Raw genomic sequence first — 72,089 nt, forward strand, 5'->3', positions numbered from 1 at the left:
CCCGTAAACAATACGAGAAGATTAATCATAAGATCCCATGATTGTACGCAACACGTCATTTGACAACACCGGTACTTTATGTACGCAACACGTCATTTGACAACACCGGTACCGTGGGTCAAGATTAATCCCGACCAATACAAATAAGATGGGGTTTTATTTATTTCGATGGGGGTTTTATTTATTTATTAAACACCTAAATATGAACTATTAAAATTGAATTACTAATATCGGACTGCTAACTACGGACTAAGAAATTATTAAAAGTATTAAAAGTATAACAAGTATATATATGTGACGATTGTTTAAAATGAAAATATATTGATATATTATATATGGATAGGTTCGTGATATCAACCGGAGACCAAGTCAAAATATATATATCTTCAAGGCAAAAGTGAGTATATAGTCCCACTTTTAAACTCTAAGTATTTCGGGATGAGAATACATGTATTTTATGTTTTACGTTATGGACACAAGTAACTGAAAAATATATTCTACGTTGAGTTGTACCACTGGCATACTTCCCTGTAGCTTGGTAACTATTATTTACAGCGGTATTGTAAATGCGAATCCTGTTGATAGATCTATCGGGCCTGACAACCCCAACCGGACTGGACGACCAGTATTCAACGGTTGCACAGTACTTCGTTTCGTGACTACACTTGGTACGGTGTAGTAAGATTTCATAATAAAGGGAATATGCGACGTGATTAAATGTTAAGTATGGTTACCAAGTGCTCAACCACTTAGAATATTTTTATTAAAATGTTTACATATGAAATCTTGTGGTCTATATTTATATCGCTGCCGGCATTAAACATATATCTCACCAACTTTATGTTGACGTTTTAAACATGTCTATTCTCAGGTGATAACTAAAAGCTTCCGCTGCAACATGTTGAATTTAAGCAAGATCTTGCGTACTCATATTTGTGTCAAAAACAAAACTGCATATCCGAGGATTTGTATTGTAAAATATGCTAGAAATCGTATTGTTATCATTATATGTAAAGTTTGTAAGTCTAAGATTATCGCTAAACGATAATCATCTTTTTATTGTCTAAAGCTTGTATTGAAATAAGAGTTATGGTTTGTTATGTAAAATATATGCAGTTGTTCTTTTAAAAATGTCGCATATAGAGGTCAATACCTCACAATGAAATCATACGTTATCTAACTCGTTCTTATGGTTAAGGACGGGTTATGACATGTGGTATCAGAGCGGTGGTCTTAGCGAACCAGGTTTGCATTAGTGTGTCTAACTGATAAGTCGTTAGGATACATTAGTAAGTCTGGACTTTGACCGGGTCTGATTTAAAAACCATTGCTTATCATTGTTGGTTAAAATTTATATGTAAATATTATGTAGTACTAATGGGTTAGTTGTTGTGTGATAGATGTTGGGCTCAAAACCTATTATCACATTCAGCGACTCCGAATCAGAATCTTCAGATGGTGTTTCAGTCATTAACCTATCCGATGACGAAAATAATATCTTTTGGGAAGACTCACAAATTCCGGAGGAACCAACTATAAAGAACCCGGAAAGTGAACTCGAGGAGGAAAGTGAACCCGAGGAGGAAAGTGAACCCGAGGAAGAAATACAGGAAATTACGAAAGACAAGTTCGAACTAGGAAAGAAACGAAAGGCTAATGAATTAGAAAATTCAAATCCCGAGTTTAGTAAGGATGATGTGGCACCAACTCCACTAGACACTACCACCCCTATTCCCGCTATTCCTATTCGTTCTATCCCAGCATCCAGTTCTTCAGCCCCACAGCCAAAATATAGGCAGACAGCTAGGATAAGCGTTAGGCCATTCCTTGAACCTAAACGTCCTAGAAAATAGACCAAACGATGCGCTGCCGTATTAAACCATGGGATCATATAATGTTTTGTATAATATTATTAGTGTGATTTGCTTAATGTTCGATGTAAGATAAGCATATGTAAAATAGTGAAGTATGAAATGAAAAAATTTTCCATGGTTAAGTATTATTTAGATTGTAGTAATTGGTTCTGTACTAAGCTATTAAGTATGAACATTAACGGGTAGGTACTACCCTAGATATAATTATAAAATGCTAATAAGAAGAAAAGGCTTTTATAATAATACCTGGTTCATATTGTTAACAAGCTATAATGTACTATAAATACACACTACATCTATAATATTCCATGTGAATAATTATTTTCTTTCATTAGGAAATGGCGCGATTGAATCGAATGACGGAACAAGAAGTCAAGGAATTCATCAACCAGCGAGTGAACGACAGAATGTTATGGGTCGAAGCTGCAAGAGCTGCTGCAGTTAACCCAAATCCTCGTGTAGGATGTACCTACAAGACTTTTCAAGCTTGCAAGCCCTCATCATTCAGTGGAACGGAAGGACCGATCGGTTTAACCCGGTGGATAGAAAAGATGGAGACTGTGTTTAAAATCAGTGGTTGTGTTGAAAAGGACATGACCAAGTATGCATCGTGCACTTTACAAGATAGTGCACTCACGTGGTGGAAAAATTATGTGAAGGCTGTAGGAGGAGATGTAGCTTATGATACTCCATGGGAAGAATTCAAAACAATGTTAATCAATGAATATTGTCCAAGGAACGAGGTTAGGAAGTTGGAAGATGAATTACGAAGCCTGAAGGTTGTTGGTACTGAAATCACCAACTACAATCAGCGATTCATGGAATTAGTTTTGCTATGTCCTGAATTGGTCCCAACCGAAGAACGGAAGATTGAAATGTACAAAGATGGTTTGCCCACAAAGGTCAAGGAAAACGTTACAGCATCAAAACCTAAGACAATTCATGAAGCTATAACCATGGCAAACGAGCTAATGGATCAGGTCATCTTGGATAAGAAAGCATCCAATACTGATGTGAAGGTATCAGGTAACAAAAGAAAGTGGAATGGAAGTTATGATCGAGGTAATCAACAACAATCTTTTAAGAAACAAGAAACCACGCAAGGTGCGGGTAGTGGTTTAGGCTTTGGTTACAAAGGACAAAATCCTTTATGCAACCGATGCCACAAACATCACTTTGGTTACTGTAATGTGGTATGCAACAAATGTAATCGAAAGGGCCATCTTGCTGAAGATTGTAGGGCTCTCGTTACAAATACAAATGGTACCAAGACTCCTGCCACCAATGCAAATAGAACTGCCTTGGCTACCGTTACTTGTTTTGGGTGTGGAAAACAAGGTCATTATAAGAGCCAGTGCCCGAATCCAGAGAAGAATATCGGACCTGCACGTGGGAGAGCATTTATTATTAATGCTAGAGAGGCACGTGAAGACCCGGAGCTTGTTACGGGTACGTTTACCATTAATAACTTATCAGCATCTATTATATTTGATACTGGTGCAGATAGAAGTTACGTGTGTAGAAATTTTTACACTAAATTGAATTGTTCATCATTACCTCTAGATGCTAAGTACATGATTGAGTTAGCTAATGGTAAACTAATTAAAGCCGATAAAATTTGTCGTGATTGTGAAATAAATTTAGCCGGAGAAACGTTTAAAATTGACTTGATACCCGTAGAATTAGGAAGTTTTGATGTAATAGTTGGCATGGACTTGATGTCCAAAGTAGGAGCTGAAGTTGTGTGTGCCAAGAAGGCAATTCGCATTCCTGGTAAGGATAAAATGCCGGTGATGATTTATGGAGAGAAGGGTAATTCAAAGCTAAAACTTATTAGCTGTTTGAATGCCAAGAAGTGTTTAGAAAAGGGATGTTATGCTATTCTAGCACATGTTAATAAAGTAGAAAAGAAAGAAAAAGAGAAGTGCATCAACGATGTGCCTGTGGCAAGAGATTTTCCTGAAGTTTTTCCGGAAGAGTTGCCAGGATTACCTCCATTTAGATCTGTAGAATTTCAAATAGATTTAGTACCAGGAGCTGCACCAGTTGCTCGTGCTCCATATAGACTTGCACCGTCCGAGTTAAAAGAACTTCAAAGTCAGTTAAAAGAATTACTGGATCGTGGATTCATACGACCAAGTACTTCACCGTGGGGAGCTCCAATTTTATTTGTTAAGAAGAAAGATGGATCTTTTAGGATGTGTATAGATTATTGTGAATTAAATAAGTTAACTATCAAGAATCGGTATCCACTACCGAGAATTGATGACTTATTTGATCAACTGCAAGGATCATGTGTTTATTCGAAAATCGACCTAAGATCGGGTTATCATCAATTACGTGTCAAAGAAGAGGACATTCCGAAAACTGCTTTTCGGATACGTTATGGTCATTACGAATTTTTAGTCATGCCGTTTGGGTTGACAAATACGCCAGCTGTATTCATGGACCTCATGAATCGAGTTTGTAGTCCGTATTTAGATAAGTTTGTTATCGTTTTCATTGATGATATTCTTATCTATTCCAAGAGTGAACAAGAGCATGAGCAGCATTTAAGGTTGATATTAGAGTTGTTAAGAAAAGAACAGCTATATGCTAAATTTTCTAAATGTGCTTTCTGGTTGAAAGAAGTGCAATTTCTTGGCCACGTTGTTAGTAGCAAAGGAATTCAGGTTGATCCAGCAAAAATTGAAGCCATTGAAAAATGGGAGACTCCTAAGACACCAACGCAGATACGCCAATTTTTGGGTTTAACCGGTTATTATAGAAGGTTTATTCAAGATTTTTCCCGAATAGCTAAGCCGTTGACAGCATTAACGCAAAAAGGGAAGAAATATGAATGGACCTCTGAGCAGGAGAGTGCATTTCAATTACTAAAGAAAAAGTTAACTACGGCGCCTATTTTATCGTTACCAGAAGGGAACGATGATTTTGAAATATATTGTGACGCTTCGCGACAAGGTTTTGGTTGCGTTCTTATGCAACGGAAGAAAGTTATTGCATACGCATCCCGACAATTGAAGATTCACGAGCGGAATTATACGACGCATGATCTAGAACTGGGAGCAGTCGTGTTTGCATTAAAGATATGGAGACACTACTTGTATGGGGTTAAATGCACTGTGTTTACTGATCATAAAATCCTTCAACATATTTTTGATCAGAAACAGCTGAACATGAGGCAACGTAGGTGGGTCGAGTTAATAAACGACTATGATTGTGAAATTCGTTATCATCCCGGGAAAGCGAATGTGGTGGCTGACGCACTAAGCAGAAAGGAACGAGAACCAATTCGAGTACGAGCGATGAACATAAAAATTCGCATGAATCTCAACTCACAAATCAAAGAAGTTCAACGAGAAGCACTTACTAAAGAAAACATAGGAAATGAAATAATGAAGAAGTATGAGAAGCAACTCGTTATACGGGAAGACGGAATTCGATATTTTGCAAACCGTATTTGGGTACCAAAGTTGGGTGGATTAAGGAAGTTGATATTGAACGAGGCACATAAGACAAGATACTCGATACATCCTGGAGTTGGAAAGATGTATCAAGATCTTAAGACACATTATTGGTGGCCTAACTTAAAGACAGACGTTGCAACATATGTTGGGGAGTGTTTAACTTGTTCCAAAGTCAAAGCAGAACACCAGAAGCCGTCAGGGTTACTTCAACAACCAGAAATCCCAGAATGGAAATGAGATGGTATTACCATGAATTTCATCACGAAGTTACCAAAGACTGCCTGGGGATACGACACCATTTGGGTGATTGTTGATCGTCTCACCAAGTCTGCACATTTCTTGCCTATAAAGGAAACGGATAGAATGGAGATACTATTACGATTGTATATAAAGGAAATTGTTTCAAGGCATGGAATACCTATTTTCATTATATCCGATCATGATAGTAGATTTACCTCAAAGTTCTGGCAATCACTACAGGAGGCACTAGGAACTCGTTTGGATATGAGTACCGCATATCATCCGCAAACGGACGGGCAGAGTGAAAGAACAATTCAGACTCTTGAAGACATGCTCAGAGCATGTGTGATCGATTTTGGAAACGGATGGGATAAATATCTACCATTAGCAGAATTCTCGTATAATAATAGTTATCATGCGAGCATTAAAGCTGCACCATTCGAAGCATTGTATGGAAGGAAGTGTAGATCTCCTATCTGTTGGAATGAAGTAGGAGATCGACAATTAACTGGTCCCGAGATCATACACGAAACGACTGAGAAGATAGTACAAATCAAGGAGAGATTGAAAACAGCCCGTAGTCGCCAAAAGAGCTACGCCGATGTCCGAAGGAAACCATTAGAGTTTCAGATCGGTGACATGGTTATGCTAAAGGTGTCACCTTGGAAAGATGTAATATGTTTCGGTAAAAGAGGTAAACTGAACCCAAGATATGTAGGCCCGTTCAAGATCATCGAACGCATTGGACCGGTAGCTTATCGACTCGAGTTACCGCAACAACTCGCTGGAGTACATAATACATTTCACGTCTCAAACCTTAAGAAGTGTCTTGCAAAGGAAGATCTCACCATTCCTCTTGAAGAAATCCATGTCGACGAGAAACTACAATTCATCGAAGAACCAATCGAAATCATGGACCGTGAAGTTAAACGGCTCAAGCAGAGCAACATACCGATCATTAAGGTTCGTTAGAATGCTCGAAGAGGTCCCGAGTTTACTTGGGAACGAGAGGATCAGATGAAACAAAAGTATCCACACTTGTTTTTCGATGACGCAAAATAGGTACAATTTTAAAATTTCGGGACGAAATTTATTTAACGGGTAGGTACTGTAATGACCCGCACTTTTTCGATCGTTCTATACTTATAAGATTAATAATTACATAAATTAAACCTTACCAACATGATAAGCAATCCAAATTGTTGAGATTTATGTTTTCGAAAAGAGTTTTACACAACGTTTGACCGTCTAGTTTGACCGATGATATCACGAACTATATAACATATGATAATTATACGTTTGTGTATATATATATGTAAATATACATATTTAACATGATCTAAGGATGTTTTAATACCTCATTTTGTATTAATAACAATAAGTTATAAGTATATTTTGAAACTACTAACTTAAGTTTTCAAAACGATAACCATACGTAACGTTATTTGACATAAATACTTATAACCTATAATGTTTATACATATATCGTATAAGTAATGTATTTAATCACTTTTTAAGGATTTAAATACATAAAACAATATAAGTATATTCATAAAAGATAGCTATATTTGAATTCTCATTCCATTTTTCACAAGATTTCTATACGTATATCTACGGTATATGTACTCGTATCATACCTAGCTTCTATACGTATTTACTATTGGTATATACACATCAAATCACCACCAACCAGTCCTTGTTCATGCCTTATGTATAAGGTAATTAGAAATTGGATGCTAGCATTGAATGTCATACAAAATAACAAAAGAAAAACTTGTCTTTGTCTCCCCTTGATCACGTTTTTAATAGCCATGGGGGGATCATCATTTTGATTCATTTTACTTCAACTTTCTAGCCAAAACACACACTTACTTAGAAGCCTTAAAACCCTTAATCAATTCAGCAAAGTTACCATGAAAATCTAGCTTCAAAAACATCACTTAATCACCATAAGAAAACCCTTACAAAAACACTTCAAGAATCCTTCCAAGAACACAAGTTTACTTCCAATCTTTCATCCAATTCCATCACTCTTTTGGTTCTAGGTTTTTACTCCTCTTTTACAGCAATCTTGTCCAAGTAACTTGAGGTAGTAACTTTGTTCATAACCTTATTCGATTCATATATATATATATAGCTATCTTATTTTATGGTATACAATTTTAACAACAAGAACATAGTTTGAATGATTTCAAACTTGTTTGCAAACTAAATAGATCCTTCTAACTTAACTTTTAAAATACTTCAAGACCTGTAATATATCATAAATATATGCTAATTTAACAAGGTATAACTTGGTTTTTCAAAGAACACCTTAAAAACTGTTTTTACGACGTCGGAGTGCAATCGGGGGCTGTTTTGGGTTGGATAATTAAAAACTATTTTGAACCTTGAATTGGAGGTTTATTTTCTGGAAAACTGATATTTACTATGAATATGATAACACATAAAAATTTCATGATTTAACTCAAAGTATAAGTATTTTTAGAAAAAATAATCATTTAATGTTGTTTACATAAGGGAAAATGATTAACTTCATAAGTTTCACCAAAGTTTGACCTATGACCTGTGATTTCGAATACAAACTAAGGTATTTACAGTTCATATTCTTAAAGAGGGACTCGATCCAAGGAAGTGGCAAGTTGAACCAACGAAAACGGAGTTGTAACGAAGAAACTATGACCAAAACGAGATCGGATATCCAAAACTAGTTTAGCCACGAAAATAATTGGAGAAAAATTAAATAAATCACATCTTTCTAAAATAACATGATATTTTATATATATGTACTCATAATTTAATTTTATATATTTCAGGATCACCCGTAAACAATACGAGAAGATTAATCATAAGATCCCATGATTGTATGCAACACGTCATTTGACAACACCGGTACTTTATGTACGCAACACGTCATTTGACAACACCGGTACCGTGGGTCAAGATTAATCCCGACCAATACAAATACGATGGGGTTTTATTTATTTCGATGGGGGTTTTATTTATTTATTAAACACCTAAATATGAACTATTAAAATTGAATTACTAATATCGGACTGCTAACTACGGACTAAGAAATTATTAAAAGTATTAAAAGTATAACAAGTATATATATGTGACGATTGTTTAAAATGAAAATATATTGATATATTATATATGGATAGGTTCGTGATATCAACCGGAGACCAAGTCAAAATATATATATCTTCAAGGCAAAAGTGAGTATATAGTCCCACTTTTAAACTCTAAGTATTTCGGGATGAGAATACATGTATTTTACGTTTTACGTTATGGACACAAGTAACTGAAAAATATATTCTACGTTGAGTTGTACCACTGGCATACTTCCCTGTAGCTTGGTAACTATTATTTAAAGCGGTATTGTAAACGCGAATCCTGTTGATAGATCTATCGGGCCTGACAACCCCAACCGGACTGGACGACCAGTATTCAAAGGTTGCACAGTACTTCATTTCGTGACTACACTTGGTACGGTGTAGTAAGATTTCATAATAAAGGGAATATGCGACGTGATTAAATGTTAAGTATGGTTACCAAGTGCTCAACCACTTAGAATATTTTTATTAAAATGTTTACATATGAAATCTTGTGGTCTATATTTATATCGCTGCCGGCATTAAACCTATATCTCACCAACTTTATGTTGACATTTTAAACATGTCTATTCTCAGGTGATAACTAAAAGCTTCCGCTGCAACATGTTGAATTTAAGCAAGATCTTGCGTACTCATATTTGTGTCAAAAACAAAACTGCATATCCGAGGATTTGTATTGTAAAATATGCTAGAAATCGTATTGTTATCATTATATGTAAAGTTTGTAAGTCTAAGATTATCGCTAAACGATAATCATCTTTTTATTGTCTAAAGCTTGTATTGAAATAAGAGTTATGGTTTGTTATGTAAAATATATGCAGTTGTTCTTTTAAAAATGTCGCATATAGAGGTCAATACCTCGCAATGAAATCATACGTTATCTAACTCGTTCTTATGGTTAAGGACGGGTTATGACAGGTGCCACCAAAGGCATCATGACAATAGATTTCGCGTTGAGTTCTTCGATTAGAACTTTCTTACCCATATGATCAAAAGCCAAGGCAGCTAGTTTGCTTAGCGCATCTGCTTTCTTATTTTGCCCCCGCATTACGTGGGAGATTTGAAAAGCTTCAAACTAGTCAGCGAGATTATGAACAAGTGATAGATATTGCTGCATAGCAATGTCATGTGCTTCAAAGTCTCCGCTGACTTGATTGCATACTAGCTTCGAATCCACATAGGCGTGCAAAATTTTAACATTTAACTTATGCGTAATGCGCATACCTGCTAGCAGAGCCTCATATTCTGCTTCGTTGTTTGTAACAGCAAAATTAATCCACAGCGCGTATGTATGCTCTTCGCCATCTGGGCCTGTTAAAATTATACCTGCACCTGCGCCAGATGCGCTGCATGCACCATCGGTGTACAATTCCCATGGTGACAGAGTTGGTGTGGGAGGATCCTGATGCTCTGCTGATGCCTCCACATCCGCAGGTATTTCTGCTAGGTAATCAGCAAGTATTTGACCCTTAACCGCATTGCGCGAAGAAAAGTTTATTTCATGTTCTCCTAATTCAACTGCCCACTTGGCCATTCGGCCAGAAATCTCGGGCTTGTATAACACCTGAAAGAAAAAATGATTGCGTTAGTCAATGTGGTAACCCCGGTCATTGCCGCAAAGTAGGCGTGTACCAACCTGTTTGGTTGGTTGATCAGTTAGGACCACGATTGGGTGTGCTTGAAAATATCAGCGCAAACGCCGCGCTGTATGAACCAGTGCATATACTAGCTTTTCTATCGGTGAGTAGTTTACTTCGCTTGATGTCAGCATCTTGCTTACTAAGTAGACCGGCATTTGCGTCTGAGAAAACCTCAGCGTTAAATTTCTGCGAAATTAATAAAGCATGTAAATTAATGGATTACCTTTTCGCGGTCCGCGATGAGAACTGAACTGATAGCTTCCTTTGATGCCATGAGGTACAGCGTTAGCGTTTCTCCTGATACTGGCGCAGTAAGTGTTGGTAACTCTGCAAGCACCTTTTTCATCTCCTGAAAGGCTGATTCTACTTCCTGAGTCCATACGAAATCCTTTTTCTTTAAGCAATTTTTCAAAGTATTAAAGAATGGCAGCTGCCGCTCTACGGCTTTTGACAAAAACCGCGTGATTGCCGCAAGCTTCCCCGTTAGACTCTGCACATCTTTCTTTGTTTTCGGAGATGGCAAATTATCAATGGCTTCAATCTTTTTGGGATTGGTCGTGATACCCCGCGCTGTCACCACAAGACCTAGAAACTTTCCTTCCTCTTCTCCGAAACTACACTTAAGCGGGTTAAGCTTCATGTTGATCCTTCGCAGAGACGCAAATGTTTCCAGGATGTCCGTGAGCATGTCTTCTTCGGTGTTACTTTTAATTACCAAGTCGTCAACGTACGCTTCAAGATTTCTGCCGATTTGATGCTTGAATGTTGTGTCAATTACGCGCTGATAGGTCGTGCCAGCATTCTTTAAACCGAAAGGCATCTTCGTGTAACAATAGATACCCTGCGGTGTATGAAAAGCAGTCTTGTCCTCATCTTCTGCAGCCATTAAGATTTGGTGATAACCTTTGTATGCGTCCAGAAAACACTTATACCTAAATCCGGACAATGATTCCACCTTCCAGTCTATCTCCGGAAGAGGGTAGTTGTCCTTAGGACATGCCTTATTGATGTCTTTGAAATCAACGCACATTCGCCAATTTCCGTCAGCCTTTTTTACCAACACAGGATTTGCAACCCATGTCTGATAACACACCTCCCGTAGAATGTTTGCTTTGACAAGGTTATCAACTTCTGCACATAGCCAATCACTACGCTCGAGAGCCATATGGTGCTTCTTTTGTCTGACGGGTGTGAGTGATGGATTAACATTCAACTTGTGTTCCGCAATATCACGCGGAACCCCTGTCATGTCTGATTCATGCCATGCAAAAACATCTGTGTTTGTGGATAATATACCATGTAACTTAGCCTTGGTTTCGGCTGATAAACCTGCGCCGATTTTAATACGCTTATCTGGATGCAAGCAGTTAGTGATCACCGAACTGCTTGCGATCTATTCTCCTACGCTGGGAATGTTTGCAGGCACAACTGCCGCACATATCTCGGTTGTTTGGTGTGACGCCATTGTGGCAACTCCTCCCTTAGTGGGAAATTTAATCAAGCCGTGCACTACCGATGGTATGATGTTAAAACGTCGTATGAAATTTCTCCCTAGCAGTGCATTGTATCGCGAAGTCGAACGAACGACGTAAAAATCAACTAACGCATGTCTTACTAACTGCGGATTCTTATCATCTTCTAGCTCTATCGACAACTCTATTCGGCCCAACGGCCATGAGCTTTCTCCAGAGAAACCAGACAGCGTAATATCAGAGTGACGTAGCTGCACCTTCATGTTTGCGGGGAGAAATCGATAGCAATGCTCGTACATAATGTCAACTCCACTCCCGGTGTCAACATGCATACGCTTAATCTGTACCTCGCAGGTAGGGATGCGACACTTGATGATAATAGGCTCGTTAACTGTGTGAATTGACATTACAGGAGGGAAAGTGATTGGGAGAAGCTCCCAATCCTGATGATCATTGTACTTTCTTCGCTGACTAACTTTCTCTGCATCAACCATATTGATGGTTAAGTCGGCGCTTTTGGCTTTGTCGACTTTCTACCATGCGAATGTTTTAGCTTTTGACCCCTCCTCTGCGGTTTTTCCTTTATCCTTCTTTGGCGGTTTAAGGTGATCCAATTTACCCGCACGCAATGCCTCAAGGACCCGCTCCATCAAGTTTTTACATCGATTAGTGTCATGGCCATAATCGTCATGGAATTCGCAGTACTTTGTTTTATCCCGCTTACCAAATTCTGTAAGCGGAGTTGGAACCGCGAAGGTCGCGCATACTGGCTCTGTTGCCAAAATTTCTTTTGGCGTTTTAGACAAACTTTTGAGCAGCGCATAGTTCTGATTGTTGATGCCACGCTGATTATTGTTTCGATAATTACCGCTTGATTTCCCCTTTTCATTTCTGATAGGGCCACCATTATGGTACCTTCCGCGAGAGTTGTTTTAGCGGCTTTGATCACAGGAGCGTTCATCGTCATCTTTTCTATCGTTGCGCGAGCTGGTTGTGGGAACATCGTTATCTTCGCCACTCCGCATATAATCGTGACATTCTTTAAGTGCTTCAGCGTAAGTTGTTGGCACCGTATGGCGCAAACGCGTGACTAGTGTTGGGTGTCGTTCTGAATTAATACAATGTATGAGCCCCGATATCTGTTATTCTGGCTTGAGGTCTGGAATGCGCAGACATTCATTAGTATATCTCGTGAGGAACTCTCCCAAAGATTCCTTGGATTTCTGCACAATATCATGGCATTCAATGTGAGTGCGCTTGCGTGGTCTCTGATTCTGATACTGCAGCAAAAACTTTGTTCGCAGATCCATGAACCCGGCAATACTACCTGCCAGCAATTTATAAAACCATTCGCGAGCAATGCCCTGCAGTGTCATGGGAAATATTTGACACGCAACCGGATCCACCCAAACTTGAGTGCGCATTGCGCCCTCAAAATGCTGTAAAAAGTCATCTGGATCGGTCAGGCCATTGTAGGTACCCAACGTACTAGGTATCTTTGGCACTGATGGAAACGAATATGCAGTTATATGCGGAGGAAACTTATCGAAGGTAGTTGGTAGCTCGAAGGGTGGTTTAACAGGGTCCCCTTTCAAGCCCGCGAAGAAACGCTTCATCATGTCCTGAACAAAGTCAGGTTGTGAAAATAAGTGAACCATATCAGGGGGTGCGGCCTGCATAAATTGGCTTGCAAGATTAACCTGCCCCTGAATATTTTGCCAAGGTTGACTCTGCGTCTGCGAATATATCCAAGGCTGCGGCGTTGGAAAAGAGGGATGACTTGAAGATGCAGAGTACACAGGTTGCAAAGGAAGCGAAACCTGTGGCGCAGATGTCTGAGAAACCTGAGGGTATACATTCAAGAGCCCAACCGTATGCGTGGTGCTTTGTTGCTGCGCTGTTATCGGCGCCCAATGCGAGTTTGCATCTGGTATGACACCAAACCCCCAACTATTAAGTAACGCCTGCGCATCCGCAAGAGTTAAAAATTGTGAAACTGGGCGCGGTGGTTGCCAAGGTTGCAATGGTGTGAATGACGAATTCTGCTGAATGCTCTGCGTATGCAGAGGTATTGAAACAGTGGTACTGTAAATAGGTACCTGGCCGCAGCAAACCACATGCAGCCCCGTTGTTTCACCGCTAGTGCCTACCAAGATGACCCTTGGATCCACTGACGAAAAGTTCATCCGCGTGGTTGTGACTGGTGAGTTTGCTCTTGGCGGTGTAATTCTGTCTGAATATATCGGCTTGTACCTCTGAAAGGGTTCGCCGGATACAGGTGGAGGGTACATCGTGTACCCCGCTTGAATAGCCGCCTCCGTAGTCATAACCGGTGTCTGTTGACTACCCGACGGTGCGTTCTGAATATCTGTTTGAGTATGTTCCGATGATTCCTCGGAAGTCATGATACTGTTAAAAGAAAAATTTCAAAAATTTTGTAAACAACGAGTCACAATTCAAAACCTTAAAAGAAAAAACAATTAAACAATTTTGAATTAATTCGACTCTCAATGAAAGCACCACTTGATCATGCATATTTTAACCAAAGGGTTTAACATGCTTGCTCAACATATAAGGAGGGGTTTAAGGATCTTAGAACGTGGCTCTCCGGTCCGGATACCGTGAATAACCCTGGCCGACATGATGATGTCGGCGGGGTGGCCAAGTGATTAAGTCCACCTCAGATGACGGTCGTCGATCATGAGGCCCTGAATAATGTTGCAGGTACTAGTTTACGAAGGACTAACCTGTTAACCTTGTAGAGATGTTGAATGATGCTGCTTTACGTAAAGTATAATGTTTACGTAATGTGTTGTGTTTTGTAAATGACGATTAGGGTTTGTATTTATAGGCAAACCCTAATTCTAGAACCGTCCATGATAATAATAATCTCGTCCATAACTAACTCCCCCGAATCACGGATATAATTATGAAAAAGATATTTACTTGTCAGCTAAGCAACCGCCGTACCGGGAACAAAGGCATTCGCATACCGCATACCGCACACAAGCACACGCATACGCACAATAGAGATTGGCCGCATACACGTGGGGTGCGCATGCGGGTTGCGGTATCATTAGAAATAGATTATAGGATGTATATTAGTACCTTGCAATACATAATTTACATATGCATATAATACTTAAATCCCATAAGTTATAGAGGAATCTATGGAAGCTGTCAGGCTAAGTCTATAGTAACAGATACGCTAAGATATGAATTTTGTCTATACATTATCGATGCACTAAATGCAGTAAGACGTGTCTAGACTTTAAGGATGATAAGCAGGTAATTTCCTAAGGATGGTAAATAGATGATTTCCGACTAAAAATGATAAGCAAAACTTTTGACATGCAGACACTGTTGAAGTCCAGACTCATTAATGCATCCTAACAACTATCATTAAGACACACTAATGCAAGACCTGGTTCGCTAAGACCACCGCTCTAATATCACCTATAATGACCGCTCCTAATCCATCCGGACGAAGTCCATATCGATTATAAATGATTCACAATAGTTGATTACATCGTGAGGTACTTGACCTTTAAATGATACATTTTACAAATGTTGCATTTGTTTTTAAAAGACAACCTTTCATTACACTAAAGGTTGACAAGTATGCATACCATTTTATAATATCCAACTATAAATGATCTAATCTGTCATTTACTTAATAATAATCTCTAATGAACTTCAACGACTCGAATGCAACGTCTTTTGAAATATGTCATGAATGACTCCAAGTAATATCCTTAAAATGAGCTAATGCATAGCGGAAGATTTCTTTCAATCCTGAGAATAAACATGCTTTAAAATGTCAACCAAAAGGTTGGTGAGATATAGGTTTAAATGCTAGCAGCGTTATAAATATAGACCACAAGATTTCAGTTTCCATAATTATTTGTACACTCGTAAGTGTATATAAAAATATTCTAAGTGGTTGAGCACTTGGTAACCATACCTAACATAATCAACGTTACATATTCCCCTTATTATGAAATCTCACTACACTGTACCAAGAGTAGTCACGAAATGAAGTACTGTGCAACCGTTGAATACTGGTCGTCCAGCCCGGTTGGGGTTGTCAAGCCCGATAGATCTATCAACAGGATTCGCATTTACAATACCCATGTAAATAGTAGTTACCAAGCTACAGGGAAATATGCCAGTGGTACAACTCAACGTAGAATATATTTTTAATCACTTGTGTCCATAACGTAAATCATAAAATGCATGTATTCTCATCCCGAAATATTTATAGTTTAAAAGTGGGACTATATACTCACCATACTGTATTTTGTAGTAAAAATACATATAACATCATTGAACAAGTGTACGGTTGGCCTCGGATTCACGAGTCTATATCATGTATATATATATTAACACACATAATTGTAATCAAACAAATTCATATATATATAATAATTTATAAGTTATATCATTTTTATATTAATAACCTATATTTTTCATATATTTATTTTATATATTTAAAATAAATAAAAATATTAACTTTGTCATGTTATATGTATTTAATACATTTTTGTATATATATATATATATATATATATATATATATATATATATATATATATCTTTTATTTGTTAAATTTTGTATTAATACTAAAGTAATATTAGAAATGATAAAAATAATAATAATGATAATAGAGTTAAAAATGATATTTTTAATATTAATGATAAAATGATAACTTTAATAAAAAAAAATATTAATTTTAATAATAATGTATACTAATAATAATAATTCTAAAAGTAATGATTTTACTAATAATAATGATAATAAAATTAAAAATGATACTTTTGATAATTTTACTAATAATAATAATTCTAATAATACTTATAATAATTCTATTAATAATAATTATAATAATAATAGTGAATATAATAATAATGATATTACTACCTTAAGTGTGTTGTAGCTTAAAAAAAATGTGTTACTTTCAAGATTCGAACCCATGACCTCTCGCTCCACAAACATACATTCAACCAATGATCCATTCATTTGTATTAGTTTAAATTCTCTTAGTTATCTATTTATTAGATCCGAAATTGTTTGCTTTTCTTCATAAAATAAAACCCATTTCATGATCATCATCTATCATTTCATGTAACTTTATTATCATCATCCTCGTCTCACAGTACGCACTATCATGTCATCCTCATTACACCTTCATCATCGTTATACGTTTTCTTCAGTTCAATAGTAACATCTAAATCGAATCTTGGCCCAACACACAAAGCAGGTTCATGGCCCAACAAATAAAAACAAATTTTCGGCCCAACTAGTTTCTGAAGCCCAACTTATCATTATGTCCATTAATATAAAAAAAGGAAGCCCAACAAATTTCCACGATCGATAGCTGGAGTTTTGGTTGGATGACTTCGATTAATAGAATAGAAAAACAGAAGCACTGTACCATTATCTTCTTCATATCGTTGTTCAACATTTGCAGGTTCTCAAATGCAAATAGTCGCAACATAACATAAATGGGTTTGGTTCGGTGAGGCTTTGATGATAATATAGGTCGAGTGTGGTGGTGGTTTCTACTCCATAACAGCAGTGACATTGGAATTAACGTGTAGCAGCAGTAGTAGGTTTTCAATGGGATTTTATGTGGTGATTGAGGTGGTTTTTCGATTTAACAGAATATAAACAAAAAGATAACAGTGGCGTGGCAGTGATGGGTTATGTTGGTGATCGAAGGTGGGTAGTTATCGTGGTTTAAGTGTTTGTTTGGTGATGATGGTTGTTGATTTTTCTGATCGAGACAAAATCAAAAGAGAGGATGAGAGAGAGATAGAGATAGAAATGGTGACGGTAGTCAGGGGTGAAGGAGTGGGTGACGGGTATGGGTGGCCGGTGAACAAAACAAAAGGGTGGTGAGGTGATTATGGAGATTGAAGGGTGATGGTGGCGGTGGTGGATGGCTTTGAGGATGGTTGCAGGTTGGTTCACGAAAAGAAAAACAAAAATCAATCTTGGATTTTGGTTTGTAACCAGGGTTGAGACAGAAAACGATAAAGTGGTCATCTTCGAGGTGGTTGTTTCTCGGACTAGAACCGTGGAATGAGAGAGATAAGTGGCAATAACTGATGGTGGTGATGGCGAATGGTGATTGAAGATGATGATTGATCAATTTAGTAGTATGTGTGTGTATATATATATATATATATATATATATATATATATATATATATATATATATATATATATATATATATATATATATATATATATATATATATATAATCTATCCCCATGTTTATGTATATATTTATATGTACAGAAAAGTTAACTAAAGTAAAACACATGTTGGGAAGTGTTGGTGACAAGAAACAGAAAAGAAGCCAAGTAAGAAAGTGTGGTGTTAATGAGTTGCCTTGTAAGTATATTGTATATATATATATATATATATATATATATATATATATATATATATATATATATATATATATATATATATATATTTACTGTCATGAATATGTATGTATGATTAATAGCTGTAAAGTTGAACAATCAAACAACCATAGTACATGTTCAATGTTCAATCACCTTTATTCAATTTACGAATCCAATGAAATCGGAAAATATATAATATTGTCAATAATTTAATTTACAAATAAAAACGTGTAAAATTATAATCTGTCGCCTTTCACGGACTAAATTTCGCTCTCCGTTGTTAATCAGTGGCGAATAAAAGTCTTCAGAAAAATCCCATATTTTTAAATTAACCTCCTTTATTTATTTCAGTCATTATGGTATAAAATTCGGTCATTAACTATTAAATAAAAATTATATTAATTATTCACTCCCAACCCCAAGTAAAATATAAAAAGTTTTTTTTTTAAATTCAACCAATAGTTTCTAAATGCATTTTTAATAAACCTATAATTTGTAAAACTCATTTTCGGCTAACCGTTTATTTTAAAATCTCATGAGTTTCTTTTTAACTCGTTTACTGTCAAACAAATGACAATTGAGCATTACTTTCGTTTACTAAATAACTTCGAAACCCTATTTATATATTCTATATATTTTATTTATATATATAGATAATAATTATTTTATGTTGTTATTATTTTATATAAATAATTCCAACAATTACCATATACAATATTTCATATTATTATATACAAATATATATATTTAAATATATGCATAGCATTTACAAGCAATCATATCGTGAGTCGTCAGCCATAATCAAAGATTAAATGAATTCATGAAAACAGTTTAACAGACTTTGCTTATCTTGTTGAAATCATATAAAGATTGACAATATTATATATTTAATCACCAACCTTTTCCAAACCCTTCTCTATTCCTTTACCCTTTAAACTCCTAGGGTTTAAATCTTCTTGAGAACATAGTGAGTCCCAACATTCTTTTGCACTTTCACATGAGATTATCTTTAATATTTCTTCACTAGGAAGAATTCCATGAAGTAGTGAAATTGCATCAAATTGTTTCAAAACATCATTGTTTTGAAATGTTGACTTCACTAGTCTTGAACTAACTTGTGGTATAAAGTCTCCCACTTTGATTATTCTCCACAAGTAGTAATCCTTGGATTTGAGATAAGACACAAATCTTGATTTCCACACATTAATATTCATCTTATCAAAGATTGGTGCTTCTTTCACCAATTCTTCCAAATATCCCATAGTTTGAGTTGATCCGAGAATCGTTGACTCAAGTTTTTGCACAAAATGAATTTTGACACTTTCACGATCGTTTGTAGCGCAATGATTTGAGCAACCGCTGTGATACCAATTATAAGTAACTAGAGGGGGTGAATAGTTACTTGTACATTTTTAACACTTTTTCGATTGATCACCAAATTCGATTTAACTTTGATCAACCAACTCAACTCAAACTTGATGTGTGTAGTGTATATGTTCAAAATGATAAGTAAAGTAATGTAAAGAACATAGACACAAGAATTTATAGTGGTTCGGGTGGATGTTAACTAATCCACCTTAATCCACTCTCCGATTACACTAATCGGGATTTGTTGCTTCACTAAGCACTTTTTCCAAACCCAGTGGAGATTCGATTTGCAAGTCTTCAATCTTCTTTAGTAGACAACAAACCTAAACTTTCTATCCCTTTGAAAGATCCACTCTAACCTAAATCAACTTATCTTCACCTTGGACAAGTATTAATCTCCAAATAAGATTAATCAACTTCCTAAGTCCCTTTAAGGAAGTAGATCACTAAGCTAGCATATGCTTCCACTAATTGAAGTTACAAGACTTATACACTCTGTAATGATGATCCTAATACAATACTAGGACACACATTACATCAAGTAAACTCACAAGATAAATAATTTTGATTAGTAAGTTTACAACAACCCAATTCTATACCTATAAGATCATAGAATCTTCTCTTGCTTGATCACATTTGAGTAGTAGTTGATGCACTTGTGATCACTAGAGATAAGCCTTTTAAATGTGCAAGAGGGTCAGCTTCAAATGCACTTAAATGTTTGCTTTTTATAGTGAGATTCAAAAAATAGCCGTTGACACACAGTTGCCTTCACGGTCGACCGTGGTGCAACCGTGCGTGCTCCAGTCCAAAATTGGTATCCGTTGTATAGCCGTTTGACTCAAATTTGAACACCACATTTTGGCACCTTTACTCATTCTAGCACCTGCAAAAGAAACCAAATATCCTATACAAGTACTATATGCATTAAGTGTGTGAGATTTGGTCTTATTGCATGAAAGTGACTAATCATTCCAAAAGTAGCAAACCCAACATTCATGGAGAAGTGTCTTGATTGATATTTAGGGAAATTTCAGATTGGTCAAGACTTAGTTAGTCACTTTAATGTTCTTGGTTCAATTCTAAAGACTAGTCACTATGTCATTAACTTCCTAGTTTCAATTAATCACAAGTCATGTTCCATTTGAGTTTAGTTAGGGATTAATTGAGTAATGTCTCTATAAGATAATCATGAATTATGTAGAGACATTAAAGTTAATTCATTCTTGAATAAGCAATCACACTTAGTTACTTAGACTAGACCAAATAGATAATTGACTAAATTTTATTGTGAACCATTTTACACTTAATCTATTGGAGTAGGTTAGTTACTTGAATTCTAACTAATGAGCACATGGCAAACATATTAATCAAGTTGACAAGTTTATGAGTATTAAGAATATTGGCAAGTAGCAAGTAATACTCACATAGCAAGAGATAGTTATTCTAGGATCAAACATATAGATACTTGCACAACTTATAATTCAAGCACTTAATAAGTTTAATGTGCAATGTAACACATTACATGATTAATGTGTAAGCACACATTAATGTCCAACACATGCACAAGGGAAGAGCAATTTCTAGTTGGGACTTGGTGACCATCCTAAATGTATCTAAGTGTGTTATAGGATTACAAGTCATTACAAGTTAACCTTGAGAGCATTGTTATTCATTTAGCCTTAATTAATCACTAAGTCATTTCTAATAGCAATTATTGTTCTAGTGATATTGGCTTAAGTGTGTTGGTACTTAATGATCATACTAAGGATATCTACGTAAGAATTAAGATCACAAGTTGTTGATTAACACTTATGTGTTATGCCTAATCTTGGTTAATTTGTCATTAGGCGTAATTAATCACAATTAGTGTTTTTATGACCAAAACTCAATTGAGTATGGAGAAAGCATCTATTCTAAGCATGTTGAGAAAGGTTTCATGAATTATAGATGTCGGGAACTAGTCAAACTTTATTTGTTCAAAAACGGTGGCAGAAGAAACTGCGGTCGCACTGTGGTTGACAGTGGTGGCGACCGTGCAACTTGTTTTCACAAAACTGTGTTGCAATTCAGTTTGGGTTTCACGGTTGACTATGCGGTCGACCGTACCTCGACCGTGTGTGAAATGTCCCATTCTTATTGATTAAAAACGTTCCATAATAATTGATTTCATTGCGAGGTTTTGACCTCTATATGAGATGTTTTTCAAAGACTGCATTCATTTTTAAAACAAACCATAACCTTTATTTCATCAATAAAGGCTTAAAAGCTTTACGTAGATTATCAAACATTGATAATCTAAAATATCCCGTTTACACACGACCATTACATAATGGTTTACAATACAAATATGTTACATCAATATAAGTTTCTTGAATGCAGTTTTTACACAATATCATACAATCATGGACTCCAAATCTTGTCCTTATTTTAGTATGCGACAGCGGAAGCTCTTAATAATCACCTGAGAATAAACATGCTTTAAACGTCAAGAAAAATGTTGGTGAGTTATAGGTTTAATTTCTACATTTATCAAATCATAATAATAATAGACCACAAGATTTCATTTTTTATAACAACCATCTCATAGCAGGCATTTTGCATCATACTTAGAGATAAAAATCATTCATATGGTGAACACCTGGTAACCGACATTAACAAGATTCATATAGAATATCCCCATCATTCCGGGACTCTACATCGGACATGATATAAATTTCGAAGTACTAAAGCATCCGGCAAGTTCGGATGGGGTTTGTTAGGCCCATAGATCTATCTTCAGGATTCGCGTCAATTAGTATAAGGGTTTACTAATTCTTAGGCTACCAAGCTAAAAAGTGGCATATCCAAAGTCGATCATTCAACCATAGAACGTAGTTTCAATTACTTGTGTTTATTTCAAAAAGCATTTATAAAACTGCATGTATTCTCATCCCAAAAAAAAAAATTAGATTTTTAAAAGTGGGACTATAACTCACTTTCACAGATTATCACTTCGTCGAGAATTTAGACTTGGCCACGGGTTGATTCACGAACCTATAACAATATATACATATATATCAAAATATGATCGAAATATATTCACAACATTTTCTTTATTACGTGTTGATGATTTAAGTTGTCCAGTTAGCAGTCCATCGTATGTAGTTCACAGTTTGTTGTACATGAATAATTTAATATATATCTTGAATCAATCCACGACCCAGTGTATACGTATCTCAGTATTGATCACAACTCAAACTATATATGTATTTTGGAATCAACCTCAACCCTGTATAGCTAACTCCAACATACACATATAGAGTGTCTATGGTTGTTCCGCATTATATATATAGATGGGTCGACATGATAGGTCGAAACATTGTATACGTGTCTATGTATATCAAGATTACATAATATACAATATAAGTTGATTAGGTTATGGTTGGAATAGATTTATTACTAATTTTCACGTAGGTAAAATGAGTAGTTATTATCAATCTTGTTTTACTCGCCATTTCTTCGTTTCTAATCCGTTTTGAGTGATTTCAGTGGCCACGGTTTCGTATTGAACTTAACTTTATGAATCTAAACAGAAAAAGTATAAGTTTATAGTCGGAAATACAAGTTACAAGTCATTTTAGAAAGAGGTAGTCATTTTCGACGAAAGAACGACATCTTGATGACCATTTTGAAAAACATACTTTCACTTTGAGTTTAACCATGATTTTTGGATATAGTTTCTTGTTCATAAGAAAAATTATTTTTTTTTGAAGTATAGCTTTTAAATCAAAGTTCTTCATAGCTTTTAATTATCCCAACCAAAACAGCCTCCGGTTTTACTACGACGGCGTATATTGGGTTTTATGGTGTTTATCGTGTTTCCGGGTTTTAAATCATTAAGTTAGCATATCATATAGATATAGAACATGTTTTTAGTTGATTTTAAAATTCTAGTTAGAAGGATTAACTTTATTTGCGAACAAGTTTAGAATTAACTAAACTATGTTCTAGTGATTACAAGTTTATAACGTCGAATAAGACAACTTTTTATGTATGAATCGAATGATGTTATGAACATCATTACTATCTCAAGTTCCTTGGATAAAGCTACTGGAAATGAGAAAAATGGATCTAGCTTCAAAGGATTCTTGGATGGCTTGAAAGTTCTTGAAGCAGAATCATGATATGAAAACAAGTTCAAGTAAGATCATTACTTGAAATATGATTGTTATAGTTATAGAAATTGAACCAAAGTTTGAATATGAGTATTACCTTGAATTAGAAAGATAACCTACTGTAAGAAACAAAGGTTTCTTGATCTTGGATGATTACTTGGAATGGATTTGCAAGATTGGAAGTAAACTAGCAAACTTGAAAGGTTTCTTGAAGTGTTCTTGATGTGTTCTTGAATGATTCTTTTTATGATGTTTAAGGATTGGTTCTTTATGTAGTTTTTGATGAGGTTGAAGGTTATTTCTCTGGAAATGAAAGTGTTCTTGGAGTAGGTAGTTAGAGAGGATTTGTATGTGAAATTATAGAATGGAAATGATGTAGTAAATGATGGTGGTGGTGGCGTGACTTTATCAAGGAAACAAAGGCTCCTCATTTTGTTATTTTGTGTAATAATTCATACTTGAAGAAAAGTAATGGTTCCCACATGTTTTTGACTCATTCATGGCTGATTATTGGTGTTTACTATTGGTATATACCAATAGTGAAGTTACGTATTCTACGAGTACATGTACGGGTACATACGTGTAGAATTGTTGATGAAAATGAATGAGAATGTAATTGTAAGTATTTTTGTTGACTGGAAGTACTTTGATATGTGTCTTGAAGTCTTTCAAAAATGTTCAAATACATTTAAATACATTACATGTATATACATTTTAATGAAGCCATTTAGTCATCGATAGTCGTTACACGTAAGTGTTGTTTTGAAACCTTTAAGTTAACGATCTCATTTAATGTTGTTAACCCATTGTTTATTATATCAAATGAGATGTTAAATTATTATATTATCATGTTAACATGATATATGAATATATCTTAATATGAAATATATACATTAAAATATCGTTACAACGATAATCGTTACGTATATGTCTCTTTCGAAATTCTTAAGTTAGTAGTCTTGTTTTTCCTTATGTAGTTCATTGTTAACATACTTAATGATATATTTACTTATCATTTTATCATGTTAAATATAGTGTAACAATACCTTAATATGATTCATATATATTTAGTAAGGCGTTGTTATAACGATAATCGTTATATATATCATTTCGAGTTTCTTACGTCAATAGTCTCCTTTTTAAGTATATAACTCATTGTTACTATTTTTAATGAGATATTTGATTATCATTATATCATGTTAAACATATATATTTATTCATTTATGTATCATCATGTCATATACAACTTATAGCGTTCGTGAATCATCGGTCAAACTGGGTGATCAGATGTTTACATAATTTCTGTTTCAATTAACCAAGTCTTAACAAATTTGATTGCTTAACATGTTGGAAACATTTAATCATGCAAATATAGTTTTAATTTAATATATAATCATAAAAAAGTTCGGGTCACTACAGTACCTACCCGTTAAAATAAATTTCGTCCCGAAATTTTAAGCAGTTGAAGGTGTTGGCTTCTCCTCTGGAAACAAGTGCGGGTATTTCTTCTTCATCTGATCTTCACGTTCCCAGGTGAACTTAGGTCCTCTACGAGCATTCCATCGAACCTTAACGATTTTTAATTTATTTTGCTTAAGTCTTTTAACCTCACTATCCATTATTTCGACGGGTTCTTCAATGAATTGAAGTTTTTCGTTGATTTTTATTTCGTCTAACAGAATAGTGAGATCTTCCTTAGCAAAACATTTCTTCAAATTCGAGACGTGGAAAGGTAACTCGAGTCGGTAAGCTACCGGTCCGACACGATCAATAATCTTGAATGGCCCAATGTACCTTGGATTTAGTTTCCCCCGTTTACCAAATTGAACAACACCTAGTTTCCCCCGTTTACCAAATCGAACAACACCTTTCCAAGGTGAAACTTTAAGCATGACCATTTCTCCAATTTCAAATTCTATATCTTTTCTTTTAAGATCCGCGTAACTCTTTTGTCGATTTTGGGCGGTTTTCATTCGTTGTTGAATTTGAATGATTTTCTCAGCGGTTTCTTGAATAATTTCTGGATCCGTAATTTGTATATCCCCCACTTCATTCCAAAAAATCGGAGACCTGCACTTTCTACCATAAAGTGCTTCAAACGGCGCCATCTCAATACTCGAATGGTAACTGTTGTTGTAGGAAAACTCTGCTAATGGTAGATGTCGATCCCAACTGTTTCCAAAATCAATAACACATGCTCGTAGCATGTCTTCAAGCGTTTGTATCGTTCTTTCGCTCTGCCCATCAGTTTGTGGATGATAGGCAGTACTCATGTCTAGACGAGTCCATAATGCTTGTTGCAACGTTTGACAGAACCTTGAAACAAATCTGCCATCCCTATCAGAGATAATAGAGATGGGTATTCCATGTCTGGAAACGACTTCTTTTAAGTATAATCGCGCCAACTTTTCCATTTTATCATCTTCTCTCATTGGCAGGAAATGTGCTGATTTGGTGAGATGATCGACTATTACCCAAATAGTATCATAACCACTTGCAGTCCTTGGCAATTTAGTAATGAAATCCATGGTAATGTTTTCCCATTTCCATTCCGGAATTTCGGGTTGTTGAAGTAGACCTGATGGTTTCTGATGTTCAGCTTTGACTTTAGAACACGTCAAACATTCTCCCACATATCTTGCAATATCGGCTATCATACCCAGCCACCAGAAATGTTTCTTGAGGTCCTTGTACATCTTTCCTGTTCTGGGATGTATTGAATATCTGGTTTTACGTCTTCCTTAAGTACCATTTCTCTCACATCTCCAAATCTCGGTACCCAAATTCTTTCAGCCCTATACCGAGTTCCGTCTTCTCGAATAATAAGGTGTTTCTCCGATCCTTTGGGTATTTCATTCTTCAAATTCCCTTCTTTTACAACTCCCTGTTGCGCCTCCTTTATTTGAGTAGTAAGGTTAGTACGAATAATTATATTCATGGCTTTTACCCGTATAGGTTCTCTGCCCTTTCTACTTAGAGCGTCGGCTACCACATTCGCCTTCCCCGGGTGGTAACGAATCTCGAAATCGTAATCATTCAATAACTCAATCCACCTTCGCTGCCTCATGTTTAGTTGTTTTTGATTAAATATATGTTGGAGACTCTTGTGATCGGTATATATAATACTTTTGACCCCATATAAATAATGCCTCCAATTCTTTAATGCAAAAACAACCGCGCCTAATTCCAAATCATGCGTCGTATAATTTTGCTCGTGAATCTTCAATTGTCTAGACGCATAAGCAATTACCATCGTTCGTTGCATTAATACACAACCAAGGCCTTGCTTTGAGGTTTCACAATATATCACAAAATCATCATTCCCTTCCGGCAATGACAATATAGGTGCCGTAGTTAACTTTTTCTTCAACAATTGAAACGCTTTCTCTTGCTCATCCTTCCATTCAAATTTCTTCCCTTTATGCGTTAATGCAGTCAAGGGTTTTGCTATTTTGTAAAAATCTTGGATGAATCTTCTATAGTAACCGGCCAATCCTAAGAATTGGCGTATATGCTTCGGAGTTTCGGGGTTCCCATTTTTCAACGGTTTCAATCTTTGCCGGATCCACCTTAATACATTCTTTGTTCACTATGTGACCAAGGAATTGAACTTCTTCCAACCAAAATGTACACTTCGAAAACTTAGCGTACAGTTTTTCTTTCCTTAATAATTCTAGCACTTTTCTCAAATGTTCTTCGTGCTCTTGATCATTCTTTGAGTAAATAAGTATGTCATCAATGAAAACAGTGACAAACTTGTCAAGGTATGGTCCACACACTCGGTTCATGAGGTCCATGAACACAGCTGGTGCATTAGTTAAACCAAACGGAATGACCATAAACTCGTAATGACCGTAACGTATTCTGAAAGCAGTTTTCGGAATATCGTCCTCCTTTACCCGCATTTGATGATACCCAGAACGTAAATCAATCTTTGAATAAACCGATGAGCCTTGTAGTTGATCAAATAAGTCATCGATTCTCGGTAGTGGATAACGGTTCTTGATGGTAAGCTTGTTCAATTCTCTGTAATCGATACACAATCTGAATGAACCATCCTTCTTCTTGACAAATAACAACGGTGCTTCCCATGGTGATGTGCTTGGTCGAATGAAACCGTGCTCCAAAAGTTCTTGTAATTGGCTTTGGAGTTCCTTCATTTTGCTGGGTGCGAGTCTGTATAGAGCACGAGCTATTGGTGCAGCTCCTGGTACAAGATCTATTTGAAATTCAACGGATCGATGCGGAGGTAGTCCCGGTAATTCTTTCGGAAATACGTCGGGAAATTCTTTTGCAACGGGAACATCATTGATGTTCTTTTCTTCGGTTTGCACCTTCTCGACATGTGCTAGAATGGCATAGCAACCTTTTCTTATTAGTTTTTGCGCCTTCAGATTACTAATAAGATTTAACTTCGCGTTGCTCTTTTCTTTGTACACCAATAAAGGTTTTCCTTTTTCTCGTACAATGCGAATCGTATTTTTGTAACATACGACCTCTGCTCTCTCCTTTTTCATCCAGTCCATGCCAATTATTACATCAAAACTTCCTAACTCTACTGGTATCAAATTTATCTTAAATGTTTCACCAACCAGTTTAATTTCACGATCTCGACATATTTTATCCGCTGACATTAATTTACCATTTGCTAATTCGAGTAAAAATTTATGATCCAAAGATGTTAATGGGCAACTTAATTTAGCACAAAAATCTCTACTCATATAGCTCTTATCCGCACCCGAATCAAATAAAACATAAGCAGGCTTATCGTCGATAGGAAACATACCCGTAACAAGCTCCGGGTCTTCCTGTGCTTCTTCCGCGTTGATGTTGAAAACTCCCCCACGGTTTTGTCCATTATTATTTTCTCGATTTGGGCACGTAGTCTTGTAATGACCCTGTTTCCCGCATCCGAAACAAGTAATGTGGGCATTATTTGTTTCTCTAATTCTGCTACTCTTCGGTCCGTATACCTCACACTTTTTCGCACTATGACCATTTTTTTTACACTTGGTACAAAATGCCATGCAGAACCCTGGGTGATTCTCTTCACATCTTAGACATTTATTGTTCTGATTGTTGTTGCCATTGTTTTTATTGAGATTGTTATTGGAATTGTTATAATTGTTGAAACGGTTGTTATTGGGACGATTATTGTAGTTGTTGTTGTTGGGATGGTTTTTGTTGCGGTTGTTGCGATAAATGGTGCCTTTGTTGTTGTAATTTTGGGGTTGATTGTTAATACGATAGTTATTGTTGTTGTTGTTTTCGTGACCCTTGTCACTGGTTTCTTCCCACTTCCTTTTGAGTTGTTTCATGTTGACCTCTTCGGCCGCTTGCTTTTTCATTCTTCCTTCGATCTGGTTTACGAGCTTGTGAGCCATTCGACTTGCCATTTTTATGGAGGCAGGTTCGTTTGAACTCACATCTTCCGGGATCCTTTCTGGTAACCTATTTACAAACGCGTCAATCTTCTCTTCTTCATCTTCGAACGCTCTTGGACACAATAGGCACAATTCTGTGAATCTTCGTTCATACGTGGTAATGTCGAAACCTTGCGTTTGTAATTCTCTAAGCTCCGCCTTTAGCTTATTGACCTCGTTTCTGGGACGGTACTTTTCGTTTATCAAGTGCTTGAATGCTGACCACGGTAGTACGTAAGCAGCATCTTGTCCCACATGTTCGAGGTAGGTGTTCCACCATGTTAATGCAGCACCTATGAAGTTATGCGTAGCGTATTTCACTTTGTCATCTTCAGCACACTTACTTATGGCAAATACTGATTCGACCTTTTCAGTCCACCGTTTTAATCCGATTGGACTCTCAGTTCCATCGAATTCCAGCGGTTTGCAGGCAGTGAATTCTTTGTAGGAACATCCGGCACGAGTTCTTGTGGCGTTTGTTCCATTGCTAGTTTCAGAGTTATTGTTGTTATTAGGCATCGCAGCCTGTACTGCGGCTATGTTCGCAGCAAGAAAGGTGCGGAACTCTTCTTCGCTCATACTCATGGTATGTCGAGTAGTTGGTGCCATTTCCTTCAAAAATAGCTAAAAGAAACGAGTTAATCATATAGAATATCAAGAGTAGTCGACAGTATTTCGTAGCATAATATGAACTTATTTATAAAAGCTCTTTCTTCATATTAGCATTTTATAATTTTTAATTCGGGTAGTACCTACCCGTTAAGTTCATACTTGGTAGCTAATATACCAATTCAACTACTACGATTCTATATGAAAAACTAATCAAAAAAAATATTCATATTCAAACTTTTATACAATAACTTGCAAACTTACAATACCGCTATTTTACATATAACATGAAATATAGCACATAAAAACTTTGATACAAGGTAGTTGCGAAGATAATTCTAGTTAATACGCAAGGCGTTCCGTAAAGGCAATAAAGACACGTAATTCATACGTTCAGAAACATGTCATGCATTCTGGTTTTACTAATACCACTTCCCATCCTTGGTCTTGTGGAACATACCCATTGTGACCGATAGTAAGACAATGTGTTGTAATGTCGTCAAAAGGACGAAGGTTACGTAATGACCAACAGTCTCGTAATAACCTAAAAACCTCGTTTCTTACCCCAATTACCGATTCCGTCACTTGTGGGAATGTTTTGTTTAATAATTGTAGTCTTATGTTCTTTTTCTCATTTTGGTGAGAAGCGAACATTACTAACCCGTAAGCATAACATGCTTCTTTATGTTGCATGTTAGCCACTTTTTCTAAATCATGAAGTCCTATTTTCGGACACGTTGAGTCAAAATAGTTTCATAACCCGTTGCGTAAGATAGCATTTGGGTTTCCCGCATTATATGCGTCAAGGTAAACACGGCGTAACTTATGGACTTCCCAATGTGATATCCCCCATCTTTCATACGAAAGCCTTTTATAAACTAAGTCATTCTCGGAACGTCCTTTAAATGTTCTACAAACAAATTTCGCCCTAAATAATTGTGCCGACGAACTCTGACCGACTTTAGAAAAATTTCATCAATCATGTCCCCGGGTAGGTCTTCTAGAATTTTTGGTTATCTATCCTTAACATCCATTTTTGTTTTTTTTATACTGTAAAAATAGACGAATGTTAGATTCGTAAAAGATAATTATCAAATAATACAAGCAATTTTTACATACAACATGAAAGTACAAGCACACTTATATTACAGATTTTATATCGCATGATTACAATTTTCTTATTCCGATTCGCTCGTTTCTTCCTCTTCGGTCTTGGTTCGTTTTGCTAGGTTTCTAGGGATATATGATGTTCCCCTAATATGAGCCGTCATTTTCCACATTGGTTTAGAAAAACCTGGTGGTTTAGAGATTCCCGGGTTATTGTTACAACTTAAGAAATACGGGTGTTGACGATACATATAAAGTTCATCGGGGTTGGAATCAGATTTCTCTATTTTTATGCCCTTTCCCTTATTATTCTCTTTCGCCTTTTTAAATTGTGTTGGGGTGATTTCTATAACATCATCGGAATTCTCGTCGGGATCCGATTCATCGGAAAATTGGTAATCCTCCCAATATTTTGCTTCCTTGGCGTAAACACCATTGACCATAATTAACCTTGGTCTTTTGGTTGAGGACTTTCTTTTATTTATCCTTTTTATTATTTCCCCCACCGGTTCCACTTCTTCTTCCGGTTCTTCCTCCTCCGGTTCCTCCTCTTCCGGTTCCTCTTCTTCCGATTCCTCTTCTTCCGGTTCCTCTTCTTCCGGTTCCTCTTCTTCCGATTCCTCTTCAGGAACTAGTGAATCTTCCCAATATATATTCGACTCTTCATTATTATTGGGTGAGTCGATAGGAATTTGTACTAGAGGTAGACATCTAACACACAATATTAAACACGTTAAGAGATTAATACTTCACATAATATTTACATGTCAAAAATATATAGTTTCCAACAAAATTTGTTAAGCAATCATTTTTAACGAAAGGCACGGTCGAAGTCCAGACTCACTAATGCATCCTAACAACTCGATAAGACACACTAATGCAAAATTCTGGTTCTCTAAGACCAACGCTCGGATACCAACTGAAATGTCCCGTTCTTATTGATTAAAACGTTCCATATTAATTGATTTCATTGCGAGGTTTTGACCTCTATATGAGACATTTTTCAAAGACTACATTCATTTTTAAAACAAACCATAACCTTTATTTCATCAATAAAGGCTTAAAAGCTTTACGTAGATTATCAAATACTGATAATCTAAAATATCCCATTTACACACGACCATTACATAATGGTTTACAATACAAATTTGTTACATCAAAATAAGTTTCTTGAATGCAGTTTTTACACAATATCATACAATCATGGACTCTAAATTTTGTCCTTATTTTAGTATGCTACAGCGGAAGCTCTTAATAATCACCTGAGAATAAACATGCTTTAAACGTCAACAAAAATGTTGGTGAGTTATAGGTTTAATTTCTACATTTATCAAATCATAATTATAATAGACCACAAGATTTCATTTTTTATAACAACCATCTCATAGCAGGCATTTCGCATCGTACTTAGAGATAAAAATTATTCATATGGTGAACACCTGGTAACCGACATTAACAAGATGCATATATAATATCCCCATCATTCCGGGACTCTACATCGGACATGATATAAATTTTGAAGTACTAAAGCATCCGGCAAGTTCGGATGGGTTTGTTAGGCCCATAGATCTATCTTCGGGATTCGCGTCAATTAGTAGAACGGTTTACTAATTCTTAGGCTACCAAGCTAAAAATGGGCATATCCAAAGTCGATCATTCAACCATAGAACGTAGTTTCAATTACTTGTGTCTATTTCGAAAAGCATTTATAAAATTGCATGTATTCTCATCCCAAAACAAATATTAGATTTTTAAAAGTGGGACTATAACTCACTTTCACAGATTATCACTTCTTTGAGAATTTAGACTTGGCCACGGGTTGATTCACGAACCTATAACAATATATACATATATATCAAAATATGATCGAAATATATTCACAACATTTTCTTTATTACGTGTTGATGATTTAAGTTGTCCAGTTAGCAGTCCATCGTTTGTAGTCCACAGTTTGTCGTACATGAATAATTTAATATATATCTTGAATCAATCCACGACCCAGTGTATACGTATCTAAGTATTGATCACAACTCAAACTATATATATATATATATTGGAATCAACCTCAACCCTGTATAGCTAACTCCAACATTCACATATAGAGTGTCTATGGTTGTTCCGCAATATATATATAGATGGGTCAACATGATAGGTCGAAACATTGTATACGTGTCTATGGTATCTCAAGATTACATAATATACAATATAAGTTGATTAGGTTATGGTTGGAATAGATTTATTACTAAATTTCACGTAGGTAAAATGAGTAGTTTTTATCAATCTTGTTTTACTCGCCATTTCTTCATTTCTAATCCGTTTTGAGTGATTCCAGTGGCCACAGTTTCGTATTGAACTTAACGTTATGAATTTAAACAGAAAAAGTATAAGTTTATAGTCAGAAATACAAGTTACAAGTCGTTTTTGAAAGAGGTAGTCATTTCCGTCGAAAGAACGACATCTTGATGACCATTTTGAAAAACATACTTTCACTTTAAGTTTAACCATGATTTTTGGATATAGTTTCATGTTCATAAGAAAAATCATTTTTCCAGAAGTATAGCTTTTAAATCAAAGTTTTTCATAGCTTTTAATTATCCCAACCAAAACAGCCCCCGGTTTTACTACGACGGCGTATATCCGGTTTTATGGTGTTTATCGTGTTTCTGGGTTTTAAATCATTAATTTAGCATATCATATAGATATAGAATGAAAGGACCGGTCCTAATCCACCCGGACGAAGTCTTCGACAGTTGGTCCCATTGCGATGATCGACTCTAAATAATATCTTTAATATGCGCTAATGCACAGCGGAGGACTTAATTCGTACCTGAGAATAAACATGCTTTAAAACGTCAACATAAAGTCGGTGAGATATATAGGTTTGATGCTAGCAGCGTTATAACAATGGACCACAAGATTTCATATACATACATAATACACTCGCAAGTGTATGGAAAAGTCGTTGAGCACTTGGTAACCATACTTAACATTTAAATCACAGCAGCATATTCTTAAATAAACCCTACACCGTACCAAGTGTAGTAACGAAACGAAGTACTGTGCAACCGTTTAAAACTGGTCGTCCAGCCCGGTTGGGGTTGTCAGGCCCGATAGATCTATCAACAGGATTCGCGTTTACGCTCCTCACGTAAATATTAGCTACCAAGTATAAAGAAATATGCCATGGTACAACTCAACGTAGAATTTATTTTGATCACTTGTGTCCATAACGTAAATCATTTATAAAAACAGCGCATGTATTCTCAGCCCAAAAATATTTAGAGTTTAAAAGGGACTATATACTCACCATACTGTATTTTGTAGTAAAAATACATATAACATCATTTAACATGTGCAAGGTTGGCCTTCGATTCACGAACCTATATTATTCATATATATATTAAAACATATAATTGTAATCGAACACATTTATGTTAAATTATTTTTATATTAATAACATATATGTTCATATTTTGTATATCTACATCATTTGTTTGTTAAGATAGTAATTATAATAATATTTAATAATAATGATAATAATATTAATGATTTTATTAATAACAATATTACTAATAGTTTTAATAATAAGGGTAATCTTATTAAAAATGATAATTTTAATATATTGATAATTTTAATGCTTTTTATAAAAATAATAATAATAGTAGTAATAATGATAATAACTACAATGTCTTTAATAATAATACTTTCACTAATAATGATAATAATAGTACCGTTAATAATAATAATAATAATAAAATGATAATTTTAAATAAAATAATACTTTTAATAAAAATAGTAGTTTTTAATAAAATGATAAATTTAGTAATAATGATAATCTAAATAATTAGTTTTGATAAAAATACTTAATAATAATAATACTAATAATAACAATAATAATAATAATAATAATAGTAATAATAATAATAATAAATTTATTAATATCTAATAATAATAATAATAATAATAATAATAATAATAATAATAATAATAATAATAATAATAATAATAATAATAATAATATTAATAATAATAATAATAATAGGATTAAAAATAAGAATGTATACCCTTTTGATAACTTTTTCTAAAAAGATATGCCCTGAACGGGACTCGAACCCATGACATCCCGTTAAACATGCAAATGCCTAAACCACTAGCCCACTGGTTACTTCCTTGAATTATCTCTTACACGAAATTTCTTTAAGCCAAATTTCGGCCCAATTTACTAAACCCATTTATCATGATAATCTGATCACGTTAAATATGTCCCCTTGGCCCGACTAGCAATCTGAAATATACCGGCCCAACTATAACTAGTCTAACTAACAGTCCATTAGGCCAAACAGACTGCTTCAAAGGCTTTACGAATATTTAAAAAAAATGTAGCTGCAAGGTTTCGAACTCAAGACCGCACGTTTAACAGCACTCTTCCAAACCAATGATCAGTCACTAAGTTTTCTGATATAGCTACCTCTTTAATTTATTTTAAACCATAATCGCCTGATGCTTCTATAAAACCCACTTACTATCTTTATGGTTTATCTCTCTCTCGTTTAAACAGAAACGTAGATAAATAAAAAGAAGAGAACCACATGTTGCCTGTTCTCATAAAAAAACAATGTAATAAAGGAAAGTGGTGCTTGTAGCTTGTTGAAGTGATGGCGGTTTGATGATTTCACGAAAATTGCAGAAAAGTAAAAGTGGAAGTGGGTTTCGAACAACATGACCAGGGATGTATCGATCACTGATAGAGAGTTTTTGAGGATGATGATTATAGTGAACGGAAATAGAAATGATACTAGTAGTAGGTTAATGACGGTAGATTAAGATGGTAGTAGACGGTTGTTTGATGATATTCAAATAGTGGCGATAGTAAAACGAACACGGTGAGGAGGGAAATGGTGATGGATTTCGTGGATGTTGTGTTAGAAAATGGGTCGAGATATCAAGCACTCATAGCAAAGAGAACAACTCTTGTATTGGTGGGTTTTTGATTGATCGAAAATGGTGTACCGAAGGTGGTGATAAATGGAGGTGGTTCGAAATAGCATCGTGAAGGTGGCGTTTGTGGTTTTCGATGGTGGTGGATAGATGATTGTCGGGAATGATGAAGAGGTGGTTTCAGGAGTTACAACAAGAAAGAGAGAGATAAAAGACAGTGGTTCAAGGTGGTTCTTGATGGAAGAGGTGGTGGTTTAAGGAAAACCGGTGGTGGCGGTGATAGAGGTGGCGGTGGAGATCACTGGTGATGAAAGTTTGTCTCTATAAATTTTATGTGTGTATGTATCTTATATAGAGATATGAATATGTAATATATGTATTATAATAATCTTATTATAATATAATATAAAATAAATCATGTGGGTTATAAAAACAGTAAACAGTCCCCATATTAACTTCTTATGCCGACACTCTAACACGGATGGGTATTTCGTGACCATTACTAAACAGTTAATGTATAAAAGTGTTCCTAAAAAATACCAAATTTTTAGATTAGACAAATTTAATTATTTCACTCATTACCTGTTTGAAACCTGATCAAAAAGGTTCAAAAATTATTTATTTTCTGTTCCAATTTATATGTACGGAGTACAAAAACTTAGATTGAAAAGGTAAAAAAAATATTTATCAAAACTATTATCTTTTTAATCAAATTTTGGAACAACTTCTATTTTAAAACTTCGTATATATATATTAGACCTGTTTTAAAAATAATTAAACGTCAATCGAAAGTTACCGACATTTACCATTTAAGCTCAAAATTAATTATATTCAATATACCCTACATATATACATAAACAGTTGTAAATAATAAAATTTACTACACAAATAATTATACATTAAATAATTAAATTAATTATAACAGTATATATATATAAGAGATATACATATAAAATATTAATTTTTATTACAATGTATTTTATTGTACATATTTATTTATAACAATAAATGTATATAACAGTTTATTAATGTTCATGTTATTATATATGTTATTCGTATATTTATATATGCACATATTTATATATATTCACATATTTACAAGCAATGGTTCGTGAATCATCGAGCATATTAAAAGGGTAATTGATTTCATAAATATAGATTTCAAACTTTCTAGACTCAACACTACAGATTTTGCTTATCGTGTCGGAAATATATAAAGTTCAAGGTTTAAATTTGGTCGGAAATTTCCGGGTCATTACAGTACCTACCCGTTAAAGAAATTTCGTCCCCGAAAATTGATTGAGGTCGTCATGGATAACAATAAAAATGTTTTCATAACGAATATGAGGTGATAATGGAGTTTTATCATCATTGACTAATGTATATAAAACGATTCGATTACGCGAAGAACATAAATGAGGCTGTCGCGAAAGAGTGAGATGGGTAAAAATATACTCATTTTAGCCGATGACGTAGTTATGGTTGATTTTTCAGAATTTAAGGGATTTAAAGAAAATCTTACGTAATAAGATTTGGTTCTTCGGCGATCAGAATCTTCTTTGATTTAATGTAGTAATCTGTTTTGATTTCTTTGTCGGATATTTCACTATAAATTCACCCCTTCGTTTCCTCATTTTCCACCGCTCACATTTTCTACTATTTCTCCTTAATTCCTACTTTAAGACATTCGCCAATATGCTCCATCCCATTCTGATCCTTTATATACTCTTAATTTTCATATCTATCATCCTTCTCTTTCATCTACCACCAGAAGAATCTATTTATTTTGACTATACTCTTGGGTTTATAGTGTTTCTAGTTCTCCCGTGCCTTTATATTGCCATATGCATCGATATACACGGTTTGTAGTTTCGGGGTTATTATCGGCCTTTGTATTCTTCGTTATTTTTCAGAGCCTCATGCTTTATGATTCTCTTCCTGACTTCGAATCAAGCAAGTAATGGTCCGGAATTCGTAGGTATAAAATTTGAATTGAACCTAGTTAATGTTCTAAGAAAGAATTGGTAATGGCACGATTTTTGATTTGTCAAATTACCAAAATATCCTGGAGATATAGAACTATCAAGATAATATGTTCTTAATATGTTTGAAGATTGAATAGAATGTAAGAGTCGTGTAACATGGCACATGATGATGGTACTGTGAATCATCACATTCCATTAGAAACTCAACATGACTTACTGTAATATAATGGCGTTGATCAAGTGTCATTATATTATACTAATCCATGCATCAGTTCCCAACACTACTTCAAAACATTCATATTTTAAACTCGAAGGTTTCAGAATTTAGAAACTGATACAGTTTCTTTTATGTTGTAACGCAGATATTATGAAGAGATGCATGATCTCAGATAAGACTAGTTATGAAAATACCTTCAGAAATATTGAGGATATTTATAATGAAAGGCACGATGATATCTTAGATTTTCTAACATCGATGGATAACGAGGAAGATTTGTCTGTGAAGGTTTACAATGAGGAGTAAGGTTCTTACTAGCGGTTTCAGTAGGCACTGAATCATTTGTATTCTTTGAAAGCAGGTTCAGTCCTTGTGATTTATCCACAGCCTCTTTCATACTTTGCTCAATCCGTTTTCTAGTTTTAAACCTTCTCTTTTTCTCAGCTTTACCACCATACCATTCTTTATCATCAATCTTTTGATTGTTAAAGTCGCTTACAGTTTTTGCTGCTTTATCAGCATTTCGTGAACTATCTGTAGTTCAAGATATTTTTCAGAAACTTCACATTCGGAGTATGAAATTCTTAGGGATAGACGTTGTAGGTGTATCTAGAGAAGTTCTGCGAATTTTCAAAATACTGATTGCGGATTCCGCCAAAGGGACGACGAGTTACTGGTACATCTGCTGATGATGTTGTGGAATATAAAAGGTTCTCCGGTAACGACGATGAAAGGATAACGTATATATATCGAGGTTATAATAATACTAGTCTTTACTGAGAAGTCGGAGTTAACTTGCTGAAGCTGTGACAAAATTGATTACTTTGGAAATGAATTGTAAGGTTGTTTTTGCTAATAAGTGATAAAGGATTCAATACGGGTACGTGTTAAGCTATGACTTTGGGTTCGAGAGCTTTTCAGATGCATAAATCTCTTCTTCCGTAGATGATGTGCGGCTGGTTCATCTTCCCGATCGAAGTGTTTTCAAAATTCATGAAAGATTCAAACGCGGATGGTAAATGTCGAGATGCAAATGAGGTTTAAGATGAAATCAAGTGGCAAACTTGAAGAATTATTTAGTTTCATATGTTATAATCAATGTTTTAATTCATTTCAATTGTCCAAAGTTAGCAGTCCAATAGTCCGATTGTCCAATAGTCCAACGAATTCATATATAATTTAATATATACTTAATTAATACGTATCGTGACCCGTGTACCGGTCTCAGTGTCGATCACAATTCAAACCATATATATATATATTGGAATCAACTCCAACCCTGTATAGCCAACTCCCACATTCACATATAGAGTGTCTACGGTTGTTCCGAAATATATATATAGATGGGTCGATATGATAAGTCGAAACCTTGCATACGTGTCCCGTTATTTAAAATGCGTAATATATATATATATATATATATATATATATATATATATATATATATATATATATATATATATATATATATATATATATATATATATATATCATGACCCATTATACAACGTGTTGTCTCAGAATTAATCCGACGTATTGTTATACATGTGTCCCGACGGTATGTAAAGTGCAGAAATTAAATAACAATAAATAAAATTGCGAGAATGTAAATTGCGATAAATTAAATGTTAGCCAGGAACAGTTAGCTAGGAACAGTTAGCGTGGATTCCTAACAGAATTTCTCATAATTAATTTGTTTGTTTCTAGCACTTTTTATTTTGCCCAATGTTTTCTTCATTACGCCACTTGTTGGATTCTGATAGGTCAAAATCCAAATATGAAATTGAATGAAAATAGTTATTTTTCGGTGAACGGATCCGTATATCGGTGGTTGTAATTGGATAGTAAATGACCGTTGATTCAGATTCGAAGAATGTACATTGTAACTTATTAATGTGATACTCAAATATTCCTCGAGTATTACCTACCCGTTAAAATATTTTCATCATTAGTAGTTTGTACGAAAGAATTTTTAATTACAATCTTTTTGAAAATATATTTGCATATATATTTTCTTTGGATGTAATTATGAATTTAATGAGTCAATAGGATATTAAACTCATTTGATTTATCGTTATTACTAGATTACATGATCTCTAAAACATTAGAGATTACATAATCGTCATGTCGAACGAAGATAAATGAGGTAGAACGATATGTAAAGCGAAGATAATCGATGTAGAACGATATGTAGAACGAAGATCATACTCGAAGTATAGATGGTGATGTTGAGGTTTACGACGCGGTTGTGGTTGGGGGTGGTAAGGGTACTGCTGGCGTTGATGATGGTGGTGCTGATTATACTGCTGGTGCTGCTGCTGGTGTTTGCATCCTTCACACCATGTTCTCCAAAGCCGTCACGCGAGCGCGAAGTTCGTTAACTTCTGCTAATACACCGGGATGATTGGCGGTTGGAGCGAGCGAATGAATAAGATTCGAAATATGGGATATTATATAAACGTGACGAGATACTCTAGAAATGAGAGAGAAAATGGTGTTTCGAATAGGTTCGCCGGTAAGTGCTTCAGGTTCATCACGAAGAGGGCAATTTGGTGGATAAAATGGATCTTCGATGTGGAATGATTTTCGGATATTAGATGATATTCTAGCTATATAGAATATCTATATATATAATACTAAAGATTTCGTAGACTTCAGAGGAACCTACGACATATGTTAGGCAAGTCTACAGGTGCGCTAAGATATGAATTATCAGATACGCTAAGATATGAATTTTGTCTATACACTATCAATGCAGTAAATGCAGTAAAACGTGTCTAGACTTATGAATTATAAACAGGCAATTTCCTAAGGATGATAAGCAAATGATTTTCGACTAAAAATGATAACCAAAACTTTTGACATGTAGACACGGTCAAAGTCCAGACTCATTAATGTATCCTAACAACTACTAGTCAGATACACTAATGCAAGACCTGGTTCGCTAAGACCACCGCTCTGATACCAACTGAAAGGACCGGTCCTAATCCACCCGGACGAAGTCTTCGACAGTTGGTCCCATTGCGATGATCGACTCTAAATAATATCTTTAATATGCGCTAATGCACAGCGGAGGACTTAATTCGTACCTGAGAATAAACATGCTTTAAAACGTCAACATAAAGTCGGTGAGATATATAGGTTTGATGCTAGCAGCGTTATAACAATGGACCACAAGATTTCATATACATACATAATACACTCGCAAGTGTATGGAAAAGTCGTTGAGCACTTGGTAACCATACTTAACATTTAAATCACAGCAGCATATTCTTAAATAAACCCTGCACCGTACCAAGTGTAGTAACGAAACGAAGTACTGTGCAACCGTTTAAAACTGGTCGTCCAGCCCGGTTGGGGTTGTCAGGCCCGATAGATCTATCAACAGGATTCGCGTTTACGCTCCTCACGTAAATATTAGCTACCAAGTATAAAGAAATATGCCATGGTACAACTCAACGTAGAATTTATTTTGATCACTTGTGTCCATAACGTAAATCATTTATAAAAACAGCGCATGTATTCTCAGCCTAAAAATATTTAGAGTTTAAAAGGGACTATATACTCACCATACTGTATTTTGTAGTAAAAATACATATAACATCATTTAACATGTGCAAGGTTGGCCTTCGATTCACGAACCTATATTATTCATATATATATTAAAACATATAATTGTAATCGAACACATTTATGTTAAATTATTTTTATATTAATAACATATATGTTCATATTTTGTATATCTACATCATTTGTTTGTTAAGATAGTAATTATAATAGTATTTAATAATAATGATAATAATATTAATGATTTTATTAATAACAATATTACTAATAGTTTTAATAATAAGGGTAATCTTATTAAAAATGATAATTTTAATATATTGATAATTTTAATGCTTTTTATAAAAATAATAATAATAGTAGTAATAATGATAATAACTACAATGTCTTTAATAATAATACTTTCACTAATAATGATAATAATAGTACCGTTAATAATAATAATAATAATAAAATGATAGTTTTAAATAAAATAATACTTTTAATAAAAATAGTAGTTTTTAATAAAATGATAAATTTAGTAATAATGATAATGTAAATAATTAGTTTTGATAAAAATACTTAATAATAATAATACTAATAATAACAATAATAATAATAATAATAATAATAGTAATAATAATACTAATAAACTTATTAATATCTAATAATAATAATAATAATAATAATAATAATAATAATAATAATAATAATAATAATAATAATAATAATAATAATAATAATAGGATTAAAAATAAGAATGTATACCCTTTTGATAACTTTTTCTAAAAAGATATGCCCTGAACGGGACTCGAACCCATGACATCCCGTTAAACATGCAAATGCCTAAACCACTAGCCCACTGGTTACTTCCTTGAATTATCTCTTACACAAAATTTCTTTAAGCCAAATTTTGGCCCAATTTACTAAACCCATTTATCATGATAATCTGATCCGGTTAAATATGTCCCCTTGGCCCGACTAGCAATCTGAAATATACCGGCCCAACTATAACTAGTCTAACTAACAGTCCATTAGGCCAAACAGACTGCTTCAAAGGCTTTATGAATATTTAAAAAAAAATGTAGCTGCCAGGTTTCGAACTCAAGACCACACGTTTAACAGCACTTTTCCAAACCAATGATCCGTCACTAAGTTTTCTGATATAGCTACCTCTTTAATTTATTTTAAACCATAATCGCATGATGCTTCTGCAAAACCCACTTACTATCTTTATGGTTTATCTCTCTCTCGTTTAAACAGAAACGTAGATAAATAAAAAGAAGAGAACCGCAGGCTGCCTGTTCTCATAAAAAAATGTAATAAAGGAAGGTGGTGCTTGTAGCTTGTTGAAGTGATGGCGGTTTGATGATTTCACAAAAAGGACAGAAAAGTAAAAGTGGAAGTGGGTTTCGAACAACATGACCAGGGATGTATCGATCACTGATAGAGAGTTTTCGAGGATGATGATTATAGTGAACGGAAATAGAAATGATACTAGTAGTAGGTTGATGACGGTAGATTAAGATGGTAGTAGACGGTTGTTTGATGATATTAAAATAGTGGCGATAGTAAAACGAACACGGTGAGGAGGGAAATGGTGATGGATTTCGTGGATGTTGTGTTAGAAAATGGGTCGAGATATCAAGCACTCATAGCAAAGAGAACAACTCTTGTATTGGTGGGTTTTTGATTGATCGAAAATGGTGTACCGAAGGTGGTGATAAACGGAGGTGGTTCGAAATAGCATCGTGAAGGTGGCGTTTGTGGTTTTCGATGGTGGTGGATAGATGATTGCCGGGAACGATGAAGAGGTGGTTTCACGAGTTACAACAAGAAAGAGAGTGATAAAAGACAGTGGTTCAAGGTGGTTCTTGATGGAGGAGGTGGTGGTTTAAGGGTAACCGGTGGTGGCGGTGATAGAGGTGGCGGTGGAGATCACTGGTGATGAAAGTTTTTCTCTATAAATTTTATGTGTGTATGTATCTTATATAGAGATATGAATATGTAATATATGTATTATAATAATCTTATTATAATATAATATAAAATAAATCATGTGGGTTATAAAAACAGTAAACAGTCCCCATATTAACTTCTTATGCCGACACTCTAACACGGATGGGTATTTCGTGACCATTGCTAAACAGTTAATGTATAAAAGTGTTCCTAAAAATCCCAAATTTTTAGATTAGACAAATTTAATTATTTCACTCATTACCTGTTTGAAACCTGATTAAAAAGGTTCAAAAATTATTTATTTTCTGTTCCAATTTATATGTACGGAGTACAAAAACTTATATTGAAAAGGTAAAAAAAATATTTATCAAAACTATTATCTTTTTAATCAAATTTTGGAACAACTTCTATTTTAAAACTTCGTATATATATATTAGACCTGTTTTAAAAATAATTAAACGTCAACCGAAAGTTACCGACATTTACCATTTAAGCTCAAAATTAATTATATTCAATATACCCTATATATATATATATATATATATATATATATATATATATATATATATATATATATATATATATATATATATATATATATATATATATATATATATATATATATATATATATATATATATATATATATACATAAATAGTTGTAAATAACAAAATTTACTACACAAATAATTATACATTAAATAATTAAATTAATTATAACAGTACATATATATATAAGAGATATACATATAAAATATTAATTTTTATTACAATGTATTTTATTGTACATATTTATTTATAACAATAAATGTATATAACAGTTTATTAATGTTCATGTTATTATATATGTTATTCGTATATTTATATATGCACATATTTATATATATTCACATATTTACAAGCAATGGTTCGTGAATCATTGAGCATATTAAAAGGGTAATTGATTTCATAAATATAGATTTCAAACTTTCTAGACTCAACACTACAGATTTTGCTTATCGTGTCGGAAATATATAAAGTTCAAGGTTTAAATTTGGTCGGAAATTTCCGGGTCATTACATACAACATGTGTTTAGTTTATTTTAAAATTCTAGTTAGAAGGATTAACTTTATTTGCGAACAAGTTTAGAATTAACTAAACTATGTTCTGATGATTACAAGTTTATAACGTCGAATAAGACAGCTTTTTATGTATGAATCAAATGATGTTATGAACATCATTACTACCTCAAGTTCCTTGGATAAACCTACTGGAAATGAGAAAAATGGATCTAGCTTCAAAGGATCCTTGGATGGTGTAATGACCCGGAAATTTCCGACCAAATTTAAACTATAATCTTTATATGATACCGACATGATAAGCAAAGTTTGTAAGGTTGAGTCTTGAAAAGTTTGAAACTATAATCAATTACCCTTTTACCATGCCTGGTGATTCACGAACAATTATGTGTATTAGATATATAATACTCTATATGAACGTATTTTGTTTCGATATAAATTTATTATAGTTATCAACGAGATTATAAGATATGACTTAACGGTCTCTTTTAAGAGGTTCACTTTGAATTAGGAACCCTTTTCTTTTAACGGTATTCGGAAAATGATAATGTGATATACGAGTAAAAACAAATGTGTCTATTATTGAGGATAGACAAAGGTTAGTGGAGATTCTCGTTTAATTTTAAAAAATCGTGTTTTATAGTGTTTAACTCGTGTCTCTTGATATAATAATTTCGATTATGAAAACAATCTTAATATATACTTTGAAATATAATTTATATTTGAGAAATTAAATATTATATTAATCAACATTTATAATGTATATAAAGTTATACTTTTAAATGAATATTCATATATATATTTTACAAAATTATAAAATATAATATTAACCTTGATATAAAACGTTTTTGATTTAAAAATAGGGTTTTTATCATATATACCCTTATTAAGATTGAAATATTCATATTTACCCACATAAACAATTTATTATCAGATATACCCACTCTAATCCCATAAATCTATCTTATTTATCCTTTAACCAACAATACGTATGAAATAAAACCTAAACACAATCAACCCATTACGGCCTATTTTTTATACGGCGGCAATTCTCCCGCCAATTTACCTCTCACGTACCATGTTTTCCTCCTACAACAAACAATATATGGTGTTTACAACTTCATACTACCCATCTGATGCTCTGTACCGTTATCAATTCACTTCAAGGTGACAATACACATTCTTTTTTTATCTTTATAAAAATTAATTCGTAATTAGTTATTCATTGGTTGGATCGTGTGATAAAAGTGGGTGTATGTCATTGACTATTACGGAGAGTTATACAAACACTTTGTTACATGTTGTGATATTTAAATCAAATATCAAATAATATATTGATTAAAACGTCAACATGTATAACTGATCAATAAGAATCATTCAACGGTGTACTAGCTGCTGCTACGAGTATTGACGGTAATAATTCCATATTTCCAGTAGCCTATGGTGTGCTTGAGTTTGAGAATACAAAATCATGGACGTGGTTCCTTTAGTTACTAAAAAAAGCAATTGGAGTGCCAAATGGTCTTGTTATCTCATCGGATATGCAGAAGGAATTAGAAGTAGCAATCACACAAGTTTATCCAAATGTTGAGCAGAGAATGTATCAGACACTTATATAGTAATTTCAAGAAACACTTTCGTGGTGACTTCTTTAGCTCCAAGTTGTGGGGTGCTGCAAGAACCTATTGTCCTAATGAGCATGACAAACTACTAAAGGAAATTCGTGATGTAGGTGAAGCTCCAATTACATATCTTAACGAAAATCATAAGAAAATATGGAGTCGAAGCAAGTTTGGCACACTATCTAAGTGTGATTACATTACTAATAATATTTCTGAAACATTTAATTCTTGGATAGGAAACTTGCGTTATCAACCAGTCCTTGATCTACTTGATGCCATTAGAGACAAGTTTATGGTACGTTTTTATAAAAAAAGGAAGACTGTGGAGAAGTGGAAAGGCACGTTAGTTCCCATGGCTAAACGTCATATTAACAACATCTCCAAGGTAAGTAGTTTGGTCATAGTTTTTATAATACTTAATACTTTGTATGTGTATATGAGTTTGTAGCTTTATTGATTACTTTGCCTTTTTTCTTGTAGAAATTGGGTAAATATGAGGTTCATAGATGTAGCGATAATCGAGCTCAAGTAAACTTCAAAGGAAGGCAATGGGAGGTTGTATTAAATGAGCAAACATGTACTTGTCGAGTTTGGCAAGTTAAAGGCCTTCCATGTATACATGCAGCAACTTTCATTAGTAGCATAATGGATAATAACTGGGATAAATATGTTCATACATATTTTACAATTGAGAAATTCAAAGAAGCTTATGCTCTAGAAATTGCTCCAATGCTAGAAAAAGATAAATGGGTACACAAAGAAACAAGGGAGAAGATATACCCTCCAATAATTAAGAGTCCACCTGGACGTCCAAAAAAAAAGAATTGTACCATCTAATGAGCCTAAAAGAAGACAACGATGTGCGCGATGTGGCCAATATGGTCATCGTGATAAGACATACAAAAATACGGCTCAAGAAGGGTATGATCCATATCAACCATCGTCGAGTAAAAGGTTTGTCAATTTCTCATTTCTTTTTATTTACATTTTCGAAAGAGAAACCTTGAAAACTATATGTAATGCTTATTATGATTTTGTTGTTATAGGAGATGTACAAAGAATACAACAACTCATGAAAACATCTCATCATGAAGACATATTAGTTGATGTAAAAGACTTGTTGAAGAAGTTCATTGTTCAAGTTGTGTGCTCATCCTACTTATTTTAATGAACATTGTACTTTATCTGATCATCATGAAAATTAGTTAGTAGTTATTTGGTCACTTTTTCGAGTTTAGGGATAAACTGGCTTATGTCATTTGTTGCATTCAAATTGGTTAATTCAAATGCATTGACTATTACATAATATTACTAATCATAATGTGTCCACGTCTTTACTCATGGCTGTGTAAAGTTCATCAGGTATCGAAAATGCTACTACCATACAATTCATTAGAAAATGATATTCTATTTATTAGATTGCTTTATTAAAAAATGGGTATATATGATAAAGTTTAAGTGTTTAAATGGGTAAGTATGATATTTATATTTTAAAGTGGGTAAATATGATATTTTTCTAATAAATAATGGGTATATATGATAATATACTGTTTAGGTGGGTAAATATGAGTTTTTTAACTTTAATAGGGGTATATATGATAAAAACCCTTAAAATATATTTTGAAAAATAACGAGACTTTGATTTAAGAAAGTAAATGACCACAACATTCAAAAGATTAAGTTATATTTAGAGTATGTTAAGTTTTCCATTAATTTAAGTCTATATTTTGATAAATGTACGAGTTATTAAATGAAAAGTGTTAGTTTTCTTAGCGTACGAAATGTCGTTCGAATAACCGGAAGCGGGACATAAGTCAAGTGACATCGTACGAGTTATTTTTGTAAAAATTATATTTTTACCACGATCGTAAATATAATATAATATTTAATTAATTATATAAATTAAATATATTATATAAAATATAATATAAAAACTGTCGATACAAGAGGTTGTTCAAGTGTGAGTTGGACAGCACGATGCCGCGATCGCAGCACAAGTACATCACAACCCTCCGCGATCGCGGAGGGATCAATTTCTGAAATGCCTATAAAGCTCGACGTTTCAGTTCTTCATTTCATTCTTCTATTTTTTTTTCATTTACTCTATATGTATATTATTTAATTTATTATTTATAATAATTAATATTATTAATCCAATTATAGTGTTAGTATTATTATTATTATTAATACATATACATAAAATACTAAGACTGAGTGATGCTCGAGTGGTTTAAAACGGGTTTTATGAGTGGGTCAAAGTTTAGGAGGTTATGGGTATGGATCGGGGGTATGCTCGTAAGCCAAACCTAGTGTTTATCATCTCCGTTGCGTCTACGTACCTTTCCTGCAATATTGAATCTCAATATTGATACGTGAGTACTCGTAAATTAATTTTTACATATTAATAGTGTATCCTTGACTAGTGCTCGAGAAAATAGGATTATGCATGCTTGTACTTTTGATATTGCCCTTAGATAGGTTATGTTGAATTATGAATTAATTACATATACGATTGAGATAAGGTATATGATATGCATGTCGTTGGAAAGCTGGCGAAAAACTATAAACTTTTCATTTAGATATCGTATGATTTCGATGAACGGATTTAAAGATATAGTCAGTTGAATTATATATATTTTAACTAAGATTGTTAAAAAAATGATTATTATTATTACGTCGTCATTATTATTGTTGTTAGAATCTAATAACTATTATTATTATTATCATTATCATTATAAGTACTAGCAGTAAAAATTGTCAATTTTATTAATATTATTATCATTATTATTATCAAGATTATTAATAATATTATCATTATTTTTATTATTATAAAAATTATTTTATCAAATAAATATTGTTATTATTATTATTAGTATTTTATTATTAATATATTGTTATTAAAAATACAACTTTATTTAATGAATATAAAATACAAAAATATTTTTAACATATGTAGTAAAAATTACATTATTAATACACATCACTATATTTTTATGATATAAAAGTATATTATTATATTTAAATTTTAATATAAGTTTTATTCATAAATGACTTATATTATTTACGTTAATAAAATCTGTTATATTTAGATATGTAAAATGACTATAGTTATATTATAAACATGTAAAGATTTTGGAAGTCATTTTGGTCAAATTGATTTTCGTTAAAATATGCATGACTACCTCAAGCATTAGGATCGTAATACACTATGACTTGACCTAAGTTGTTTAATAGATATTAACCAATATATAAATATATATAATTAATTTAGCTTCGTGAATCCGAGGCAAGCTTGCACTTGTTCAAAGATGTTATATGTATTTTTACTACAAAATACAGTATGGTGAGTATATAGTCCCACTTTTAAACTCTAAATATTTTGGGGATGAGAATACATGCATTTTATGATTTACGTTATAGACACAAGTGACTAAAAATATATTCTACGTTGAGTTGTACCACTGGCATATTTCCCTGTAGCTTGGTAACTACTATTTACATGTGGTATTGTAAACGCGAATCCTGTTGATAGATCTATCGGGCTTGACTACCCCAACCGGGTTGGACGACCAGTATTCAACGGTTGCACAGTACTTCATTTCGTGACTATACTTGGTACAGTGTAGTGAGATTTCATAATAAAGGGAATATGTAACGTTGATTATGTTAAGTATGGTTACCAGGTGCTCAACCACTTAGAATATTTTTATATACACTTGTGAGTGTACGGATAATTATGGAAACTGAAATCTTGTGGTCTATATTTATAACGCTGCTAGCATTTAAACCTATATCTCACCAACCTTTTGGTTGACATTTTAAAGCATGTTTATTCTCAAGTTTGAAAGAAATCTCCCGCTGTGCATTAGCTCATTTTAAGGATATTACTTGAAGTCATTCATGACATATTTCAAAAGACGTTGCATTCGAGTCATTGAAGTTCATTAGAGATTATTATTAAGTAAATGACAGATTAGATCATTTATAGTTGGATATTATAAAATGGTATGCATACTTGTCAACTTTTGGTGTAATGAAAGGTTGTCATTTAAAAACAAATGCAACGCTTGTAAAATGTATCATTTAAAGGTCAAGTACCTCGCGATGTAATCAACTATTGTGAATTGTTTATAATCGATATGGACTCCGTTCGGATGGATTAGGAGCGGTCATTATAGGTGGTATCAGAGCGGTGGTCTTAGCGAACCAGGTCTTGCATTAGTGTGTCTAACTGATAGTTGTTAAGATGCATTAGTGAGTCTGGACTTCGACCGTGCCTGCATGTCAAAAGTTTTGCTTATCATTTCTAGTCGGAAATCATCTACTTATTATCCATATGAAATTACCTGCTTATCATCTTAAGTCGAGACGCGTTTTCCTGCATTTATTGCATAATAGTGTATAGACGAATTCTTATCTTAGCACATCTATTACTGAGAACTTTGGCTGACATCTTTCAAAGATTCCTCCGTAATTTATGGGATTTTGGTACTATATATACATATGTAAATTATGTATTGAAGAATACCAAATCTAACTCCAATAATCTATTCCATACCAAAAATTTATTTCCCCGATTATACAAAATGGATTCCGCATCTAGTTCGAATTCTTCAGATTCCGACAGCTAGGCCGATATGGATTTCCATTCGGGCTCCGAAAGTAGTGTGACCGGAATGGATCAACCGATTAGCCATCATCTATTCTGGATGAATTGGGGATGGGTTCGTAATATACTAAATCACTGGAGACAAGAAGAAGGCGATCCCTTTCACCCACCACAATCACCTCTTGGCGATGAACCTGAAGCACTTACCGGCGAACCTATTCAAAACACCATCTTATCTCTCATTTCTAGAGTATCTCGTCACGACTATATACTATCCCATATTACGAATCTTATTCATCAGCTCACTCCAACCGCCAATCATCCCGGTGTACTAGCAGAAGTTAACGAACTTCACGCTCGAGTAGTAGCTTTGGAACACATGGTGCAAGGATTACAAACACCATCAGCAGCACCAGCAGCATAATCAGTATCGCCAATAATATCAACATCACATGTCTCAACATCTCATTCTGTACCTCGAGCATAATCATCGTTCTACGTATCGTTCTATCTACTTTATTTTCGTTCTACATATCATCGATTATCTTCGCTCGACATGGCGATTATGTAATTTCTAAAGTTTTAGAGATTATGTAATCTAGTACTAACGATAAATCAAATGAGTTTAATATCTTATTGACTCTTTAAATCCATGATTACATCTGAAGAAAATATATATGTATGTATATTTTTATAAAGATTGCAATTAAAAATTCTTTTGTACAAATTGTTAATGGTGAAAATATTTTAACGGGTAGGTAATACCCGAGGAATATTTAGATTTCACATTAATAAGTTACACTGTACATTCTTCAAATCTGATTCAATGATCATCTATTACCCTGTTTACATTCACTGATATATGAATCTGTACACCACAGAATAACCATTTTCATTCAATTTCATATTTGGGTTTTGATCTATCAGAATCCAACAAGTGGCATAATGAAAAAATATTAGACAAAATAAAATTTGTTAGAAACAAACAAATTAATTATAAAGAATTTTGTTAAGAATCCACGCTAACTGTTCCTAGCTAACTGGTTACATTTTATTTACTGCAATTTAATTATCGCAATTAATATTCTCTCAATTTTATTTATCATTAATTTCTGGACACGTATACAAAGGTAATTGTATATATGTATAATAATATTCTTAGTACATCCTAACACAATAAGTATACAATACGTTTTGATAAATCCTAAGACAACATGTACACAATACGTCTTAGTAAATTCTAAGACAATACGTATACAATACGTCTCTGGGTTGATGCAAAGACAATACATGTACAATACGTCGTGGGATAATTCTAAGATTATATATATATAAACCGATTATTGGACTATCAACATTGGACAATTAAAAATAAATTTAAGATATTGATTATAACATATGAAACTAACAATTCTTCAAGTTTGCCACTTGATTTTATCTTAAACCTCATTTGTACCTTGACGATTACAATCCGCGTTCAAACCTTTCATGATTCTTGAAAATACATTAATCGAGAGGTTGAACCAACCGCACTTCATCTACGAAAAAAAAAGATTTATGCATGTAGTTATGCATCTGAAAAACTCTCGAACCCAAAGTCATAGTTTAACACGTACTCGCGTCGAATTATTTATCATTTATTAGCAAAAACGACCTTACGATTTTTTTTCAAAGAAGCCAGTTTTGTCACAGCTCTAGCAAGTCAACTTCGATTTTTCAATCGGACTAGCCTTATTATAATCTCGATAGATACGTTACCCCTTCATCATTATTATTGGGAAACCTTTTATATCTCGCCACATTAACAGTAACTTATAAACAACTTCATTAACCTTCGACTTAAGCCTCTCAGAAAAGTCACTATACTTATTCATTGAAGCCCCATCTTTTACTCGTCCATATCTTGCAACAAGAATTGCTATACCAATTACTAAAATCAGCAATCAATATTTTGAAATCTCGCAGCATTTCTATTTCAATAGTTATATATACATATAACGTCTATCTTCTAAACTTACACACTTCGAATGTGAAGTTTCTGAAAAACATCTCAACTATGAACCAGTTCTCAAAATGCTAATGAAGCAGCAAAAACTATAAATGACTTTAACGGTCAAAAGTTTGATGATAAAGAATGGTATGGTGGTAAAGTTGAGAAAAAGAGAAGGTTTGGAACTGGAAAACGGATTGAGCAGACCATGAAGGAGATTGTGGACAAATCACAAGGACGAAATCTACTTTCAAAGGATCCAAAAGATTCGGTGTCTACTGAAATCGTTAGCGAACACCTTACTTTTTATTCTAAACCTTCACAGACACATATTCTTCATCATCATTATATCTTGAACATTCTAAGATATCATCGTATCTTTCATTATAAATATCCTCGATATTTCTGAAGATATTTTCATAAGTATTCTTATCTGAAATCATTTATCACTTCGCAATACCTGCGATTCAATGTAAAAGAAACTATGTTAGTTTCTAAATTCTGAAAAATTCAAATTCGAATATGAATGTTTTTGAAGTAGTGTTGGAAACTGAAGCATGAGTTTGTATAATATAATGACACTTGATCAACGTCATTATATTACAGTAAGTCATGTTGAGTTTCTAATGGAATGTGATGATTCACAGTACCATCATCATGTGCCATTTACACGACTCTTACATTCTATCTAATCTCTAAACATATCAAGGAAACAATTTTTCTTGATGAATCGGTCTTTTCCGGGATATTCTGGTAATTTGCCAAATCAAGATCGTGCCATTTCGATTATCTTCTTAGAACATTAACAATCTTCATTCCGAAATTCATATCTGCGAATTCTGGACCATTACAAGCAGTGCTTAATCACAAGAAGAGGAAACGAAAGAATGAAAACTCCAAACTAGAAATTGGAGTATAAATCGCAACAAATAGAAGAGAGCATTAACTGTAGATGACAATGATTATAGAAGACAGAAGCAGGGACATCGAAATATAAGAGAAGATATAAAACCCAACAACCACCCAGAAACTACAAACCGTGCATATCAATACGTATTGCCACGTAAAGGCACGGGAAAATTAATAACACTATAACCCCAAGATAATAGTAGAAGTAAATAAAATCCTCCGGTGGTAGATGAAAGAGAAGAATGACAGATATGAAGGTTAGAAGTATATCAAGGATCAGAATGGGATGGAGCATATTAACGAATGTCCTAAAGTAAAAATTAAGGGGAAAGAATAGAAGGTGTGAGTAGTAAGGAAACGACGGGGGTGAATTTATAGTAAAATATCCGACAGAGCAATCGAAACAGATTGTTGCATTTAATCAAAGGAGATCCTGAAATCCTTAATCGCCGAAGAACCAAATCTTATTACGAAAATTTTCTTTAAATCTCGTGAATTCTGGAAATCAATCGTAATCACGATTTTACATTTATCTATTTCACTCTCTTGCGATAGCTTCACCTATACTCTTCGCATAATCAAATTGTTTTATCCATATTACTCAACGATGATAAAACTCCATTATCACCTCATATTCGTCATGAAAACATTCTTATTATTAACCATGACGACCTCTATCAAATTTTGAGGACGAAATTTCTTTAACGGGAAGGTACTGTAATGACTCGGAAATTTCCGACCAAATTTAAACTATAATCTTTATATGATACCGACACGATAAGCAAAGTTTGTAAGGTTGAGTCTTGAAAAGTTTGAAACTATAATCAATTACACTTTTACCATGCCTGGTGATTCACGAACAATTATGTGTATTCGATATACATTTATTATAGTTATCAACGAGATTATAAGATATGACTTAAAGGTCTCTTTTAAGAGGTCCACTTTGAATTAGGAACCCTTTTCTTTTAACGGTATTCGGAAAATGATAATGTGATATACGAGTAAAAACAAATGTGTCTATTATTGAGGATTAGACAAAGGTTAGTGGAGGTTCTCGTTTAATTTTCAAAAATCGTGTTTTATAGTGTTTAACTCGTGTCTCTTGATATAATAATTTCGATTATGAAAACGATCTTAATATATACTTTGAAATATAATTTATATTTGAGAAATTAAATATTATATTAATCAACATTTATAATGTATATTAAGTTATACTTTTAAATGAATATTCATATATATATTTTACAAAATTATAAAATATAATAGTAACCTTGATATAAAACGTTTTTGATTTAAAAATATATTTTGAAAAATAACGAGACTTTGATTTAAGAAAGTAAATGACCACAACATTCAAAAGATTAAGTTATATTTTGAGTAGGTTAAGTTTTCCATTAATATAAGTCTATATTTTGATAAACGTACGAGTTATTAAATGTAAAGTATTAGTTTTCTTAGCGTACGAAATGTCGTTCGAATAACAGGAAGTGGGACATAAGTCAAGTGACATCATACGAGTTATTTTTGTAAAAATTATATTTTTACCACGATCGTAAATATAATATAATATTTAATTAATTATATAATATAAATATATTATATAAAATATAATATAAAAAATGTCGGTACAAGAGGTTGATCAAGTGTGAGCTGGACAGCACGATGCCGCGATCGCGGCACATGTACATCACAACCCTCCGCGAACGCGGAGGGATCAATTTCTGAAATGCCTATAAAGCTCGACGTTTCAGTTCTTCATTTCATTCTTCTATTTTTTTTCATTTACTCCGTATGTATATTATTTAATTTATTATTTATAATAATTAATATTATTAATCCAATTACAGTGTTAGTATTATTATTATTATTACATATACATAAAATACTAAGACTGAGTGATGCTCGAGTGGTTTAAAACGGGTTTTATGAGTGGGTCAAAGTTAAGGAGGTTATGGGTATGGATCGGGGGTATGCTCGTAAGCTAAACCTAGTGTTTATCATCTCCGTTGCGTCTACGTACCTTTCCTGCAATATTGAATCTCAATATTGATACGTGAGTACTCGTAAATTAATTTTTACATATTAATAGTGTATCCTTGACTAGTGCTCGAAAAAATAGGATTATGCATGCTTGTACTTTTGATATTGCCCTTAGATAGGTTATGTTGAATTATGAATTAATTACATATGCGATTGAGATAAGGTATATGATATGCATGTCGTTGGAAAGCTGGCGAAAAACTATAAACTTTTCATTTAGATATCGTATGATTTCGATGAACGGATTTAAAGATATAGTCAGTTGAATTATCTATATTTTAAGTAAGATTGTTAAAAAAATGATTATTATTATTACGTCGTCATTATTATTGTTGTTAGAATCTAATAACTATTATTATTATTATCATTATCATTATAAGTACTAGCAGTAAAACTGTCAATTTTATTAATATTACTATCATTATTATTATCAAGATTATTAATAATATTATCATTATTTTTATTATTATAAAAATTATTTTATCAAATAAATATTGTTATTATTACTATTAGTATTTTATTATTAATATATTGTTATTAAAAATACAACTTTATTTAATGAATATAAAATACAAAAATATTTTTAGCATATGTAGTAAAAATTACATTATTAATACACATCACTATATTTTTATGATATAAAAGTATATTATTATATTTAAATTTTAATATAAGTTTTATTCATAAATGACTTATATTATTTACGTAAATAAAATCTGTTATATTTAGATATGTAAAACGACTATAGTTATATTATAAACATGTAAAGATTTTGGAAGTCATTTTGGTCAAATTGATTTTTGTTAAAATATGCATGACTACCTCAAGCATTAGGATCGTGATACACTATGAGTTGACCTAAGTTGTTTGATAGATATTAACCAATATATAAATATATATTAACCAATATATAAATATATATAATTAATTTAGGTTCGTGAATCCGAGACCAACCTTGCACTTGTTCAAAGATGTTATATGTATTTTTACTACAAAATACAGTATGGTGAGTATATAGTCCCAATTTTAAACTCTAAATATTTTGGGGATGAGAATACATGCATTTTATGATTTACGTTATAGACACAAGCGACTAAAAATATATTCTACGTTGAGTTGTACCACTGACATATATCCCTGTAGCTTGGTAACTACTATTTACATGTGGTATTGTAAATGCGAATCATGTTGATAGAGGCTTGACAACCCCAACTGGGCTGGACGACCAGTATTCAACGGTTGCACAGTACTACGTTTCGTGACTACACTTGATACAGTGTAGTTAGATTTTATAATAAAGGGAATATGTAACGTTGATTATGTTAAGTATGGTTACTGTAATGACACGGAAATTTCCGACCAAATTTAAACCTTAATCTTTATATGTTTCCGACGCGATAAGCAAAATCTGTAATGTTGAGTCTAGAAAGTTTGAAATTTATGTCATGTAATCAATTACCCTTCGACTACCTCCGATAATTCACGAACCATTACTGTAAATAAATATATATATATATATATATATATATATATATATATATATATATATATATATATATATATATACATACATAAATAAAATATAAATAAATATATGTATAATAATTTGAAATGATAAAACACAAATTAATGGTTGAATTAGAAATGTAAAATAGTATATAAGATGATGACGTTGTTATATATATATATATATATATATATATATATATATATATATATATATATATATATATATGATACATTATCATTATTATATGTATATTGTAATAAATATTAAATATTTGATATGTATATATAGCTATTAAATATTACATAAATATTACTGTATGATATGAGTATATTAAATTTAATTACAGGTGAAAATATAATTGATATAGTAATATCTTCATTGTTATTATTATTAATATTAATATTAGTACCTGTATTATTAATATTTTATATAAGTTATATAGATATGAAATTTGATGCATGTAATTTGTTATATATTAAATATTATTGGATATTATTATTACCGTTATCATTAATAATCCTTATTTTTATCATTAATAATATTATTATAATTTTTACTTAAATATCATTATCATTGGTAATATTCTTAAGCATTATTTTGGTTATCATAAATATTATTATTCTTATTATTATCTGTAGTAACAAAAATCATTTATCTTTTATAAATATTAGTATTATTATTTATTATTATTAAAAGTATTATTATTATTTATATATATAATTAATATTAATTTAATAAAATTATGAATGAATTAATTTGGTATCACGTTTTTTTATCTATTCTGTATGAACTTTTGATCTTATTTGCAACTGTTATCCATCATACTCGATTCAATCTCTACAGCGAATTCCAAATTCGAAGTCATTATCTACTTTAATTTTTTTTGTTTTCTTTGTTCGTTCTTTTCTGGCTCCAGTATCCCGTCGATTCCATAAACCTATTATATAACAAATTAATTTGTTGTGTTCACAAGGAATTCATTCAACTCCCTATCACCAATTATCAGTTATAACTGGTACCAGTTTAACCTAAATAAATCAAACAGATTTTAAACAGAAGAGCTCGCAACCTTTGTTTATGTCCCATTTTTACCACAGCTCGAATTCGAGTACAAATTAAAAATCTAGATGTGCAGTCTTGTTAGTTATCACGTACGTGAGAAACCTGCAAATTTTCAATCTCAAATTCTTTCAATCAAACTCGAATTTTGAAGTCAAATATTTAGTTTTCAAAAGTCAACTATTCTGTTCTTCGTTAAATTCGAAATTGTTTTGATGTTTTAGTTCCAATTGATGTTACAGAAAGCTTATATACGTAATTTAGAACCTCTTTCATGTAGAAAACGTTGCCTAAAACCATTTAAAAATCAAAACCCATGTGTGACTTCATCGTGTTATTCGTGAACAGCAACGAAGCTGTTAAAATTATTTGATTTTTTTTCTGTTGTTTTCAATTCAATCTTAATAAGGTCGTGTTTGTAACATTATTAATTGAAAACCAATAATTTAGTTGTGGTTTTGATAGTTAACTGTTTTGTTCGATCGACTTGATATGAAGAAGAGGGAAACAGACAAACGGGTTACATACAATTAAAATGGGAGTTATTCAGGAAAAAAATGAAACAGAGGGGTGGTCGGGTATGAAGTTAGACTAGCGAGAGGTCTCGGGTTCGAACCCGGCTATGGCCATTTTTTTTAATAAAGGCTTTTGAAGGTAGTTTGTTTATATTATTATCATTATTATGTTTATTATTATTATTAATATAATATTAGTAACCAAATTGATATTATTATTATTTATTAAGTATTAGTATCAAAATTATTATTTTCATTATCATTATTATTAAAGTTATTTTATTAAAAACCACTATCATTATTAAAAGTGCCATTCCTACAAAGATTATTATCTTGTTATCATTAAAAATTATTATTTTCTTTACTAAAATTATCATTATTAAAAGTAAAAATTTTATTATTATTACTATTATTACTATCATTATTATTATTGTTATCCTTAACTTAGTAGTATTACAATTACTAATTTTTACAAACATATGATATTTATATAAAATATATTTATGTATACTAACATTACATAATATTATGTTATTTATATAGATATAACGTTAACTAAATCATATATCAAATAAGCATTATGATATATTAAAAGTATTAATAAAATTATAAATAAATATAAATCTAAATACATAACTAAATGTATATGAAATTGTTCGATTACAAGTATATGTATTAATATACATACAAATGATATAGGTTCGTGAATCCAAGGCCAACCTTATAATTGATCAATGGTGTTATATGTAATTTTACTACAAAATACAGTATGGTGAGTATATAGTCCCTTTTAAACTCTAAATATTTTGGGATGAGAATACATGCATTTTATGATTTACGATATGGACACAAGTGATCAAAAATAAATTCTATGTTGAGTTGTACCATGGCATATTTCTTTATACTTGGTAGCTAATATTTACATGAGGAATGTAAACGCGAATCATGTTGATAGATCTATCGGGCCTGACAACCCCAACCGGACTGGACGACCAGTATTCAACGGTTGTACAGTACTTCGTTTTTGTATACTACACTTGGTACGGTGTAGCGATTATTTAAGAATATGCTGCGATTGCTTATAGTTAAGTATGGTTACCAAGTGCTCAACTACTTTTACATACACTTGCGAGTGTATTATGTTATGAAATCTTGTGGTCCATAGTTATTACGCTGCTAGCATCAAACCTATATATCTCACCAACTTTATGTTGACGTTTTAAAGCATGTTATTCTCAGGTATGAATTAAGTCTTCCGCTGTGCATTAGCTCATATTAAGGACACTACTTGGGACCATTTAAGCCATAATTCAAAGACGTTGCATTCGAGTCATTGAAGTTCAATAGAGATTATTATTAAGTAAATAACAGATTAGGTCATTTGGATATTATGAAATGATAGGTGTACATATCAACTCTTGATGTAATGAAAGGTTGTTGATGTTATGCGAGGTGTATATAAAATAGTTATTAATTTTAGCAGGAAATACTATTAAATACGATACAATTTTACACAAGATATTTATTTATTTATAGAATGGATATACTTAAACCTTGCTACAACACTTATAGGCAGTGTACCTAATCGTAAAGTAGTGTAGTTTTTAGTAAGTCCGGTTCGTTCCACAGGGAAATCTTTAAACAAAGCTCAACGCTATATTAGTTTACTTTTATAAAAATACAAATATATATATAAGTAATATTATTATTATAAAGGGGGGTTTTTACCGTTTAATGACCGGTTTGTCGATTTTAAGACTTTAGTCGCAGTTAAAACCTAATGTAAAATATAAAATAAATACAAGACTTAAATTAAAGCGTAAAGTAAATAACGATAATGAAATTGCGAATAATAAAAGTGCGATAAAATAAAATTGCGATAATTAAAAAGTACGATAATTAAAAGTGCGATTCAATAACAATAAATAAAAGTGCGATAATTAGAAGTGCAATTAAATATAAAATAAAGGAAATTAAATATGAAATAAAAGAATTATGCTTATTTAAACTTCCGCAATCATGATGTTTGACGTGTTGATTTTAGTTTTATGCCCATGGGTTAATTGTCCTTTGTCCTGGATTATTTAATATGTCCGTCTGGTTTTTGTCCATAACAGTCCATCAGTCATAAATATAAAGTGCGAGTGTCCTCATCAAATTATTCTTATACCCGAAGTTAAATATTCCAACTAATTGGGGATTCGAATTGTAACAAGGTTTTAATACTTTGTTTAATGAATACACCAGGTTATCGACTGCGTGTAAACCAAGGTTTTACTACTTTGTTAACAATTACACCAATTACCCTTGAATGTAATTTCACCCCTGTTTTAATTATTCTAGTGGCTATTAATCCATTCCCGTGTCCGGTAAAATGAACGATTATTCGTACATATAAATACCCCGCCCATCGTGTCCGATCGAGTATATATGGTAATTTATAGGGACGCCCAATTGTAAATCTTTATATTAACATTAACAAACTTTCATTTAGTTAAACAAATATAAAGCCCATTAATAGCCCATAGTCTAATTTCCACAAGTGTCGTTCTTTTATCCAAACCCCAATTATGGTACAAAGCCCAATTACCCAATTTTAGTAATTAGCCCAACATCATGATTACTTCGTTTTAAATAAGCATAATAATAACTTAGCTACGAGACATTAATATAAAAAGGTTGAACATAACTTACAATGATTAAAAATAGCGTAGCGTTACACGGACAGAATTTCGACTTACACCCTTACAACATTCGCTAACATACCCTTATTATTAGAATTAAAATTAAAATTAAAATTAAAATATAAATTATATATATATATATATATATATATCGTATAGATAGAGAAGAGAGAAAAAATAGAATATGAAATTTTGATCAGAATTCGGTTTGCTTTATAGCCAGAGTTGAAATTTGGGGCTCCGCGACTCGCGGCAAAATCCCCTTCAAACTCCGCGAGTCGCGGAGAATGTATTTACAGCTCACACCCTTGGAGTTTCTCTGCCGACGGTTTTATAATATATATATATAATATATATATATAATTAATATAATTAATTATATATTATATTATATTTATATGCATAGTTAACTTGTAATTTTTAGTCCGTTGCGTCGAGCGTTAAGAGTTGACTCTGGTCTCGGTTCCGGATTTTCGAACGTCCTTGCGTACAATTTTATATTTTGTACTTTGCGCTTTGAATCTTGTACTCTTGTAATTTCGAGACGTTTCTTATCAATAATTGGAACCTTTTTGATTGTCTTTTGTACTTTTGAGCTTTTTGGTCGTTTGCGTCTTCAATTCGTCGAATCTGTCTTTTGTCTTCACCTTTTATTATACAAACGAATATCACTTGTAAATAGAACAATTGCAACTAAAAGCTTGTCTTTCTTGAGGAATAATGCTATGAAATATATGTTCGTTTTTAGCATTATCAAATATTCCCACACTTGAGCGTTGCTTGTCCTCAAGCAATATTGTCTTGAAATACTAGAATCACTTCTTTATTCTTCACACTTTGTACATCAGTGATTTCTATACGGCGGTATAAACAATGGTAGTAACGATATGGTTTACAGTCCCACATGACTATAAAAATTTAGATCCATTAAGGAAATTGGATCTTTATGAAAACATTTGATCTTTTGAAATCTAGTTTTTACCCTAGATAAGTTTTCCGGAATAACCCTTTACCGGTGTTTGCAAAATATTTTTGTGGGTTTGGTGGGTTTCAGATTTGAAAATTTTAGCTCAAAACTTGCGGTTTTGTGTCACCCACTTGCTAACCTTGTATTTGGAAAGCAACACGTCCAGTTTACTTGTCCCGTATATTACCTTTCGGTAAACTACCGTCCGGTTGAAAGGAAAGCGTTGAACAAGCAACTGTTAAGGCAATGTCCCGTGACATGCTTTTGATTATGGTCTATAACGTGTCGGACGCAATTACTATCCTTGGTAGGAGCAATAGTAAAGCTCACCCTTATAATTTTTCGGCCTGGCACAAGGTCCTGTCTTTGACCACTATGCAACCACCGTTCTTACGGTTGACACCCGATTTGGTTCAGGTGACCTAATGAATTCCAGGTGAATTCCTAGGATTTTACGTTCAATGGTAATGAACGCATTGAAAATAGGGTTTTCAGAAAACAAATCGGTTTGTAATTTTGATCAAAATATTTTCTCGTTTAAGCCCGAGTTTAGATATCATTGAATTCCATGAGTTTGAATTCTCAATCTTTAAGGTCAATCTCTAGGATTGAGTAATATCAGTCTTAAAAGCTGATTTTTAATCTTTAAGGAGATTATCCTTTCTGGGGATCTGATTCATTAGTCTTATCCAGCTAATTTGCATGGTGCCCCCCCATTGTACGAGATAAATCCTTCTCATGGTTAGGATAAATCTGACCACTTGGCAACCCTGTTTAATGCTGAGGTCCGTGGATTTCCTGCTGATTTTAGTGATGACTTTTCTAGATTTTTCGTCAACCTACAGCTGGTCTGGACGACAACTTCATGACCTAAATCAAGAAGCGCGTGTCTTTTTCGGAAGACTTTACTTCCTTTTAATGATGGAATTGATTCATCGTGTATATCCATCTCTTCTTTTCTTTCATCGGGTAAAACAGTTTAGTTTAGTCCAAAGCAAAAGTATTTTCAGTTATTTGTTACAGATATATGTGACATATGTTTAAAATAACTTGGTAAATTTTCCCACACTTGGCTTTTATTTTCCTTTTTATCGTCCTCTATTCCATTTTAAATGAATTTTAACATTTTAGTTTGTTTCTCAATTTATGTCCTTTCCGAGGTAACAATAATTTCGGTGTTAAAACCTAGTTTTATCGTTCATAAATATGTATAAACATGATTTTGAATTCATTTAATTGAAAATTTTGAAAAATTTTACTAGAATTGGGTAGTCAGTATATAAGACTAGGGCTGTTCTTTATTATCAGAGAGCACTAGATTCTAATACAACTACTGCTTTACTAGTATTTTTAATTGTAACCAAGTGTTTAATATAAAAATTTTAAAATCCGAAAGAATTTAACCCCTTCCCACACTTAAGATCTTGCAATGCCCTCATTTGCAAGAAATCAGTAACAATTTAAATTATTGAGGGTGATTTGTGTGAAAATGATTAAATTTTTACCAAAGTTTCCAAATATATTGGCGTTTGTTTGCTGAATGATAAATGGTGCACATCATTTGTTCATTCCGTCTTGTTGTTATTTCACATATATTTTGCATCTTGTCGTCAAAATTAGTTGCTTTTGCTGAACTTAATGCCAGTCTTTGAAAATGCGTTGTTTTACCCTGTTGTGTACATAAGATAAACTGCAAACATATATACATATTTTTGAAGTTTGGTATATTACCCCACATTCAAAAATTATTAAAGTCTAAGAATAAAAGTTAGATAATTATAAAAATGATTACAACATTAACAAAAGTATTAAACGTATCAATAATTACAAATTACAAAATAAAAAAAAATAATAAGTAAACTAAGGATGATATTGGTACCAATAGGGGTTCCAGGCATAACCATAAGTGCTATAGAATGCTTCGGCAGGGTCATACGTAGGATATGGTGGCTGCATCTCTATAGACCAAGGAGGGAAGATGGGTTTCGGTGTAGGAATATAGTTTCTACCTATATGTTGGCAATGAGCTATGATCTGGTTCTGATGAACTTGCCAATCTTCAAATGCTCTCTGTCTAGCATTTTCGTATTCCTGAGAAGCTATAAACCTATGCATTTCTTGCATCTCATTCCCCCCTCCTACATTACCTTGTTGTTGGTTTCTCTCCACCTGTGGATGTCTACCATGGTATCGTACTGCGGCGTTATTCCGCCTCTTCAAAACTTTCGCACCATGGTATACATTTAAACCTATAGTATCGCGGGGTTCTGGTTCTTCTACTAATAATCCCCCCCGACTTATATCCACACCGAGATATTCACCAATCAAAGTAATAAAAATACCACCTCCTATTATGCTATGTGGTCGCATCCCCCGAACCATAGCTGATAAATAATAACCCACACAATATGGTATACTTACAGCGCTCTGTGGGTCTCGAATACACATATGGTAAAACAAATCTTGTTCATTTACTTTTTCCTTGTTTTTACCCCTTTGTGTAATCGAATTAGCTAAAAACCTATGTATTACTCTTAATTCGGCTCTATCTATATCCAAATAAGAGTAATTTCCCCCTTTGAAACGGTGATGGCTTGTCATTTGACTCCACACACCGTGTGTATCAAAATTCTCATCTATCTTTCTACCGTTTAGTATCAATCCTCTACAATCGGCAGACGCTAACTCCTCAGGCGTATATATACGTAAAGCCTGAGCCATGTCCAGTAAAGACATGTGGCGCATCGAACCGCCTAACAAAAATCTAATAAAAGAACGATCGGTTAAACTAGCTACCCGATCATTCAACTCTATACTACATAACAATTCTTCACACCATACTTTATATACAGGTCTGCGTATGGTGAATAAACATATCCAGTCATTAAAAGAAGAATTACCATACCTCTGTACAAGTAATTCCCTAATTGGCCCGGCCAATTCTACAGCTTCTAAGGGTCCCCATTCTATGACCCTCGGTACCTCAACAACCTTAGAGTGAAGAGTATGCAAACCCCGTTGATATTTTGGATAATCTATCCAAAGTCTGTCAAATCTCAGGTTCGGGTGCAACTCTTCCAAGTGCATATCGGAAAAAGTCATGACTGGATGAGGTACATCCTGCTTGTAGTAGTTATCTACCTCCTGTTGTTCCAAATTCTCAGCAGGAGCATTGCGGGCTTGGGATGAAGATTCACCCCTTTCATTCTGCAAAACACATCAAACACAATTTTTGTGCATCCAAATATGCATTAGTGTCAGCAAAATCATCAATCAAAATAATTACAATGACATTATCAATTTATATCAAACTTAAGCTCATTTTCACATTTTTATCAAATCTACACTTTTTCAAATAAGCATATATGAAAATGTTCGCCAAGTTCATAAGCATTCAACTCAAATAACATGTCAAAATAATCATTACTAGCAATTAAACAAGTCTCAAATGGCATTATCTTTCAAAAATCAAGTTCATGAATTTTAGACTTGAAAAAGTCCACTTTAATTCTCAAAATCATGTTTAGGCTCAAAGTTTGGATCATTTAACTACCTAGACATGTTACATTACTCAATTTAGCAACAATTCATGACAAAAATCGGCCATAACCTGTTTATATCAAAAAGCCCCAAATTTGCTCAAGAACACAAACCCTAGATTATTCAAAATTTGAAGTTTAAGGCTTCTAATCATGTTAAACAGCATCAATCTAGGTTATACAAGCATAATACATAAACAATTTAAGCATAATTACACTAAAAAGCATCAAAATCAAATTGGGGAAAAAAATAGCTCAAGAACATCAAATTTCGAATTAAATGGTGTTTAGGTGTAGAAATTTACCGTTTTTCTTGAGTAATTCTTAGATAGCATCCTTCTCAACATGATTTTAGCAAAAAATTTGGTGATTAACGGTTAAAAATTGGGATTTTTGGGGTTTTTTCTCGGGTTTTTCGGGGTGTTTTTCGCAGTATTTTTTTCTGTGTTTTGGGTTTTGGAGTGCACTGATCGTTCAGCTCTTTATATTTTTTTTTTTCTGATTTTCGGTCCCTCCGCGAGTCGCGGAGATTTAAGCACCAAACTCCGCGAGTCGCGGAGTTTGCTCTTTTTTTTTTTTTTTTTATAATCTTTAACTTATAAAACAATTAAGTATTTTATTTTAAAATTTTGTTTCCCTTGTTATTTAGGACGAGGTCGTTTCGGATCGATGTCCTAGTCCGTCCTTCGACAAAATTTTAAAATTTGTCTTTTTGTAGCGATTGTTTTAAAAGCTAAGATTTTTGGGTTTTTTCAATGTTTTTTGAAATACTTTAATTCAATAAGATTAAAAATAATGATAATAAAAGTTCTCGTCCCTCCCTCGGGTAAAGCAATTTCGGTTCAAAGACCTAGTCTTCAACTTACGACGAATTTTAAAAATCATATTTTTAACTTAATTAGATAAAGTAAATTTTTGTTTTTAAATTCACACAACTTAAATATAAAATTCAAAATTAATATTAAAAATTCACACCAAACTCAAAATTTAAAATGCATAAAATTAAAATTTTATATTTTAAAAATTAAAAATTCACACCAAACTTAATTTAAAAATTCATAAATTCATATCAAACTTATATTAATTTTTTAAATATTTACAATTTTAAATATATTGTTTTTACAAAGTTTACAATATTAATTTAAGATTTAAATATTAATTTTAAAAATATGGTAAAAATAAAATTAAAAATCTTTTTGTCTTTTTATCCCACTTTAATCAATCAAATATTATCAAAAATATGCGCCCCTCTTTTCGGTAAAGTAATTTCGGTTCCAAGACCTAATTTAACTCATGACGAATTTTTGAAATATTTTGGGTTGATTGATTAAAGATATTTATACCTTAAGAATAAACGTTAAATTTCGCAGTGATGTAATAAATTTTTGAATGATATCAATAATTTCGGTCGCCAAACCTAATTTTATTCAATACCAATTTAATACTTTTTAGCGAACAAATTAGCGTTTATTATCAAAAGGTTAAAAATAAAAATAAAAATAAAAACTGTACAGACATACCTGTGAAATAGATTTCTTAGTTATATGATCTATCCCATTCATAAGATAGTCGGTTTAATTGGTTTTCCATGGCTACATAGGCGTAACCTCGAGCATTCAGTGTCTTTTCTTCTAAACATATGAACGGTCCGTCTCTGCATAAAGTAACAAATTCGGTATTTGAATAGGTTTGATTATTTGAACATTTACCTCCATGTGACCATTTTCCGCATTTGTGACATCGTTCTAGGTGTCGTGCTCTTCTTTTCGCTGCGGATTTTGATTTTCCTTTACCAAATTGTAACTTATTATCTTCGCATCTGGATTCTTTTCTAACTCCGTCCATTCTTTCTCTGATTACTGATACTAATTCACTCGGTAGTATGTCATTATTACGTTTAGTGATCAAAGCGTGTAACATTAGACCATGGTTTAGTTCACAGGCAGTCTTCATTTCGTAAAAACCTAAAAAAAATAAAAATTCAGAATGGGGGGAGAAGACTAGTTCTTTAGGGTCTGCTAGGGAAAGACCATTCGGGTTCCATTTTCGAGAACTACACGAAAACAGACAATCTAACTCTAACAGAAATACATATTATCCTTTAAAGACTTGATTCTCCCCACACTTAGTTAGCTGTGGTATCGAAATTGTGATTAACTTCGTTGTCGACTTCCATCGGACCATGTATGTAATGTTTAACTCTGTGACCATTAACTTTAAATTCAATCCCATTTGAATTTATTAATTCTATCGTTCCGTATGGGAAAACTCTTTTGACTATGAATGGTCCAGACCATCTTGATTTCAATTTTCCAGGAAATAGCTTGAATCGTGAATTGAAAAGAAGAACTCTGTCTCCTTCTTTAAATTCTTTTGAACTTCTGATTCTTTTATCATGCCATTTCTTCGTTCTTTCTTTATAGATTAACGAATTTTCGTATGCTTCATGTCTTAATTCTTCTAATTCGTTTAGTTGACTTAATCGTAGACGTCCAGCTCCATGTAAATCAACATTACATGTCTTCAAAGTCCAAAATGCTTTGTGTTCAATTTCTACTGGAAGATGACATGCTTTTCCATAAACAAGTCTAAAAGGTGTGGTTCCAATTGGAGTTTTGTAGGCTGTTCTAAAAGCCCAGAGTGCATCCTCCAATTTAATGGACCATTCCTTCGAATTTGATCCTACGGTTTTCTCTAGAATACGTTTTAAAGCTCGGTTGGTATTTTCAACTTGTCCACTTGTTTGTGGATGATATGCGGTGGAGATTTTATGAGTTACTCCATATCTTTTAAGAACTTTCTCAAGTTGATTATTACAGAAATGAGTACCCCGATCACTTATTAAAGCTTTCGGTGTTCCAAACCTTGCAAAAAGACGTTTTAAAAAGTTGACTACAACTCGTGCATCGTTAGTTGGGAGAGCTTGTGCTTCCGCCCATTTAGATACATAATCAATGGCTACGAGTATATATAGATTATTATGAGATTTTGGAAATGGACCCATAAAGTCAATACCCCAAATGTCAAATACTTCACATACTTGGATGACATTTTGTGGCATTTCATCACGTTGACTTATTTTTCCGGCCCTTTGACAAGCATCACAGGATTTGCAAAGAAGGTGTGCGTCTTTGTAAATTGTAGGTCAATAGAATTCAGCTTCATAAACTTTTCTTGCTGTTAGTTGAGGCCCATAATGCCCTCCTGTTGGTCCTGTGTGACAATGGTTTAAAATTTTACTAGCTTCATCTCCAAATACACATCGGCGTATTATTCCATCGGGACAACTTTTAAACAGATGTGGATCTTCCCAGAAATAGTGTTTTATATCACTGAAGAATTTCTTTTGTCTTTGGTACGATAATCCTTTTTCAAGGAATCCACAAACTAAGTAGTTTGCATAGTCTGCAAACCATGGGATTTCTTTATAATCTATCTTCAATAGATATTCATCAGGAAAGTTGTCTTGTATGGCTGATTCATTCAGAACTTCTAATTCGGGATTTTCAAGACGAGAAAGATGATCAGCGGCGAGATTTTCTGCTCCTCTTTTATCTCGGATTTCAATATCAAACTCTTGTAAGAGTAAGATCCAACGGATTAATCTTGGTTTAGCATCTTGTTTTGAAAATAGGTATCTAAGAGCAGAATGGTCGGTATAGACCACCGTTTTTGCTAGAACGAGATATGCTCGAAATTTGTCAAAAGCAAAGACAATAGCAAGGAGTTCTTTTTCAGTAGTTGTATAGTTCGTTTGTGCTCCTTGTAACGTCTTACTAGCATAATATATAGGTTGAAATCGTTTTTCAATCCTTTGTCCTAAAACGGCTCCCATTGCAAAATCACTTGCATCGCACATTAGCTCAAATGGTAGATTCCAATTTGGTGTTATCATGATCGGCGCATTAGTGAGTTTTTCTTTAAGAATATTAAAAGATTTGATACATTCATCTGAAAAGATGAATGGCGCATCCTTTTCTAGGAGTTTATTCATAGGAGTGGCAATTTTAGAAAAATCTTTTATAAAACGTCGGTAAAAACCGGCATGCCCTAGAAAACTCCTAACTCCTCTAACATTGGTGGGATGTGGAAGTTTAGCAATTACATCTACTTTAGCTCTATCCACTTCAATTCCTTCTTTTGAAATTTTATGTCCAAGAACGATGCCTTCTTTAACCATGAAATGGCATTTCTCCCAATTAAGTACTAGATTTGATTTTTCGCATCTAATTAGCATTCGTTCCAGATTAACTAGACATGATTTAAATGTATCACCGAAGACTGAAAAGTCATCCATGAAAACTTCCATGCATTCTTCTATCATGTCGTGAAAAATCGCCATCATACACCTTTGAAAGGTTGCAGGGGCGTTGCAAAGTCCAAATGGCATTCTTTTGTAAGCAAAAGTACCATAAGGGCACGTGAATGTGGTTTTCTCTTGGTCCTCGGGTGCTATTGGAATTTGAAAATATCCGGAAAATCCGTCTAGAAAACAATAGTAACTATTTCCGGCTAATCTTTCCAACATTTGATCTATGAAAGGTAAGGGAAAGTGATCTTTTCTGGTGGCGTCATTTAATTTTCTATAATCAATACATACACGTCATCCTGTTACAGTCCTAGTAGGAATAAGCTCATTTTTCTCATTTGTAATGACAGTCATGCCACCCTTCTTAGGTACGCATTGAACTGGGCTTACCCATGGACTATCAGAGATTGGATATATCAAACCTGCATCTAGCAGTTTAATAATCTCTTTCTTAACTACATCTTGCATATTAGGATTTAGTCTTCGTTGGCGTTGCACATACGTTTTATGACCTTCTTCCATAAGGATTTTATGTGTGCAATACGAAGGACTTATTCCTTTAATATCATGAATCTTCCATGCAATGGCTGGTTTATGAGCTTTCAACACAGAAATGAGTTGTGATTTCTCATTTTCAGTAAGAGAAGACGATATTATTACAGGTAATTCAGATTCACCATGTAAATAAGCGTATTCCAAATGGTTTGGAAGTGGCTTTAACTCTAATTTCGGAGGTTCTTCTATCGATGATTTATATCGATATCTGTCTTCTTCTTTTAGCATTTGAATTTCTTCTGTTGTTGGTTCATATCCATTAGCTATAAGTGTAGCTAACATTTCAGCTTCATCAATTGGTTCATTACCTTCTCCTAAAGAACATTCTCCTGTTCCTTGTAATTCTGGAAATTCTTCTAATAATTCTGCATGTGCATCTATAGTTTGAATATAATAACATGTATCATCTGCAGATTGTGGTTGTTGCATTGCTCTATCAACTGAAAAGGTAACACTCTCATCCTCTATACTTAGGGTCAGTTTCTTACCGAACACGTCTATCATTGCTTTAGCCGTGTTTAAGAATGGTCTTCCTAATATGAGAGGAACTTGAGAATCTTCTTCCATGTCCAAAACAACAAAATCTACTGGAAATACTAAAGTACCAACTTTAACTAGCATGTTCTCCATTATCCCTCTAGGATATTTTATTGATCTATCGGCTAGTTGTATGCTTATTCTGGTTGGTTTCAATTCTCCAAGGTCTAGTTTAGCGTATAGTGAATACGGCATTAGATTTATACTAGCACCTAAGTCTGCCAATGCTTCTATTGAACTAAGACTACCCAGAAAACATGGAATTGTGAAACTTCCTGGATCAGATAATTTTTCTGGTATCTTATTCAACAGCACTGCTGAACAATTAGCATTCATAGTAACAGCCGAGAGTTCTTCCATTTTCTTTCTATTTGAGATTAGATCTTTCAAGAATTTAGCATATCTTGGCATTCCTGAAATCACATCAATGAAAGGAAGATTTACATTTATCTGTTTAAACATATCCAAGAATTTGGATTGCTCGGCTTCAAGTTTTTCTTTCTTCATTTTACTCGGGTAAGGAAGTGGTGGTTGATATGGTTTAACATAAGGTTTATCCTTAACTTTGTTATCTTCATTAACCTTTTCAACTACCAGTTCTTTTTCCTTATCTTGGTCAGGTTGTGGTTCTTGTGGAGTAGGAATA

General features: G+C 33.2%; 1 protein-coding gene across 1 annotated transcript; it reads left to right on the forward strand.

Annotated features, from left to right (window-relative positions):
* The first annotated feature begins 14,493 nt into the window (after positions 1-14,493).
* Positions 14,494-47,051, forward strand: LOC139875775 (uncharacterized). The gene is made up of 3 exons (XM_071863074.1): positions 14,494-14,533; positions 46,451-46,599; positions 46,695-47,051. Exons 1-3 carry the CDS (start codon positions 14,494-14,496, stop codon positions 47,049-47,051), a joined length of 546 nt encoding a protein of 181 aa, XP_071719175.1.
* The last annotated feature ends 25,038 nt before the right edge of the window (positions 47,052-72,089 follow it).

Source organism: Rutidosis leptorrhynchoides, chromosome 11, assembly GCF_046630445.1.
Source record: "Rutidosis leptorrhynchoides isolate AG116_Rl617_1_P2 chromosome 11, CSIRO_AGI_Rlap_v1, whole genome shotgun sequence".
NCBI classification, from domain to species: Eukaryota; Viridiplantae; Streptophyta; class Magnoliopsida; order Asterales; family Asteraceae; genus Rutidosis; species Rutidosis leptorrhynchoides.

Bases quoted from the DNA above. Each gene is read 5' to 3' on its own strand.
- LOC139875775 (XM_071863074.1), top strand. From the start codon at position 14,494: ATGACGGTCGTCGATCATGAGGCCCTGAATAATGTTGCAG. The intron at 14,534-46,450 runs GTACTAGTTTAC...ATTCTTGGATAG, and splicing joins GGCCCTGAATAATGTTGCAG to GAAACTTGCGTTATCAACCA. The intron at 46,600-46,694 runs GTAAGTAGTTTG...TTTTTCTTGTAG, and splicing joins ATATTAACAACATCTCCAAG to AAATTGGGTAAATATGAGGT.